Consider the following 67,852-nt stretch of genomic DNA (forward strand, 5'->3'; position numbering starts at 1 on the left):
GATTTTGTCCCTAAAACACATAGAAAACTCTATGAGAAACCACATAGAACCAAGAAAATAGAGAAGAAGGACGAAAATCAAAACTCTAGCCATTAAAACTCACCTCTAAAAGCTCCAAACTCGCTTTCAACCTTCAAACTTACTCCCAAACGGCTTTGAATGCAATTTAATTGGTGAAATAGGGTTTTGGCATAAGGGAATCAAAGAGATTTTGAACAGATATATGAGTAATGAAGTTTTCCAAACCATAAACTCTTTAAATCCTTTTCTGGTCGTGACACTCTCGCTACAGCAAAAATTTCAGAGGAAACTGCACTCTGATTTCTGCAAAATTTTGCAACAGTGAGACCATCTCGCTACAACGAGACTGCACCTAGAAATGCACCCTCCACTGTCGCCCTCTCGCTACAGCGAGAACAATACAGTTTCATGCCCTTCGCCTAGGGTCTTCTTGCTACAGCGAGAACACCCTACAACATCTACACTTAGCCTATTTTCCTCAGTCCAATTCTAACCACAAACCAACATATACATATTTCCACACACATATTAACATCCTAACAAGGTCACATGCACACATCCATATCATCATCATGTAAATCAACACACTAACATATGGCAATCCATATATATATATATATATATATATATATATATATATATTAATAATTAAACAATATTATAAAATTCAGGGCATTACATAACTCAAAGCTCAAAATAGTCTCTAATGGGCCTCAAAACAAAGAAAAGAAAAGAGATGGGGATTTGGGCTGAATACATGCTCTGAAACATGGCCTAACACAAGCCTAAACAAAAATACAAAACACTCCACCCCAAAGCCCAACGAGCTTTCCAGACCTACAGCAAAATTATAAGGCCCAAAATAAACTATTTTAAACATGAACAAAGCAAGTAAAAAGTATATACATGTGTGATCTTATGACTCCTAGGATCACATCACTAGGCTTAGGCTGAAAATAAAAGTGGCAAGAAGTGTACTAGAGTTTGTTAGAAAAGTAAAGATGCTAGTCAGATTCTGGAATTTGAAAGAGTGAGTGAGGTCAGTTAGTTTCTATACCTTTGACAATATAGCAAAAATGTGTTAGGCAAGCTTGGACTTAAAGAAAAAGATAAGATGAAGGGTGTCAGTTAGATTCTGAATTTTGACAGAAAGGTAAAAGGTGTCAGTCAAGTTCTAGATTTTGACAGAAAAATAAAAGGTGCCAATTAGGTTTTGAACATTGACAGAAAAGTAAAATGTGTCAATTAAGTTATGGACTTTGACAAAAATGTGAAATGTGTTAGTTAGGTTCTGGATTTTGACAGAAAGGTAAAAAGTGTCAGTTAGATTCTAGACTTTGATAGAAAATTGAAATGTACTAATCAAATTTTAGACTGTTATGAACATTTGAAAAGTCTCACCTTTTTCCTTTATTTTTATTTTGCAAATATTTAATGTTGTGTCTTAAGGCATAGGTGTACTTAAGGATTATGACAAGACTCTGTTAGCATGATTACTACACTAAAAAACATAGTTATTTCAGTTGGATCACATTTGCACAAGAGGATTCCTACCACATGTAGAATTCCATAGATTATATAAAAGACTAACTTAGAACTTATTCAAAACATGAGACTTATTTTTTAAAAAAATGGTAATAAGGCAAAGTTGAAACAAATACAAAAGTTAAGAGACAAAACAACACATCTTACTTCTATTGAGAGTATAAAAGTCATTTTTGTAAATTATAATTTAACCATGTTCGTTTATAAATTTAAATTAATTTATGCATCTTATAAATATATTTAAATAATAAGATAGAACTTATTTAATACAATTTAAATATTATTTTTTAAAATATATAATAAAAATTAAAAGCTAAATATTAAATATGCACATTTAATCACCATGTTAAAATATTTAAAATTTGACTCTCATTTATAATTAAAATAAAAAATAATTGACTTGACTTTGTTTAATTTTTTAAATTATAAATTTTTAAATCTTTTTATTTAAATTAATTTAATTATTTTTAAAACTGATTCAAATAGATAATTTTTATTATTATTGAATTTGAGCTAAGCTAATTATTTAGGCCTCAAATATATATTTGAATTAAGTTTGAAGGCTTAAGCAAAGAAATAAGAATTTTCTTTTAGATTAACCTAGTATAAAGTGAATAAGTCATTTTGAAAGTTCTATCTCTAAAACTTATAAATTAGTATGGTATACTATTTTTTTTTTATATAAAAAAATCTATTCATACAAATTTAGTTTTAATTAAATCAGTTATTTTTTAAAATTGAATTTGAAACATGATTCAATTTTATTATATTAGTTTATATACACTTGTTACAGAGCTATTTATTTACTTAATATAAGAAAAATATTTTAAATGTTTTTTCAAATATTATTGTTATTAAGTAAAATATGTATTAAATAAAAAATAAAATTCATTAACTAAAGAATAAAACTCATTTTATTTAATGCATTTTATATGAATTTTATGTTAAAAAAACGCAATAAAGAATGTAGATTCGCATTTCTCTGATTATATATTATATAAGTAAATACTAAAACTGAGGAGCATTAACCTGCGTTTGGATTTGGGGAGCTTGTTCTTGGATCTCCTCTCTCAACTTCGCCAATCTTTATCTCGCTTCTCTACTTCTGCTTCTTCTCCTTGTAAGTGTAAGCTTCTTCTCTTATGAACTGTTACCGGTGCTTGCTTTTGCTATGTACTCATTCTCGCGTGTTTGCGTGTGCATGCTTGATCTAGATCTGATTAACTTTTATTCGATTTCATGTTCAATATTTTGTCTGTGCAAATCTTGGTTGAAATGCTTGCCATATTGTTACGTGTTATTCTGGCAGATCTGTAGCGAGTGAACTGTTTTCATTTTCGAATAGCTACTCAAGCAGGTTTCCAACAATAACGCAGATCCGAACCTTCGCATTTGTTGCGTTGTGCTGAATCATTTCGCTTTCAAAACAGTTTTGAAAAAATATATTTCATAATTGTGTTGAATAGATCTGATTTTCTTTTTTCCCTCTTTTTGTCCGAGTTCCATTTAGATTTTAACTCGTACTGATTTATTTGACAGATTTTTAACGTTGTTGGTGAAATCAGTTAAAACTTAACACTGCATCTTTAATTTTCATAAAAACCGGACACATGCGTGCTGTGTTTTTATTTATTATTTTTAGCTTCGTCTGAATTTTGAAAATAATGTTATCGTTGCATCCAGTTTAGATGAGAACGGTTCTATGATATATTGATTCTTAAATATGTTATTTGGTTGACGCGTGCCTTCTCGTGATTTTCTGCATCCAGTTGAAATAAGAGATGGGGTTGTCTTTCACCAAACTTTTTAGCCGGCTATTTGCCAAGAAAGAGATGCGTATTCTCATGGTAGGTCTTGACGCTGCTGGTAAGACAACCATCTTGTACAAGCTCAAGCTGGGAGAAATTGTGACAACCATTCCCACAATTGGTATTCTCCTGAATCTGTCCTTTACATGACAACCATTTTTGTTTATGTTCCAACTTTTTCATTTTCTATAATTTTAGAACTCGCAATGCTTTATGATGTGTTTTCAGTAACTATTCATCCTCCATTGCACATGTTTTGGTTATTGAAAAGGGAATTGCCAATTGATGTTATGTTTGTTGTTATACAGGATTTAATGTGGAGACTGTGGAATATAAAAATATTAGCTTCACTGTATGGGATGTGGGTGGCCAAGATAAGGTTTGTGGCATGTATATTTCTTTTTTTTACTATAAGTTCTGATAAAACTTTTGGAAGAATCTTTTATTAAATTTGCCAATGAATTATGAACTATAGATTTTTTTTCCCGATCCTTTTCTTGTCAGTAAAGCAATCTGAACCTGAAACAACAGTTGTGAATATGTGGTAATAACTACTTTTTTTTTATTTCAAACTTGCCTTCATCGTCAACATAAGCTACATTTATGGCATCCGTCTTGTTTTAGGTTATTCTTTGAACCATATTAGGGAAAGTTATCAGTGTTGTGATTTACGTTTTATGAAAAACTTAAAGAATTCATATGATCAGTGATGAAACTCCAAAACATCAATCAAAAGTTTGAGGGGGCAGGAACTGATCTTCTTCTCTGTACTCCATCTGCATTTGAGTTAGCTTAGGTCCTGGTTGTGGTGAAAAACTTAAGCTTTCACTGTGAAGGAAGTTTTATGATAAAACAAAACACAAAACTTTGGGTTGCCAGCTGCCACCCTCCACCCTGAAGAAGCTCCGCCACTGCCTATGAACAAATGTGAAGTTTTCTTAATTTATTTCATATTTCCCTTGTATAAATTTCACTGCCTGAAATATGTTGTTTTCTATGGCAATGTGGCAATAGATGGTCTTGTGCCAAGCAGAGTTCTCTCATTAGCACACAGCACAAACATAAACAGATAAACTACATAATATATTGAGCCATCATGGTTTTTAAGTTTTCCCTGTATCAGTGTGAGGGATGGCTGGCTATACATGTGGCTTGTGCTCCAGATGCTAAACAAAGAATTCCTACATACATATTTATCTGTGTAGGTTGATGAGTTGCATATGTTTGTGGACAGTCTCGTGCAGAGTAGTCTTGTCATGTGTGCATTTTTTTTAATGGATTTCCATGAAGGCCTTCTTCATTCATTCATTTTTGTTGTCTTGAAAGTATTTACCAATTGTGTTTTCTGATATATGATTTAGATCAACTCCATTTTTACTGTGTTCCTGTTTACTTTGCCGAATATTTGGATGGTTACTATGGCTTTTGTGCCCTTATAGAGAACATGCGAGGACTATTAGGTTAACTTCTTATTTTGTTTTGCCACCAGTTCTATTCTTGCATGCTAAACATTAATGCTCTTTTGTATGGTGCACTTGCAGATTCGTCCTTTATGGAGACACTACTTCCAAAACACACAGGGGCTTATCTTTGTTGTGGATAGCAATGATCGTGACCGTGTTGTTGAAGCTAGAGATGAGCTCCATCGGATGTTGAATGAGGTAAATAGAAGACACTAAAAGCTGGGTGAATCTAAATTATGTTAACAGCATCAGTTTTATTGAAAGGTCTTGCATGCTGAGTTGTTTTGAATAAATGACATTGGATTTGAAATTTTGATAATTCCCTCTCTGTGTCTACTCCAGAAAGCTCTGGCAATAGTTATATGCTTTTTATTGATATTCTTCTGGTAATAGCCTTTCTCAATTGACATTAAGAGTGACGACGTGAAATTGTAGCATTATATTTTGGGGTTGAAATATAATTTATCTACTTGGTTAATGTGTAGGATGAGTTGAGAGATGCAGTGCTCCTTGTCTTTGCCAACAAACAAGATCTTCCAAATGCTATGAATGCCGCAGAAATCACTGACAAGCTTGGTCTTCATTCTCTTCGTCAACGCCACTGGTATCAAATGCATTTCTGTTATATCTGCCTGCTTTCATCTTTATTGTGTGCCTAGATAAATAGATTTAGCTGTTGGGTGTTTCTTTTCATCACAGGTATATCCAGAGCACATGTGCAACCTCTGGGGAAGGACTCTATGAAGGACTAGACTGGCTCTCCAACAATATAGCGAGCAAGGTATGGCTTAAATTCTGCATCTCTTTTATCGATGCTCTGCTTTATAGTTAAATGGTTAATTTCTGTTTACTTTTCTGGATCAGGCTTAGAGACGTTTTTGTCGAACGCTGCTATTTTGCTCTGTACTATGAGGTGGAAGGTGGAATGGGGGTTGCTTCACTTATAGCATTAAAATCTTTTATTTTTCCGTCACTCTATATAGTTTTTTGGGTCTTTATTTTGTTTTTTGATACTATATGATAGTTATCGTATTTGTTCCCGTAGGATTTCTAAATAACTAATGAGTAATGAATTACGAACTATACGTGTCACGACTATGTTTTTCATAGCAATCTGCACCAATCAATAATCTCTAAGCCTTTTTCAATTTAAGCTTCGATTTATCAGGTATTCAGGTGGACGATTTATATTTTCACTCCGTATATACTTTTAAATTTGTAATCAATGGATTCTAGTATATATATATATATATATATATATATAACGTAATGGTACTGCGATTTTTATTTATTTTTTAATTATTAGTAATATACATATGACTATTGAGTCATGAGCCGAACATACTGGTACGCTCGCAATGTCTGTCACCAACTTCAGGCTCACAGATTCGGGGTTAATAGTTTTTTTTATTTTTTATTTTATTTTGGCAACGAGTGTTGCGAAAGGCGAAGAGAAATTTGCAATTATTCAACCAATATGCGGTTTAATGACCAATGCCATCCATGCGGTGCTCATATCTTATTACTTTTTTTGTTTTAATTCTTTTAAATATATTTTGTTTTACTTTCTTCATTTTCATAAACTTTAGTTTTAATATCTATTTCTGATTTGGTTCACTAAAAATTTGTCAAATGTTAATTTTTTATTAGACTACATAAAATGGGATTAAAAGTCATTTCCTTTTAAATACTGAGACAAAATAAAAGTAAATTTTGAGGGACTAAAAGAAAAAATTGATAAAATGTAGGAATTAAAAATATATTTAAGCTACATGAAAATGTGTTGCTAATTCGTAATTTTACTGTTTTAAGATTAGAGATCAGATTAAGTAAGCATTTAAATTAGTGCTTATAAAAAATTAATATAAAAATTAAATAAATCAAAATTTTTATAAGTTAAATAATTTATATTTTTTAAGTTTTAAAATAGTTAAATAAAATTTTAAAAAAATAAAAATAAGTTAATTCATATAAGTTCTTATTGTAAAAAAAATTCAAATTAGGACTAAAGCTAAAACCTTACCGAATTAGAAAATTTAGAAGTGATAGAGAACTTTTAGTTGAGTGATAGATTTTTATCTCTTAGTTAAATATAGATTTTTTTGTAATTTTTATTTTTGATTATTTATTATTTTAAAATTATTATTAATCATTTGATTTTGAATTTGTTGGTTCTTAGTCATATTATGGTTCTCATACACGTCAATAAATTGAGAGAATTTATCTATAGTCTTGATGTGTTCTATTTGTAATTTTGATCTTTTAGTATTTTTTTTCTAACTCTTCTTTCTCTTTTAATTTTTTGTATGGTTGAGAGAAAAGTAAACTTTTCTTATTACCATCTTTTCTTATTACCATAACACCTTAAGAGCTATTAGTATAAGAGAAAGACATACGATACACTATAATGGTGAAATATACTAAGGTAATTTTTATATTTCACCATTTCTAAATAAGATATCAAAATTTGGAGCAAAACCAGAAAGTATCTTAACTACTACGATACGATCGGGCTCACCCTGAGATGAGGAAATAGGGGTGATCCTTCTCTTCTTCTTTGACTGATAAGTACTTTAAGTCCATATGTTTTGTTCTCTTTGAGTACTTATCATTCTTAAAGAAGAAAATAGTTGCCGAATTATCACAATATATTCTTAGCGACTTTTTTATACTATCAACTATACTATGTACTAAGACAAAGTTCCACAACCACAATGGAGTGGACTCAAAGCATGCCACAAAATCTACCTCCACAGTAGACATAGTAATAATGGACTCTTTTATGCTCTTCCATGAATTGCATCCTCAACTAATAAAAAGATGTAATCAAAAGTCAATTTTCTCGAGTCTACACATTCAATATAGTCTGAATTTAAGTACCAAATCACTTCAAGGTGATAAGATATTCCATAAGTAAGCATGTGTTCCTTGGTGTATTGTAAATACTTAAGGATTTTCTTTGCAACCTTTTAGTGGTCGATTCTGGAAATACTTTGATCTTGTCCTAACTTTCTAATAGCAAAATTGATATCCAATCAAGTGCATGTAGAGCATATACTAAACTCTCAACCACTAATGCATAGGGAATAGATTCCATTGATTTTTGTTTCAACTCATTTTGAGATATTGCATTTTATTAAAAAAACTCTCATTGTTTAATTGGAACCACCACTAATGAGCATTTTTTTCATTTTAAATCTTTCTAAGGCTTTGTTGATATAACCTTTCTGAGACAATCCTAACAATTCTTGTGATCTACTTCTAATCACATAGGATGCCTCACCCATATCTTTCATCTTGAAGTTGTTAAAGACAAGCTCCTTTACATTGTACAACAAGTCAACATCATTAGTAGCAAGAAAAATGTCATCAATATACAAAACCAACATAATAAACTTGTTCCACTAACCTTCATATAGATACACTTGTCAACTATATTCTCTGCAAAATCATATGACGTAATAGTATCGTTGAACTTAAAATATCATTGTCTAGAAATTTGTTTTATAGCCTATATATTGACTTATTTAACTTACACACCAAATTCTCTTTTTCTACTGTTAAGAAACTATTTTGTTGGTTCATTTAAACTTCTTATTCTAAGTTATCATTCAGAAAGGCGATCTTTACATCTATTTAGTGAAACTCTAGGTTATAATGAGTCACTAAAGTCATAATAATTCTTTAAGAATCATTTTTTAAAATTGACAAAAATGTCTCTTTATAGTCAATGACATTATTTATGAGTGTACCCTTTATCAACAAGTCTAACCTTGTACTTTTCAAGTTGTCTTTTGAGTTTCGTTTGGTCTTAAATACTCATTTACAATCGACTTATCCCGAACCTTTATGCAACCCAACTAGTTCCCACACCTTGTTGTCATTCATTAATTTTAACTTTTATTTCATGGCATTCAACTACTCAGAATCATTACATTTCATATCTTGCTTAAATGAGACTAGATCCTCCTTATTACTTAAGTCACATTTATGTTCAATCAAGTAAACTATATAATTATCTGAAATAGTAAGTCTTTTCTGCTTTACAAATCTTCTCAATGTCATCTCTTGTGGTTCATCTATCACTTCCTCATTTGTGATTAGAGGTGGGCAAAAAATCCAAATATAGAGATCCAATCTATAAGCTAAACTAAACTGGATTAAAAAATCCAGATTTTAAAAAAAATGAGATACCAAGTCCACTTTATTTTTGGTCTAGACATAATTGAGATTTTATTTTATAAAAATGGATTTAGTTCTATCAAAACTGATTTTAGTCTCTCCTCTATGTAATTTTTTCAATAGATCCTAATCTCATTCTCGACGTAGAATTTTACTTTAGGCTTCAGTTACAACTGGACATTGGGAATAATTGAGGATCCTACGTTGATTTTTTGGTGCCTTAATTTACATAATTAATCCACGTCATGTTAGGCTTAAAACAACAAAAACCACGTGTTTGGGGTTAATAACCTTATTCATATCATTTTTAAATTAAGGTTAACTTATATATTAAATAACTTTTTATAAAACCTACATCGTTAAAGTCAAATTTTAATTGTGCTATTCAAAGTCTTTTAAATATAATAAACTACATGTAATATAATAAAACTATTTTAAATAATAATTTAAAAATTACTCTAATTTAATTTTATAATCATAAATAATATGTATTTAAAAAAAATACAAATTCAATCATTTTAAATATAATTTATTAAATATACACGTAAACTTGTTTGTATTTTTAAAGTAACTTCTAAAAACTATAAAATAAAATTTTATAAAATTATTAACGTATAACACTTATTTATGTAATTTTAAACTGAATTTAAAACTCATTTAATATGAACTAAATTTAAAATTAATTTTAACAAAAACTAAATTTAAAATTAATTTTAAATTAACTTTAAATTTTAAAACTACTTTTAAATTGATTAAAAAATAAAATAAAATAGTTTAAAATTTAATCCATATAATTAGGTTGTGTGGTGTACAGATAATAAAATATATAATATATTCAAATATATATGAATTTAATAAAATATAAAAATAAGAAAAATTATATTATCAATAGATTAAAATATATGTAAATATAATTTTAATATTTTTAATATAATAATTTAATAATAATACAAAAATATTTATAGTATATTTTTATCCAATTTAAAACCGGTTTTAAACCAAATTTAACCCAATTTTGAAAACACTAAAATGGATTGGTTCAAAATCCAATCCATATAAATAGATTTTAAATGGATCTAGATTGGTTTTTTAGAAATCCAATCCATGCATACCCCTATTTGTGATTTATGCATTATCAGTTGGTTCGTTATCATATTTGCTTTTTGTGGGTTTAGAACATTAATTTGTTATTTTGGCATGTTGTGTGATTATGATACAACAAGAGAGACAACAAGAGAAAAAAACACAAGGTATATGAGTTTTCATATGTGTCTCTTTAATTTTCACTTTTCATGATTTTTCACCCCACTAAACTGACCATTCTCAATGAATTAGACATTTCAAACTCAACTATTCTCATACTGTGGTTAGGACAATATAATCTGTACCCTTTTAATTTTTTAAGACAGCCAATGAAATAATCAGCTTCATTTCATGTGTATTATACACTTCAATTTATGCTAGACAACCCTAAACACAAAGATGCCTGAAATTAGGTTTCTTTTTTGTTCATAGTTCATAAGAAGTCTTTGGAATTACCTTAATTATAACTTTATTAAGTAGATACGCAAGTAGTCTTTAATGGGTGGATCCACATTGACATAGGTACAAAATTGTAACTTAACATACTTCTAACCATTTAAATAAAAGTAAGATTCTACTGTTTAGTCACACCATTTTGTTGTGGTGTATTAAACATTATGTACTGTCCACATATGACTCAACTTTCCAAAAATTTTGCAAAAGGACGTAGACATAGTTCACTTTCATCAAATTTACCATAATATTCACCACCTCTATTTGACCTCATAGTTTTTACTTTTTTATCTAATTGTCTTTTAACCTTATCAATAAACACTTGTAAGATGTTCATTGATTGAGATTTTTCATGCAATACATATATATATATATATATATATATATATATATATATATATAACAATACCGTGAGAAGTCATCGATAAAGGTAATAAAATATTTTAACCATCCCCAAAGAGGATGTCAAAGGGACTGCAAATATTAATTTGTATTAACTCAAAGAGTTGACTGCTTCTTGTAGCTGGATTCTTTGATATGTGTTTAGTTTTTTTTTCCCTCAATACAATCTCCACATACATCACAGTTAGCAAACTTTAATTAAGGTAAAATTTTACTTCTCATTAACCTTAACATCTTTTCTTTGAATATGTGATTCAACCTTTGATGCCATAAAAAAACATAACATTCATTGTGTACATTCATATAACTATTAATACTATTCTCAACATGAAACAAACATTCAATAAATTTAACATTAAGATTGAAATGATATAAACAATCTATTAAAGTACCAGAACCAAAATAGTATATGTGTTTATATAAGGAAAATACACTATTACCAATCTTAAAGTTAAAACCAACATCATCTAACTTTGCAACAGAAACTAAATTTTTAGCACATTCAAAAACATAAAGACATTTTTCTAGATCTATACAACAACATGTATGTAAGATCAATTTATACATCCTTATTCATTCTATGTGTGTCTTTGTTCTGTTTTCCATATAGAAAAACTTTTCAATTTCGCTTATGGGTTGGATCGAAAGGAATCTCTACATTATATGTGACACATGAGTAGTTTTACCATAATCTAACCATCAGGTATTGTTGGATATCTCAATAAGATTTGATTCAAAACATACTGAAACATAGTATTTACATTTCTTTTTGAACCAAACCTTTCTTTTTGGACAATCTTTCTTGAAGTAACCAACCTTCTTGCTGAAAAAACATGAGGCCTTATCTTTCTTGTCTTTTTTACATGGCTTAGTCTTGCTACTACTAGCCTCTTCAAGAAAAATGAGATGGACAAAGTGATCTTTCACTTTCTTCAATCTTCCTTCCTCCAAAACCAACATGATCTTGATTTTCTGTAAGTTTCATATTTATTTAAGAGTGTTATAATTCACCTGGAATTGGCCAAATTCGAAAGGAAGTGAGTTTGTGATGAATTGTACCAGAAAAACTTCACTCACTTCTATGTACATTAGTAGTCAACTCACTCAACAAAGTGATTAAGGCAAACTTATTAGTAATGTCTGACTGTGCAAACTCTTATCTTTTCCATAAATTCCCTTACATTATCAAGACGAAAAGATTTACAGTAATTTTTGGAACAAACCTTAGAATTTAGAATAAAACAAGTTTCAAGAGTCCTTTTCCTCTGCTTGCTTCTTATGGGAAAAAAAATTCTATCAAAAAAATGTAATATACTATTTCAAATCTCTTGTTGATCAGGCGATACCCATATTTGAACTAGGAAAAAAGGATTTGCAGTCCTCCGCCTTACCACTCGGCCATGCTGCCAAAACTAATGTGTGTGTGTGTGTGTGAGTATATGAGAATTCTCACTTTGCCCCCTAAAGGAGGAGTCTTTGACATTGATGACTTTACATTTTTAGACATAGTCATCCTCAAAAAGTTCAAGTTTAACCTATTAGTCCTTTCCCAAGCCTCATAAATAGTATTTTCATCATTCATACTAGTTTCAATAATGGCTGTAGGCTTTTCTTTCACTATGATAGCTAGGTCCAAATTCATAACACCTAGTTAGAATCAAACTTGCTTAGTACAATCCTTATAGTTCGATGCATTGAACTTTGACTATGCCATTGCCTAGACCAAATATGTTTATAGAGACTGCATTATATAATACACACTCAAACATTAACACTTTGAATAAACTTAATGAATTCAAATAACAACCAATTTCAATTATGCCCCTAAGTTCACCTTTGGACAATACCTAAATTCATAAATTTAATTTGTAATAATGTTACAACAAACATGCTTTAATAGATAATCAACCACACTCAAGCTAACATGCATGTTATTTTGGATATACAAACACATTATTAAGTACTTACATGTCTCTTTTATATCATTAATCATATATAATGATCCATCTTTGGGTGACCTCCTAACATTATAACTAATGATCTAAATTATTTATCCTAAATTTTATATCACTTAACAACATCATACAAATTTGAACAATTTATAATACACAATTAGATGTTTAAATAATCTTTTAAAGTTGGGCCACTTTGGTAAGTAATAAGCTACTCATACAATTAAGCATTAAATTGTGAACCATTCATTATGATCATACAATTTAGAATTAATAAAAATGTAGATTTAATCACTTTGGTGATTAAAACTTCTCTAATATAATTCTAAAATACTTTTTAAATTTTATGAAACATATTTTGCAATTCACTGTGAAACACAATCATGCTACATCTTATGCATAGTCGTGCTACCCCTCATATATGGTCGTGCTTCTCATTATGTAAAATTGTGTTTAGGCACAATTGTCCCAACTTTAAGTACAATCATGCAACTTTCGCAAATTGTTATTATCATTGTTTTATATATTTGCAAACAAAAGTTCATAGCGTCTAAAACTATAGAGTTTATGTTAATTGAACCCTAAACTATCATATAATTATGAGATAACCCGCATCAATTATACAATAATTATAATTAACCCTAATTTTCACAATTTTCTTCTAAGATTCATGTAATTTGCGAAAAACTTTCATAGAGAATTAATCTTTTATAAAGAATTATGAAATTCATAATCTAGGATTCTGATACGAACTATGAAATTTTTTATAATTTCTATTTCTAATTATTTACTATTATAAAATTATTATTACTTGTTTGATCATGAATTTCATAGGTCTCACTCACATTATGATTTTCACGCACCCAACAATAACATTGAGAAGACTTACCTAAATCGATATAGTCTTGATATATTTTTTTTTTTGTAATTTTAATCTCTTAAGATTTTCTCTCTGATAGTTGAAAGAAAAATAAACTTTTCTAATTATCATAATACTATAAAATGAATCAGTATTTTAAACCTTATTTTGGCAACCAAGAGAAAGATGATGATTACCTTTTAATTATATTTCATTGGATCTATCTTTTATAATTAACAACTATCACATAAAATCCTTCATGAGTTCCATGAGCCACTTATTACATTGCTAAAATATCTAACATAAAGAATTAACAAACTTATTTAAAATTTTCAAAGGCATTTTTCCAGTGCTTACAAATTCAGGAATTAATACTAAGATTTAATCTAAAAGGCACAGTCAGGTTAGAATCGAGCCTTTAAGAAAATTTTGCAAATGCTGTTTATTGATACAGGTAACAAATTGCGACCCAAAAACAAACACACGCACGCTTACAGGAGTACATTACCTTTCATTTTGTGTATAACCTGTTACATGTGATCCTTTCTATGTGACAACGGATTATATATATGCCAGAAAGCATTGGCAAGCAAATTTTGTTCCGAAGTGTGTAAAAATAAACAGAAAATGCTCGTGGCATTTGAAATTTATCTACTGCCTCAATACTCGGTTTGAGCTCAAGAGAAAGTTTTCTTCACCAGCAACGGTGGAATGTAATCGTCCTGCTGCCCAGCCATTATTAATTGCTCGAACCGCGGCCCGCGCTGGATCCCCTGTTACACGGCTTCCCTCAACATGCTTTACAAATTCAGGAAGACCAGCTGCTTTCCTCTCTTTCCTTTTCCTTTTATCTTCATCTCGTTCTTTCCGCAGCCAACTCTCAACAGTTCTCTGCATATTCAAAACCAATTAGACACTTTTTGTTTTTAAATTTTTAAATTTTCAAATTGCGCTGCTTGGACATATGCTCTATTCTGTTCACTTCCACAACCATTAGTTGGTATTTAAGGCCATCGGCTGACTAAGGCTCTGTTGCTATGATACAGTGAGTGTGACAGGTGCAAATGATTAATCAAAAGCTTTTTTAAGTCAGGATTAAGAACATCAACCACTAGTTTTGCTAATTTCTTTGACTAAGGCTCATATATTACTAAGATTCAGCGAATGACACAGGAGTAATTGATCAAAAACTTTTAACGACAAGATTGTGAACAACACTAACCATTAGGGACAATTGACTAATTTCTTTGACTTTGTCCATAGGCATTGCTAGTTGAAGCTTTCCATGGGCTACATAAACCTGATAAAAGAACTTTAAGAATGATGACGGATTACACTAAAACATTGATATAAGAAGTTTAAAACAGAACATGGACATACAATATTCGTGGGCCAATCCTCAAGACCATCAAATATATGTGTTGCATAGATAATAGTGGCACCTCTCTCTTCACATTCCTTTCTTAGAAACCTCAGAAGGTCAGCTCTTGCTAGAACATCAAGGTCAACCGTTATCTCATCGAGAAGAAGAACCTATATAAACAAGCAGCAAGCTCGAAAATATGTGCTATGAAGCCACAAATATAAGATTATTCTAATTCAACAAGTGAATCTTAAAAAGAATGAGGCTAAAATGACTTTTTGATACATCAATCAAAGGATTATCATACTTTAAATGGTTTGAGGAGACCCATACAAATTTGCACTCTTCTTCTTTGACCATCAGATATTTTATGCAATCTCCAGGAAAGATTGATATCTAATACCTGCCCAGTTGAACAGCAAAACAGGAAATAAGATAGGATTTTCCAGGGACATTTACACACACACACACACATTGCCAATTTGCTACAGAAACCTTCCTAGAAATTAGCCATGCATAACCAGAGAACATGAATATCAGGAGAATGTAATTTCTTAGTTTTAGTCAAATCAAGCACTGGCGAGCTCAGTCTTTATGCCAGCTACCAATATAAAATTCATCGTTCCATATTAAATGCATGTAGGTTCTCCTTTTTCCACCCCTAATTAGTTTCATCATATTTTATTGAAATAAATTGCATAAGCTTTTAAGAGAAACCTCATGCGACCGCCACTACCACTAGTGGATTAAATGTTTTTACTCAAAACTGATATAATCCCGCCTATGACTACCCTAATTAGCGTTGTTAAGATGGAATTGAAATTTAACTTGTGATTATAATTTTACGATTTAATTCTTTGCACAAGTCAAGCATAAGAACTATGATTCTGAACCAATTCTAATTTTAACAAATTGAAATTAAAAATACAATTCTGAACTACAATTTTAATTTCATGCGCCAGATAGACCGTAACAGAAAATTATTCATCGTGTAGCTTTGGTTTGTTTTATGTCTTGGTAAACTGCAAGGTGTTCCAGGACCAGTAATCTCATCTAACATGAAGAAAAAAAAAAAATCACGAAATATGGTTGAATCATAAAACTAAGGAACCGCATTCAGCTTAAGTTAAATCCATAAAGGTTAAAGAAAACATTCAATCAACCTTGATCAGCTCTGCTCTTCTTTCAGGATCAATCCCACCTACACCAAATATCATTTTTTCAGCAGAAACGTCCATTTGTATTGGAACCTCAAAACCTGCAAAAGCAACATCTCGCCTCCACTGTGTCCCGATCCCCAACAAAAAAAAAAATCACGGAATCAATTACTAACAGTTAAACAATGGCAACATAAAATTTCTGGTGTGTGGTTGCAGACACAGTGAGAGCAGTCGTGAAGTTGTAATTCAGGAATTCAGCATATAATTAGTTGAATGGCAAAATGGTCGGCAGTGAATTCAGGAATAATAACAATAATAACAATAATAACAGTAGATAGTTGAAGAGGAAAGGAAAAGCACGAACCTCGCCACCAAGATAACAGAGATCACCAGAAGATGTTAAAGTGGTGTCATGAAAAGCTGATCTTCCGAGAACACGAACCATATGTGGCTCCACCATGTGCTTCCCTCCTAGTATCTTCAGAATTGTCGTCTTCCCTAGTATATGTAAGAATTTCACAAAACAAATCAAATTTATAAATGGAGATGCAATGCGCAAATGCCTCTTATTTTTAGCTTAGGTTTGAAAGAGAGAACCAGCGCCGTTGGAACCGACGAGAAGACAGCGGTCGCCGGAATAGAGAGTGAGAGAGAAATCTTGAATGAGAGAAGTGGAACCCGGCGGAGGATGGCCGTCGATGCCAGGGTATGTGAATCTCAGATCCTTTATCTCAATTGTTGCTGCTTTTGAATCTGAATTAACACCCATTTTCAACTTCGGTTTCTGTTTCTGCTGCACCCACTTTCCTGTATTAATATATCAATTCAATGGATGAATTGAATTGGTGTTCGGTGAGGAGTGGGGAAAGAAACTAAGGGGATGCGTGGCTACGTCTCAGACACTCGCGCTCAGTTTCCCCGACCTACTCAAAACCATTGGGCCTCTCTCTAACAGAGGCCCATAGATTCGTTTCTTATGCTATGCGATTGTATATTATGCCATCGAAAATTATTTTTATTAAAATAATAGAATTATTCAGGACTTTGGTCATCTAAGTCAAATTTGCTTTCTACTATTCTCTGTGTTGTAAGGTTACTGGTTCCATATTAGATAAGTGACTTGACAATTTTGATATAGGTAGAGCACCTTAATTCATTTTATGTGATCAATATCTCTTGCTAAACATTTTATGTTTTACGTGCCCTCTCATGCAAATGAATAGGCCAAATATATAAAAGGCAACTAATTATGAGGAGTAGGAGCCACGTCCAGAGCTTTAATTTGATGATGGAAAGCAAAAATGAAAGAGACAGCGAAAAGAAAATGGTAATTGAATAATATTTATAGTTAAAAAGGTTTATTAAATTAAGAATAAAAGCTAGTCGTTGATGTGAACAAAACACCGCCCCAAAGGTTGTGCCATAATCCCAAATTTTATACGAAGGTGAGCTTTATAAAAAGATTAGGATTAAAATCATTATACTACGTATTTAGTAGAGGTCTAACTGGACCGAATAATGTATGAAGCAAGGGTTCGCATGTAAGGTATTCGTACAATGAATAGGCAAGCGCAGGCTACAGCATCAAGTGGCAATAGAAACAGCGAAGGACAAAGAAAACATACAAACAAAAACATATCCATTTATAAAATTAAGGATATGGTAATCATATCTCTACAATGGCATAACTGGAAAAAGAAAAGAAAAAAAAAAGGACACATAAAAAGGGTCCTCGAGACTTGACAACATTAATAAAAAAATACGTAAAACTTAACGTTGTATGACTCCATTTCCTATCCTATGTACTCGGGTCACACTTGATTTCCAAAGATAAGCGAAGCACACTAAGCAGCGGATGGAGCGGGAACAAACTTGACTCCACCAGCTTCCAAAAGCGCCGCCGTGAACTTATCCACATTGACGGGATTGTTGTAATCCAAGGTCTCGTCTTCATATATGTCCCACCACTTCTTTACTAACATCTTTATATCTTCTCTCTCCATGTTCTCCTCCTTCCCAGTGTACCTCCAAGGCTTTGATCCCTGTCACACCAACGCAACCAAATTAAATATGTAATCAACTTTAAATTTGGGTTTCATTTCAGTGTCAGTTGTATTTAATCAAACACTCACAGCAGCACAGTAATGAACCACTTTGACTTTCTCAAGCTCAACATTCTCAGGGTGACGCCACAGCATGGCCAGCACAAGATTGTATATGTTAGGAATGGGCCTATACTTGTCCTTGAAGTACATGTTCAAAAAATCCTACAAAACAAATCAACACAAATTAATATCCACTCAAGTGTTTTTCCAAGTGACCAAGAGTAAGATTAACTGAGTAACAAACAAGAACCTGCTCAGCAAAGGAAGTGGGCTTGGTGACTTGGACTGTTGCAAGGAGGTCACGGTAGGTAGCGAGGTTAGGCTCATAAACAAACATTCCAGCGTTGAAATAGAGAGGAGGCTTGGGCCCAAAATCAGAGGGCCACTCAACCTTATCAGGGCACTGCTGACAGTAACCGATCTGGTACTGAGGGGTGTGGCCCCAAGTTGGCTCGCAGAAACAGTCCATCACAGCATAGAAATAATTGTTTGGCAAGTCGAACAAGTGGTCAATGTTGTCATAAACTTGGATATCACCGTCTAGATATATCATCTTGCTGTACTCCACAAACTGCAACATGAAATTCTCATCAAACATAAATACAAATCCGCGTATAAAATAAACACTGATTTAATAGTTCATTTTCACAAGTGTATAAAAAAAACGCGTTTCCCTAATACCAGACACTTACTTAACCCACTTGGACAATCTCAATATTATAGTATCGTACCACGACAACACTAGAACGTGTATTGTAAGATAACAAGACATGCAATGCAAAACAATAATAATATATATAATATACGTACCTCCCAAATACGTAGCTTGGAATAGTTGATGACATAATAAGCCATGGCAAACTGGGTCTGGTTCTTAGGGGGGTAGACGGGCTCAATCTCTCTAACAATGCAACCTTGAGAGGTGAGAATCTTGCGGTGTTCTTGGGGAACATCAGGTAGCACTGCAACCACCAGAGGGTACATGCTCTTCACCTTTCTCAGACCTTTGGCCAACCCAACAACACCTTTAACATAGTCACCGTTCCCAGCCAGGAAGGTCACGTAAGCACGGCCATGACCGCCGGTGACCTTAGCTTGAGCGTCGGTGACGTTTGATGCAGCGTTGGTAATATCAGGAGCCATGGTTTCAATGAGTGGCGTTTGGTTATTGGAAAGTAAGAAAGTGGGTTTCCGAAGGAAGAGGAAGAAGGAAATGAAGGGCTTTGTTTACAAAAGACTTGGATTTAGAGGACTTTGAAAAGTTGTAAGGAAGATCTTGGTTTGTTGTGATGCTGGGGAGGGGAATGGCGTGTGCTTATATAGATGTTTGGAGGGTATTATCGTCATTACACTCCCACTAATCCAACGGTTAAGGATATCACTATGGACGCGCACGGTGATAAATGGTCTTTGTTGATTAATTAATTAATCTAACGGTTAAGGACGTGACTCTAGAATCACGCGGTTGTGGATACTCAGTGACACTGATTAATTAATTAAAAAATGAGTTAATTTATATTATCTTTTTGGCATCCTTACAACGTTAGAGACTTCCAGTACTCATTCGGCATGAATTGTGTTTAATTGAAAACGATGGCCAGTATAGATGCCATAACATTTAAAAACCTTTCATATTTTCTAATGTGTACAAGACACATAATAAAAAATTTAATAAATAATAAATATATATTAAAATATAAAATATTTAAATTTAATAATGTTAAATATATTTAATAAAAAATATTGTTGTTTATTATATATTCTTAAATATATAATAAAAACATTAAAAAAATCTTAGCATCCATATTTTCTTAATTGATCAATAAAATATTAAGATAAATATAGCAAGCGATTGGCCACGACACTTTATGTAGTAAAAGGATTTTCATACATATTTATTATTTTGAAAAAATACTTCCTTAAAGTGTCCTTAAACCACAAATTAGTATTTTTCTAAAAAGAATTGTAGTATGGGAACATATCAGAAGCTTCTCTTTTTCTGTAAAGAAAATATATGAAGAACATTGAAGTGGACTGACGAAAAATGGACACATCTGCAGCTATAAGTGTTTGCTTCCTAACAAGAAACCAGAGAGGGGGAGGAACCTTGACCAATTCCCTCAAATTTGACCAGAAGTCTAGAACAAGTGACGCGTGTTTATTTGCTATTAGAATTATTAATTACCAGCGAATTCTCTTATAGCACATACTATGATTTGCAAATTCTTTTTCATTAAAAATTAAGAGAGATTTTGACTGTAGTTGTGCATGTTTGGGTTAATCTTGAGAGTTTATGAACCAAAGCAATTATCAAACACAAATAATTTAGAAACCGACTTGGACTAATTGGGAAAAGTTAAATTCGAAATGATAAATACAGATAACTAAGTAGATTTTATGCTTCTTGTTGAGGGCTCACCTCTTCCCAAGTGCTGATTAATTGGAAGTTGAAAAGCTACGAATGTGAAAAACAGTTTTTTAGTCCATAAACGACAAAAGAAATAATAGAATATTCCTTTTCAGGTTAACTGCCACCGCCCCCACCAGTGGCTACGATCACCACCGACTGGCCCTACGTTATTAAATTCTGGCCAAGGGGAGGCACGTCGACCGTTGCTAGACACGTGGCTTTTCACAACCATTGTTAAGAACTCTGTATTTTGGTGGGATCCATAAAATCCTTTGCGTGGGTAACGCGGGGTGGTGCTGTCTGGTCCAGAGAGAGCCACATGGCGTTTAGTCTAACGACCATGGACCAACGTTTTCTCGTTTCGTTAGTTGATCCAAATCAAAGCACTTTATCTATCTAAAGGCTTATTTACCTGTAAAGTTCAAATTTTAAAACTATTTTTCCAAATAATCACGTTTTAAATAAACATCAAAATTGATAAATTCTACAAAATATCTTAAAAAACACTTTATTCTAATGTATTTGTATTAATTTTTTTTATTCAATAAAAATATTAAACAGGTTAATTTTTTCTTATTGTTAAATATATTTATTTTTTTCTTTAACGTTTTTTATAACATATTAAGAGGATTAATAAAAATATGGAAAGTGAAATATAGCTAGCAATATGAAGGATAATCGAGTACGATAATAAAATGAAATATAGCGTCCAATTCTATATTCTAGGACAATATTTTAGATTTGTTTTTAACTTCACCGACCATTTATCCATTCACATTTCAAAGTGCTGCATTGACTATGTTTTTGACAAAAGAATTTCACTCGCAGCACGGAGGAAGCATCCTCCAGGAGAATATTCTATTGAAATCCAGATTCCTTTATATTTTATTTAAGTTTCTTATATTTTATACGTATATCTACTTTTTATTTATATAGTTTACTAATTGGAAAAATAAAAATACTAGTAGAGCTATTTTTATTTTTAAATATTTAAGTTGTTACTTAAATTTCTTTTATTATTTTATATAAATTTTTATATTTTTTAAAATACTAATTTTTATATTTATAAAATATTTAATTTTTTATTTTTAAAATTTAAAATTTATTCGTAAGAGTAAATATATTTTATGATTATTAATATATATTAATAATTATTATTTAATTGAAAAAATTAACACTATACAATAACTTTTTTAAAATACATTATTTTTAAAATATTATTTAATTTAATCAATCTTTATTATTTTGATGCATTTTATTTATAGTAATAGAGTTATGTCAAAATAATTTTAAAAATATTATTTTTTAAAATAATTTTATTATATATAATTATTTATAAAATAAAATTTATTATTTAATTATTAAATTATATGTATATTTATTTTAAAATAAAATATTAATACATTGTACGAGATATTAAATTAATTTATTATAATTATATGCAATTATATGTCTTTTGCATAAATTTGTTTGCAAAAACCCAGGTCTTTTATAGTTTAAGACTAAAAAAAAGTGTAAAAATCTTGAGTACTTTCCATTCTATAAATTGCATCACCTTTTTTATGTTTTGTTTCCAAACTAGCATCTCACATGTTGTAAGTTCCATTACCTTTAGGCAACTTATTTTATTTTATTTGAAAATAAAATATTAGAACATTGCACAAGTTATTAAACTAGTTTATCATAATTATTTGCAATTATATGTCTTTTGCATAAATTTATTTGCAAAAACTCAAGCCTTTTATAGTTTAAGACTCAAAAGTGTAAAATTTTTTGCACTTTATGTAACATCCTTATTTTTGTTTAACATAATAAGAATATAATTTCTGGAATACAATGAAAAATTAGTTTTATTTATTACCGGATGAATATAAAACTGAAATCATAACATATTCCGTGATTTTGCTCAAATGTATAAGAACTTTGAATAATAAAACAATAAAATTATACAAATTTTAAGAAGAACATCGAAATAAAATGAACATACATTGTTCTCTTAATATATAAAATATTAATATTTACAAAATATTCATCGAAATACATCAAAATATATTAGTACTATTTTCTAACATTTACAAAATACAAAACATAGTAAGTCTTAATGAGCAGCCTATCCATCACATGACCAAAGAGACACTAGTCATCTCTATGCTATTCCTCTATCATCACTATATCATCGGAGTCAAGGTCATCATCTAATCCGAGATACAGATCACTAGGGTCCGCAGTAACCTGGGTACCCGTAATCCGCTCAAACGTCCAATAAGATGATCTCCCAAGATGATCGTGGTTATGGTATGTGAACAGGTAGGTCAAAGTTGCTAGGTTCTCACGGTACCAGGAAAGATATATACATAGAAGATATGATGGATTCTACTTACAAGGAAATCAAAAGGAATACTATAAGTTAATTCCATTTCCATCATAATAATGTCACTAGGTACATCATTTACATATCCAACAATCCTAAAGAAACAAAGTTGTTGATACTCATTAAATACATAATTAAGTCTATTAACTACAGAACTATCTACTAATCTAATCCTCTCGGTAGGTGCTGTCATCCTTGTTCCCTGAAATGTTTACGCAATGACGAGTCTTTATTTTTATTACTAAGCATATATTTACAAATAATTCAACGATACAGATAAAGCAATCATGCAAATATCATATAACAAGATCATTAATCACCTAATTTATTCAACTTAGATCCATTACTACTAACACTTTTAGTTCTCACTTTCATTGCCCTTGAGATCCCTCGAGGTCTTCCTTAGCATAGATAGTTGTTGGATAACCGCAGCTACACAGATACAACGTGTGCCGACCCGACCCCTTTTAGCAAAAGCATGGTCAGGAGTATTAGTCAGGAAATAAGTGTGAGACTTGTGGTGCTCCTACTCTCATTTGTCTTGCACAATTCAAGAGGAGCATCCACCACCTTTATTTCTCCAAGACTTTTCAGTCTTCTCCTTCTTCCACACTTCCAGTGTACCTCTGAACTATCTATACCCATCCTTATCATATTTCTTTCCTCATTTCGTTTCTCTTTTCATATTTCTATCTCATTTCTTTATATTTTATTCTAACTCATTAGTACTTCATACAATCAAATCAGTTATTGTTAAGAGTTAGTTCCCTCAAACTCAGTTCACCATATACATGCTTATATTCAAAATAATTATCACGTTTATCATCAATTACCATAAAACATGCTTCACGCATAACGAGTTATATTCCAAATATATCAAAAAGATATTATCACCAATCACATACTCAAATCAAGCATTTTCATAAATACAAACACAAAAGTTCTTAATAATAAGATAGAGTTCTCCTTACCTTATAGAAAACTAGTTTTGGTGATGAGTGTAACGCACCAAATTTTTATAATATTGATTATTGATGTATATATATGTATAATGTGAATGGATATTAGAATTTGCATTTGAGTGCTTGATGAATATTGAATGTTGAGGTGTATAAATGCATATGGATGCGTATAAATGTATTTGTATATGATTGGATGGATTGATTGGACTAAAAAACAAGTTAAAGGTGTAATACTTGGGTGTTCTTACTGTAGCGAGAGGGCCCTGGGAAGAAGGCATGAAATTGTCGTCTTCTCGTTGCAGCGAGAGGTCCCTCGTTGCAGCGAGAGGTCCCTCGCTATAGCGACAGTTTGAGGTGCATTCCTGGGTGCAGTCTCGCTGTAGCAAGATTCAACAGAAACTAAAGTGCAATTTCTGCTGAGATTTTTGCTGTAGCGATAGAGTGTGTCGCTACAGCAAGGGGAGAATATTTCTCTGTAACAAAAGTGTCGCGACTAGAGGGGTATTTCAAGGGTTAGGGTTTGGGAAAAATCATTTCCCACTTCTCCCTTTGAACTCTCTCTCATTTTCCTCGATTCCTAAGTCATTCTTACCGATTAAATTGCCTCGAAAGCCATTCATGAACTAGATTGAAGGTTGGATTCGTGTTGGGAACGCTTGGATGTGAGTTTTAATGGTTAGGGTTTCGCTTTTTGTCCCTCTTCTCTATTTTCTGGGTTCTCTTTGAGTTCTCATGGAGTTATTCATGTGTTCTAAGGATGAAATTTGTGTGGAGAACATTTTCTGCCATTGTTTATGCGTGGGTCTTCAATTTGAGGTAAGGGAGACTTTACCTTATATCATTTCTGTTAGATTTCATTTAATTGCTATGTGTGACCATGTGATTGAGATAAGAGGTTAGAATATGTGTGTTTTGATAGGAATTCCATGTTAGATATGATGAAATAAAAATTGAATGATGGTTGTGATAGAGTAATTTGATTGTGGTTGGGTTGTCATGCTCTTGATTTATGAATGTTGTGTGCATAGAATTATTGTGCGCATAGAATTGTTGTGCGTTAAATGTAACGCAAATAAGTGTGGGCATTTGTGTTGTGTACTGTGAATGAATATAGACATATGTGCCGTGTAATATGAATGAATATAGGCCTAAGTGTCGTGTACAAATATGAATATTGTGTGCAATGGAAATGTGTGTGAATGAGGCATGTTAAATGCGATTGTAATGATGCTATGAATGGTTCAGCGATATACTGGAGGTGTAGAAGATAGGAACAATAGAAATACCTTAGGAAAGAGAGAGTGGTGGTGACACCAACAGTGAGCGTAGGTGCACAACAGGCTACACACTATTCTCCTGACTAGACCTCTGACCACTACCTTTGCCAAGTGACTCGTGACCATCCACGTGGTATCTGAGGTAGGAGTAACCGGTGACCATCCATGGTGTGAAACAGTGATCACAGTGCCACAATGAGCCTGGCTACGTACAGTGAGTGCACGTGTGCATGTGTGTGTGTGAAATGTTTTGGTGCTGTTAGTGCATCGATTATGAAATGAAATACTTAAAAATGTTGCTTGTGATTACCTAGACTTTAGTAGAATATGTTAGAATACATGTGGATGTGTAAGGTGAGTCTCTAGGTTATGTATGTGTCGAATAATGTAGAGTATTCACCCTTACCTTTATTTTTCAGGTGATCAAGACGATCAATACTGAGCTCAGTAAAGGGATGGATGAGACTGCTATAGGATTAGAAATTTATTTGAACTCTGGTGTAATTGAATTAATCTTGTAGCAATGATTTGATGCAAGTTGTAATTCATCCTTATTTTGAATATTTTAATGAACTATGTATGGGAAAAACTATTTTTGAATGAAATTTTATTTTCTCCCATTTTCTGAAATTTGATATTTGAAATTAAATTAAGGTATTACAATGAGAAAGCAAGAGAAGGTCAGTTCACGGACCAAGGTAGTTATACACCTTATAGAAAAGAGATTATTTGAGAAAAGAGGAAACAAGGAAGATAGAAGTGAAAATGAGAAGTTAGAGCTCTAAGATACGCACTGACGATTCTGTAGAGTCGAAGTTTGAGTTTGGGTTCAGTGAAGTTTTGGAGTTTCTAAGGCTTTTATCTGTGATAAGAAAGAGAAAGTTTAGAGAGAATGATAGAAGAACGTGAGTTGTAGAAAATAAAATAAATTTCCATGCTAAATACTCCTCAATAAGGAACATCTCGTTTGAGCGACGACATCTCGCTGAGCGAGATATGCAGACAATAATTTTTCCAATATTTTTTTAATATGCTCACTTGAGCAAGCTCCATCTCGCCTGGGCGAGATAGAGACCAAAGAGGGCGATATTTCTCTTGTGAGTCCTCGTTTGAACGACACAGCTCGCTTGGGCGAGATCTTCATCTGGCCTGAGCGAGATCACTCTCGCCTGAGTGAGATCACTCTCGCCTGGACGAGGTGACAATTGAGCTAATTCTATCGTATCTCGCTTGAGCGAGATTGCTCTGAGATAAGATATTTCTCACTAACCTCCTCTAGTACTCTTCAAAATACACTTCTAACACATCTTAATGTTATTTAATATCAAACAAAATATAATTTTCTAAATAATGGAAAGAGGGTGTTACACTTTCCGTTTTATGAATTGCACCACCCTTTTTATGTTTTGTTTCCAAACCAGCATCTCACATGTTCTAAGACCCATCACTTTGAGGCAACTTATTTTATGTTTCTAGATGAGCACATTTTATGGTCACTTGAGCACCCTATTAGAGCTTTCAATTAAGTCAATTGTAGCTAAAATGAATTATTGTTATTACATAATATTAAATAACATATAATAATTTTCATCAAAGTAAGTTGCATGTTTTTCTAAATTTTACCTATATTATTGATAATTATTAAACCATCATAAAAAATATATTTATATAATTTTATAAATAATATTTTACTACTTTATTTTATAATATTATTCGAGTATTAAATATAAAAGTTTTCATATTATAAAATTTTTATATTATTATTTTTCTAAAATTATTTAAAATATTACAGGTTTTTTTTTTAGAATCATATTTGGTTTGTGTAAGAATATTTAATAAATATTTTTAAAGTCATAATAAACATACAAAACGACAACAAAAAGTAACATTAACTAAATCTACTAATTTGTCTACTAACTAAATGCTCAAATTGAGCCATTCAAATGAAAGTTTTTGTGTTAAAAAAAATGTAACATCATCATGAAAACCATAACCATAAAATACTTAGTACCTAGTACACGTTTGGTGACAAGATAAGATGATAGGATAAAATAGCTTATCTTATCCTATCTTATTTTCAATATTTGTTTATTAATAAGATATCATAGTTGTTAAGATGCCTTGAATCTATGTGATGACTATTTTGATAAATGTGTCTCTTGAGTTTCAACTATAATTTTCTTTGATAGGTTGTAATGGAGAGTTTTGGGTTGTTATAATGAGTTATAAGTCATCATATACAAGAATTTTAAATTAAAAAAGGCAAGTAGTATGATTTTGTTGAGTTTAATTGATGAGGTTCAATAAAAAGTAGTTAACAAAAAATGGTAGCGAGAACGTGGAAGCTGCTTAGAGAAAGATATCAAAAAATATATTCAATCAATCGGTTGTACCATAAGTAATGTCTATTTACCTTGCAAATATCTAAAAATATGTTAGTGAGAGATCATCTTGACAATTTTACTTGAATTATCTTGAAACTTTAGGGTGTTAGAGTTAAAATTGATGAATACTAGACTGTTGTTCCATTACACTCTTTGCCAAAATCATTTGAACATTTATTTGATACTATGTTGTGTGGCAGAAATAATAATACTATTAATGACGTGAAAGATGGTATACAATCTAAAGAACTAAAAAGGAGGGCTTTGATTATGTTGTAGATTATGCAAGTTTGACAATTAGCAAATATAGGAGCATGGAAATAGAAAATAGTAGCAAGAGTAATTCACGCTCTAAATTGCATAGAAAAATGTGAAATATTATTACCGTATAGAAAAGAGACATTTTAAAAAGAATTATTCATAGTGAAGAGATGAAGACAACAAAGGTAAAGTCAATACAATTGTCACACAAATTAATACAAATATTTTTTTATTATAGTTTAGATGAAAAAGATGGCAAAGATGTTTTGAAGGCTAATACTAGCTGATACCTAGGTGATGAACATCAATGCTTCATATCATATGACTTTTAAGACAACATTGCTCACTTATTTAAAGAGTGAAATGAGAGTATGAAGTTAGGAGATGACAGAGAACTTAGTGTGAAAAGAAATGACTCATTATAGATAAAGATGTATGATGTCATTGTCAGAACGTTTGATGCTTGGTATATTTCTGGTTTGTGAAAGAACTTAATTTTTGTTAGTACCTTGGATAAACACGAGTAAATTTTTTTGGAAAAAGATTTAAGGTGCTCGGTTATGATTAAAGAAAGATTGTACGTTAGGCAATTTTATTGAAGAAGTGGTGTTAGTATCTCATTCCTTAGAGTAACATACTAATAATACATAATTGTAGCATCATAGATTGGGACATATGAGTGAAATGGAAATTATAATATTGAACAAACGAAGATTTTTAGGTGGAGAAATGACTAGAAAATTAAAGTTTTGCGTCTTGTGTTATAGGCAAGCAATACAAACTTAACTTCAAGTATGGCAAGCACACTTTTGTAGATATTTTACAATATGTTCATTTGTATTTATGGAATCTTTCTCTAGTAGTGTCCCATGGAAGATGCACGTATCTTGTGACATATATTAATCCATACTTTAGGAATGTTTAGGTGTATTTTCTAAAGACTAAGGATGAGGTGTTTAAATAGTTCAATGAGTAGAAGGCTATGGTTAAAAAGCATATTGATAAACAAGTTAAAACCTCTTGGAACAAGCATGTATAGTGAGGCATTGTATTGTGTGAAATACACCTTAGCATGATAGTGATACTTAACGAATGAATCAAACACTTCTACAACTTGGTCATTGCATGCAATTAAATGTTGGTCTTTCAAAATAGTTTTGGACTGAACCAATTAATATTACTAGCTATCTAGTGAAAATATATCTTTGTCTACTACACTTGATTTAAAGGCTTCTCAAGAGGTATGGTTTGATAAACCTTTTAATTACTTTGACTTATGTATATTTGATTGTCGTACTTATGCTATGTTAACAATGAAAAATAAAAGCTTATGACAATAAAATGTGTAATTCTTGAATATTTCACGTGTTAAAGAGTATAAATTATGGTGTCTTGTAAATAATAGGACACAGAAATTTATTATTAGTAGAGATGCCACTTTTGATGACATGAATATTATAGGTAATAAATGTTCAAATCAAGGAATTCATTAGAACATGGAAAATGAAGTTGATGTCTCAAAAAAGGAAAATTTTGAATCTTGTAAACCAAATAACTGAAACATATAATGAATCAAAAAGTATAGCAAAAAGGAGAATAAGAAGAGAAATTAGAAAACCTATGAGGTATGCATATGTGATTAATGTTTTTGAGACTAACTCTGTTACTTATGCCTTGGCATTGATTCTGATGAACCTAGATCTTATAAGGATACAATTTAGAATAAAGAAGTTGCAGCCACTTGATACAAATCATATGTGAGACTTTGTACCATTACCAAAAGGTGTTCAACCTAGTCAGTTCCAAACAATGTTCAAGAAGAAGAAAGAGATTCTTGGAGTTGAATCTGCAGGAATTTTATATATAAAATTAAAGATAACACAATTATATATAATACACATCATAACAAATCAATTCAATTCCAACTATATATAATTGAATAATTGCGTTAAACGCGTACCTGATGAGAACCCACGAGTCATAAGCAATCCTGATGAGAACCTATGAGTCATAAGCAATCCTTGTTTTGAGTGAGCGTGTACTACTCTCTTATGTAATTGTTATTATCCCACACTGGTAACTGTCTAATGGGGCAACAGTTATATAAGCCTAATCAGATGAGAGTAGGAACCTCTCACTGGGCACATAGAATAGTCCAACCTATCACAGACTATTCACCCTAAAAGCCCAATTACAAAATCTATATAATAATTATTATTATTATTATACACATTTATTTTACGTCATAATTAATAACAATATAACCATAATAATTTAATAATGCTAATCTACAAATTAATATAAATGTTAAAAAATCTAACAGAATCATCAAAGTTCAAGGCAAGACATGTGATAAAGGATTTTTTCATAAAAAGAGAGGATTAACTAACATTAAGTGTTCTTCCTAGTGGTAAAACATAAGACTATTTAAATTCTCTTAGCAATGACTTACTTTAAATTTGGACTTGAAGCAATTTGACATGAAAATTATTTTCTTGCATGAAAATTTATATGTCACAACCCAATGGATTCCTTGAGGTTAGGAAAGAGAACTATGCATGTTTGTTGAAAAAATCCTTGTATGGTTTAAAATAAAGTCCAAAGTGGTATGAGAGGTTTAATACTTTATGATCTCTCATAATTTTGTTTGTAATCAATTTCATAATTATGTTTACATAAAGAAGTTACCAGATGATTTATATATTTATTTGTTGTTATATATAAATAACATGTTAATTTTGCAAGAGCATGTTTAATATTAATAATCTCAAAGTGGTGTCGAACAGTAGGATCGAGATGAAAGACTTTGGTATAGCCAAAAAGATGTTGTCCATGGAAATTTAGAGAACATGAGTTTACGTCTACTTTATGTGTAACACCTTCAATTTTTGTGGCCCTTGTATGGAAAAATAGAAATTTTATTGCAAGGTATCTCGATGTAGCAGCGTCCAAAATTAGGCTTTCAGATGCTGTTTCGTTGTAGTCAGAATCTCTCGCTATAGCAAGAAGCTTTCATTATAGCTAGAATGATAGACAACAAAGGAAAATTTTGTCTGATTTTTATTACTATAGCGAGATAAAGGCTCGCTATAGCTAGAGATAGCTTGCTGTAACGAGAATATCGCGAGTTAATGACTATTTAAGGGTTTCCAACCTAGAAAATTGAATCACAATCCAAAAACCTTGACCTCTCCTTTGTTTTCTCTAATCTCTCACCCTCTCTTCTCAGAAATTCTCTTCTAAACCTCAATCTTCCTTCGAATTTGGGCTTGGAAGCACAACCATTTAGATCCAAGTAAGTTTTTTGGAGCTTAGTTCTCCAACTTCATTCTTGTTTCTCAGTTTTATTCGATCTAAAGTTTTATACTTTGTGATACTTAAGGAAACTTCAACCTTCAAGGCAATATCCTCTCTCAGAACGTTGTGCCTGTCCCTCAAAACTCTAGAAAAACTCGATTTGAGAGACTCATTTATAGGGTGAGAGATTAGAATCTGTAAGTATTATTTATATAGTTTAACATAGAAAACTCAACTACTTGATTCTAAGCAACAAATCTGTAAGGTTTTTTTTTCATAAAATGATGGTGTAGAAAATAGATTTCCTGTGAGAAAACCTCCTTTTGAACCCTAACTTTGGTATTTCATTTTGGGTAATAGAACCCCAATTATTCTCTAGATAAAATTTTAAAATTATTATGTTACTAAGAATAATTTTAAAATAATAGAAACCAATAATTTAATCCAAAGATCATCTAGATAAAATTTTATAGTGAAAAGATGAGTAACTAAGCTTCTGAGAAATTTTTAAGATTTTACTATTATTTAGGTGTGAGTAAGTAATATTGAACTTTATGATAGGCGATCTTATTAATGTTGAGAAAGTGTGTATATTAAATTGTACGCCTGGGTTGAGTCCGAAGGTGTCCAACCTTCGGTACATTGTATTGATTTGTGTGGTGTGAAATTGTTTGAGAACCTTTTGTGTTAGATGGATATGATACTATAAATATAAATATTTGTTGATGACTGATGTATGTTGAAATGGGTGAAATTATGATATTGATGAAAAGTGTTTGACTATTCTTAAATGAGAAAGAGTGTCACGTATAAAAGTGAATTCATATTATTGATAGAAGTATTGACTGATTATGATACAGGTATTGTGTAATGCCCTGAATTTTGTAAGAATAATATTTTGATTTATTAATCTAAGTATATGTGGATTGTTATATGTTTATGTGTTTGAGATATATGATCATGTGGATATATACATTTGACTGTGTTATGATGTGAATACGTCTGTAGGAATATATGTGAATTGATTGAGAATGTTTGACTGGTAGTTGAGTTGGAGTGTTTGAGAGAATAGGCTAATTGTGTGCTGCAGGGGCATTCTCGCTGTAGCGAGAAGGCAATAGAAGAGAGTGCATTTATTGGTGTAGTCTCGCTGTAGCAAGAGGGTCTCGCTGAAGCGAGATTCTATAGAAATCAGAGTGCAATTTCCTCTGATATTTTCGCTGTAGCGAGAGAGGGTGTCGCTGCAGCGAGGGAACGAGAGATATCTCGCTGTAGCGAGAACATCGCGACCAAAAGGGTATTTGAGGGATTTAGTGTTTGAAAAATTCATTTCTCATTCCTCTCTTCGAAATCTCTTCGATTCTCTCAACTTTCAACCCTATTTCACCATTTAAATTGCCTCCAAAGCTAATTGGGAGCGAGATTGAAGGTTGAAATCACGTTTGAAGTGTTCAAAGGTGAGTTTTATGGGCTAAGGTTTTGTCCCTTCATCCTTTTCTTCGTTTTCTTGAGTTCTCAGGAGATTTCTCATGTTTTAGGGATGAAGTACCATGTGGGGAACATTTTCTGCTAATATTTCATGTTAGGTCTTCATTTTGAGGTAAGATAGACTCTACCCTATCTCACTGTACTTAGAAATTGATTATTTTGTTATGTATTGCAAGGTAATTAGGGTAAAGCATGGAAATATGTGTATTTGATGAGAATGGATTGATTATGATTGAATTGCAATGGAAACTTTATGTGGAATGTAATGTGAATGATATTGATCGTAGTATGTGTGATGTAGTAGTTTAATTGTGATGGAGTTATGATGAGGATTTGATGTTTAAGTGTAATGTGATTGAATATGGGCATACGTGTCATGTATGAAATTGAATATCATAATGTGATTGAGAATGTGGTTGAAATACTTAGACATGCCATTGATTGATATTGGATATTATGAAATGGGTGAGAATGTGTGTGAATCACATGCTGAGTGTGGTTGTGTTTGAAATGTTAAAAAACTATGAATGGTTCAGCGATACACTGGAGATGTGGAAGATGAGAGCGGTAGAAATACCTTGGGAAAAATAAGGTGGTGGTGACATCAACAATGAGCGTTGGTGCATCACAGGCCACATACTCTTCTCTTAACTCAACCTCTGACTAACACCTTTGCTTGGGGCTCAATACCGCACATGTTGTATTCGTGGAGCAGGAGCTATCTGGCGACCATCCATGATGTGAACTGAGTAAGTCCCTGAGGTTGAGGGTATCAGAAATCTGTGATTATAGTGCCACAGTAAGCGTGGCTGATGTGCAGTGAGCGTGGCTGATGTGTAGTGAGCACATGTGTGTGTGGATTATTTGATGGTGTAGTGAGCGCACCTGTATGTGAATAAGAATGGAATGTTGAAATTATTACTTTGTGTCTGTTTAATGCATGATTGAGTTATGGTAGTAAATGTGTGAAATGTGCAAGGTAAGTCTATTGAGTTATGGTAGTAAATGTGTGAAATGTGCAAGGTGAGTCTCTGTGTTTGTGTGTAATAGTGTAGAGTACTCACCATTATGTTTATTTTTTAGGTGACCAAGACGATCAGTATCAGACTCAGTGAACAGAAGGGATGAAACTGCTATAGGACTTAGAAAATTGATTTTTTAAAAAAATTTATGTATTTAATTTGGTCCTATAGCACTTTTTGGATGCAAACTTGTAACCCTCCCTTGTTTTTGAAATACCTTATTGAACTATGTATTGAGAACTAATTAAATGTAATTTTATTTACTCTCATTTGTTGCGAAAATTTATTTATTTAGAAAATTTAAATTAAGGTGTTACATATTATAGTACATCGAAGGGTGTATTATAATACATGGATTTATGTAAATCATAACTCACGTATTATGATATGCTAATCAATAAAAAGAATGTAGAAATGAAATGAGAAATACTCAAAAGGAGAAAGAGAAAGAGAATAAGTATAAATAGTCACATAGATACATTGGAGTGCGGAAGACAAGGGCGATTGAGAAATCTGGGAGAAATGAGGGTGGTGGATGTCTTTCCATGATTGTGCAAAAATTTATGTAAAGAGAGAGAAAAGACATTACAGGTCTCACACTTATTTCCTGACCTAAACCCTTGACTCCATGCGACTAACCAGCAACTATCTATACTATGAAGTCCTCAGGGATCTCAGGGGCAATGAATGCGAAAGTGTAGTAAATGAAAAAGTGTAATGGATGTGAAAGTGTGATGAACACGAAGTAATGTAAAAATTATATGATTATAATATATGCATTATAACATATCGATTGATTTTGTTATGATATATGTGTTGTAATACATCGACGGGTGAGATTAGAACACATGTATTGTGACATATTTATTATTATGATATAATACATGTATTATGACATACAGATTAGAATAAAAATGTATGACACAAATATTTGCAAAGATGATTGATTTGTTGTGTGTGTGTATGTGTGCTCTGCTGTGATAATGGTTTATATGCTTAAATGTTATGGTTAATCCTATATATATATATATATATATTATATGGGGCAGAATCTTCTTACACCCAATATGAGTCTTTCATTTAACTTAAATTTAACGAGTTATAATTTATTACTTTAGTGACCGTTAGATTTAAGTTAAATGAAATGGTCAGATTAGATGTAAGAGTTTTTAGACTTACACTGGTATAAAAGATCATTCCCCATATATATATATATATATATATAAGATAATATTTTCAGTATTATATTTATATGCATACCTTTCTTCTATCAAATAAAAGATTTAGTGGGCGCGGGAGATACTCACTCTTACTAATATTTTCAGGTAATAAAAGTGAAGAGATAAAGATGGGTAGTCCATTCTAAGATCATAATCTAGTGGCATTGGAAAGAAGACTGCTCTGTAAGGACTAGAATAATTTGAGAAATTGTAATATTTTATCCTAATTATATTTCATGTTGACCAAGTTTTGTACATATTTTTAAATGTCAGATTTTAGAATTTATAATACTTTGGTGAATTTTGTTGTAATGAATAATTTGGAAATGTTCTTAATGGTATTCTAAACTTATATGCATGCACTCTGAACCAAATAATTTATTAGACGTAAATTTAAATTTTATTTATTACTTTAAAGTCTTGAAATTATTCCTTTAAAATTTTTTGAATACTGTGGAATTTTATACAATTTTCATTAGAGGAATATAAGTTTTATTTTTATTCAATTCTTAAATCTATGAAATAGAAAAAAATTATTGTATTTTCCCCATTTGGTATAAAAATTTATTTATTTACTTTTATACGAAATTAAAGATGTTACATTATGTATCTCAGAAGCAATATGTTGAGAAGTTCTTTTCAAATGAAAAATTATAGGTTGGTGAGTACTCCCTTGGCAATATATTTTAAACTTGATGGTAACACAATTCCTATTACTAATGAAGAGAAGAAGTATATGAGTGACACTCTTTATTCTAGTACTTTTGGAAGCCTGATGTATGTTATGATTTGCACTAAACCAGATTTAGCTCATACTGATAGTGTGGTAAGCAAGTGTATGAGTAGTCTAGGAAAATTCATTGGGAGACAATAAAGTGGATTATGAGATATCTGAAAAGTACTAGTAATATTTGCTTAGTTTATGGTGCTAATGAAATTGGTAATGATCTTGTTGACTATGTCGATTTTGACTATGGTGGAGATCTTGTGAAGAGGAAATCATTGACATCTTATATCTTTATTTGTTATAGATGTATTATTAGCTAGAAAGCAACACTTCAATCTACTATTGCTTTTTCTACTATAGAAATAGAGTACATGTTATTGACATAAGGGATTAAAGAGGGTATATGATTGCAAGGTCATAGTGATATTTTGGGTTTAGATGTGCAAAGACATGTTTTTTTTATTGTGATAGTCAAAGTACATTAAACTTGGTTAAAAATTTAGTCTATCATGCAAGATGAAAGCATACTAATACTAAATTGAATTTTATTAGATATGTGACTGAAGACAAATTATTCTCCATAGAGAAGATAACTGTTGTAGATTAACCAGCATATAAGTTGATTAAGCTTTTTCTTACAAAGAAGTTCAAGTATAATTTAGACTTGATGAATGTTCACATAGCTTGAAAAACTTCAGGATATGTTGGCAGGAGAGTTATTGCTTGGTTGCTGATTTTTTTGGGAAAATTTAAGTCAAGGTAGAGAATTATTAAGATATCTTGAATCTGTGATAACTTTTTATTAAATGTGACAACTCTTATGTCTCTTATTATTATCTTCAATAGGTTGTAATTGAGAGTTATGAGTCATTATATAAATGAATTTTAAAAGCTAATAAGACACTTTCTCTCTTATTATCTTATACTTTGTATTACAATAATAGAAATCTTTCCATCTACCTATGAATCTAAGTCACACTAACTAAACCATGTTATATTTGAGTGCTCTTCTTTCTATTACTCCTTTTTATCTCTGTCATAACAATAGCATTATCCTGCTGGATTAAGATGTGTTTTTACATGCATCTTTTACTAAAAGCATGACATAATAAATATTAGTTATTTTTCAAAAAAGTGAACTTAACTCACATTTTCTTTATATATTGAGATCTAAATCTACTAATTATCAAATTAAAAAAAAAAAAAAAAGACGACTATAATAGGTTAAGTAAAGTTGGCTATAATCTATATGTTAACAACTCTATGTATTTATTCTATTGTATTCACTCTTATACAACTTATGTTCTCTTTATGTATGAAGACACCTCTTATTAAATACATAAGTCATATCATCTTTGTGTGACATATATAAAAAAAAGAAAAAATATTTAAAGTTTTACATAGTATAAACATATTTAAAATTTTTTATTTATTTTATTTAATCTAGAAATCTTCGTTGATAACATTTATAATCAATAATTATTAACACATATACCAATAAAAATTATGGCAAATAATTTCAATTGTATAATATTGCTCGTTAAATTAAATTATACATTGGGGATATATTTATAAAATTTCCCTGTAAACATAAATGACAGTGAAACTCTGTCGAACCAAATAAATTTCTTTAATAAAGCTAACGAAGACGTTTACAAAATCCTGGAACAAAATCTGCAAGTTAAATATTAATATAAGGAATAATAACTATCTCCTGTACTAGTAATTGTCATAGATTCTACTTTATATATGTAACTTATTTGTACGGTCACGCTTTAATGAGTTTCATTCATGCTATGATGATATAAGTTTACGCATAGAGTAAAATAAAAGCATCAGAAATTGTAACGACATCCAATTACATTTCAGATAATCTCTATATATTAGTTTAGCTCAAAAAATGTGACTGAGTATAGCATGTTGAAGTCCAATGATACACCATAACTGGCATCCCTCCAAAAATAATACACATTGCATTAAAACTCCTCTTAGTTGACATATAAAAATTATTCCTAAGCACAATGCAAAAATGGGTGTAGAGTCAAAGATAAACTATGAAGAGTTGAAAATCTATCTATGTTGAAATTGACAGATCTTTCAGCTGCTGGGGATCCACTTCAGATGGTGATCTTGTGAGGGCACACTGTGCAGTGGTTGTTTTTGGAAAGGCAATGACATCCCTGATGGAATTAGCCCCCGCCAACAACATAACCAATCTGTCCAACCCATAAGCTATGCCTCCTACATTTGACATACAACAATTATCAATAAAGTCTACAATTTTTTATCTTATTGAGAAACAATTGGTGTCCCTAGCCTCAACACTTCAAAGTGTGTCTCATCAAATTGTATAAAAAGTAATTTATTTGCAGAGATTTATAAAAATTAGAAGCTATTTTTGTTTGGTTACAATTATAAACAGCACTTTTTATTTTAATATGTAGTTATAACTTCAATTTTTTTTCCTAGAAGTCCTTTAAAATAGCTTCACCAAGAAAAGGTAGAATCAGATTATTTTCAACTTCTATTTTATTCCTAATCTTAAACAGACAACTCAACGAAATGAAAAGTGATTAGTTTTTTTCAAAAAAGTACTTTGAGGAATAATCTTGAACAAACGGATCCTATATTCACACTTCAAAAGCAATTCTACTTTACCATCCAAACAATCAACTCTTCTAAACTCACTTTTAAAATCATTCCCAAATAGACTACCACAATTGCATTTCATGAACAACCCATGCAATTTGGTTCACTGCTGTAATTAACCATTACTTCAAAAAATAATAAAGGAAAATTGGCTTTTCATATATGGTTGGGAGGTTGGGCACAACCAGTGCTCCTCCAGCCAGATACTTTTTAGTTTCTCTACAGAAAAAGAGGGTTAGGGGGTTCAGCTATAAATCATTTTAGATTACAAATCTGCATACCATGTGGAGGAGCTCCCATGTCAAGCGCTTCAAGAAGGTAACCAAACTTTGCTTCGGCCTGCAAGAAATTACATTACATAATTCATGTCATTGAAAGCATTTGAAATGTCTTCAAGGTATCACCACATATATAAAGTGTTCAGCCCCTATTTCCTGAATGGAAGAACTGGTAAGGTCAAATGTGTCACAGATGCAGAAAAACTGCACTTTGCATAAAGATACTTGCCACAACATAAAATAAGCAGATGTATACAAGTGAACTCGTGGCATTAGTGCAAGTCCATACAGAAGCCTTCAAACTAAATCCACACTTTTCAAAACATCAACCAAACTTTTAATTTTCTCGTTCACCTTGTCTTTTCCGATTGTTTTCAACTGGTGCACACTGACCCTAGCCCCAAAAGATTGAGCATAATGTGTTAGGATAGAGGGGTAGTTATTTAAGGGAAACACAATTAGGTAGTTAGGGGAGACTCAATCAGATAAATAGATGGTAGAAAGGGTCAAGAAATTGTATTCAGAGAGAATTAGGAAAATGCTCTATTAGTATTCAATTGCAATGTGCAGGACTTGAATTCCACATTAGAAGGATGGGATATTGGTGTGAGATTTATAAAGCTTTGGGCTGTCCAACCACAATGGCTAACTTTTGTAGTTTGGTTCTCCCATGGTTTTCTTACCATGCTCAAATTGTAAGAAAGGGAAAACACTTGAAGGAAATTCTTCCTCATTTCTGTTCAATTTCATTCAAAACTTTTATTTTACCCAATTCCTTGAAAGGTTCCCATCACTATGCATGCCATGTTAACCCCAAAGACTCCCTCTTGGCATAAGTACTCAATAATTGAAGATCTTAAGAATTAACTGTCCCATCCCATGTGACATATAATCCCTAAAGCCTACACAAAAAATTCTATTCAGTTTTCCTATCCATCAAGATCTGTACCATTTTGGAAAGCCTTTTGTAAAATTCTAATAGGCTTATGTTTTTCCTACCATTTTTACTTATCAGCATGGTAACTAAAATAATTAAGGCCATTCAAATTCATCATCTATTCACATAGTGAAAGGGACACACAAAAACAATAAACCATACATAATTCTAAATTTGTCGGCCCTACATTGAAACATTTCAGAAATATAAAAAGATAAATGAAAAAGATAACTTGACAGAGGAGTCATAGTTATGATTTCAGATTAATGCTTCATAACCTGTTCCATTGAGATTCCAACAATCTCCAAAACCTTTTGTTGTATATCACGTTTATAAATTCTAAGACTTCCTCCACCAATCTGACAGAAAACAGGCATGAATTAACATCAAGTTATTGATAAAACATCAGCAGTAAAATGATAAGTCTTATAGCTTACACAGAGTAAAGTAATCAGAATGAATCTCTATTACCTCCACCCCATTGTAAACCATGTCATAAGCCAACGCTCGAGCAGATGCAAGGTCATTCATGTCTTCAGGATTTGGTGCAGTGAAAGGATGATGAAGAGCCTGCATTAGAGCATAATTAGGTGTAATGTCAAGGATAAAAATAAAGAAAGCCAGAATTTGATTTATCATACCCAAAAAATTTTACTAGGACATATATTATTCACTCAAGATCAAATCATCAAGCTCCAACCCCAGGCCCTAAAAATTTTACTAGAGAAATTGAATAACATTGAGGGCTTGATGAAAGAAAATTTGCCAATTCACACATTGACATAAATACAAAGAAAAAGAGAGAGGGATAGCAAAGATTATTATAATGACAAAGAACAATCATACAATTTTAAACTAGACATGTCAGTATATTGAGAAATACATTGCTGGGAGTTATTAAAAGCAGAACAGACCTCAAGTCTCTGCTCTGAATCATTCCACTCAAACATTGGAAAATCAGTAATCCACAAAATTGAATGCCTGCCCTAAAACTCAAACAAGAATAACCAAATAATATAAGAAAAAGAAATAGTGAAGATAGTGGAGCATTTCTTTTTCCCTAAAATGCCAATCACCAACTTACATGGTCAATCAAACCTAGGTCATGAGCTACATAAACTCTAAGACGGTCTAAAGTTTTATTTACAGACGCATGATGACCCACTGCAAATAGGATGAGATCACTTGGTCCAGCAGAGCATCGCCTTAACAAATTCTCTCTAATTGTAGGATCCATGCTTGATACTAAAGCAGAAATTCCCTCAATATTCCCTAAAACCAAAGGTTTACACAATAGACAATGAAATACAATAAATATGTCTCTCAATATCATAAAATAAATATTGTCAATAGCAAATCCATCCTTTACCATCATCCAAGATCTTGATAAAAGGTAAACCCTTTGCACCGGATTTGAGTGCTTCATTGTAAATATCACCTTTCTTGAGAGCTGAATTTGAGTACTTTTTGGTGCCAGAAGGTATACATAACACTTTGATAACTCCCCCACTCTCCAAGGAATCAGAAAAAACCTTGAAGGAAGACCGTGAGAAAATGTCAGATACCTGCAGCACAAGAAAAGTTGTTTTTCAGTAAGATTCCTTAACAAACAGATATAGTAGCTACTGCAATACAAATTAAGGCACCAAATAACAATGATTTTCAACACAGAAATACAGCAAGATATATCAATTCAAAGAGAATGAGCACATAACAGAGGATCATCAAAAAAATTATCATACACTAGAAACTATACAAGTGCTAGGAGGAGGTGAAAGAAAGATAATTACATCTTTTAACACAAGATCAAATCTGGTATCTGGTCGGTCTGAACCATATCTACTCATTGCTTCAGCATATGTAAGCCTGGGAAAAGGGTTTGGTAATTCCACACCTTTAATTTCAAGAAAAACCTGCAACAAATACTTCCTACTTACACTAACACATTGCATAGCAACAAGAGGAAAGAAAATGGAGAGAAGAGAAAGTAAAGAGAAAATAATAAAATTTGTGATCTTGTTTGGTTGGGATAAAAATAGGATAAAAGAAAAATGGTAATTTTCTTGTTTGTTTGAAGAAAAATGTGAGAAGCAATACAGCCATAACTTGGAAAATGACACCCTTTTTCTCTGCAACTTCAACTACTGCTGGATCAAAAGTTCAAAAAATTGATAATAAAATTTAAAAATTGATCATCATACTGATTATAATTACAAGCAAACTAAAGAAAATCAATTTATCTGTTAATATAATCGATTTTTGAATGTAGAGGTCCACCACTTACATATGGTACAAATTACTATGATGTAAAAATAAATTATGAATGTCCATTTGAGATTTGACCTTATGTGAGTCACATTCTACTTGGGACTGGGAGTTCATTTAGGTCGTCCAGAACATCATCATGAACTCAAAGGTGATGATGACTTTATTTGGTTTTAAGTGTTCAAGTTACCCTGCATGCCTTGAGACAAGGCAGGAGTTAGGTGTTAGGAACATTCCTTTACTCACAATTTCAAGGAATTTTCTTTGGCATAGAGAGAAAAAATAATGGAGGTGGGACCAGCTCAAAATTTTCTTTCCCTTCACTTTTCTATGATAAACCAAACAGGAGAAAATGAGCTTCTCTATCATTTTCTTTACACTCTTTCTTGTTTTCTTCTAAACCAACCACTGCAAATAGTGAGCATATATTCTAAAATAGGAGAAAGATAACAATAAAATAGAAATAAAATAATGAAAACAACGCATTTTTAGACCTGTTAGAGGTGTTTGAATACAAATGGTGTAAACTAACCTTTCTGATCAATTGTTCATTGAGAGTCAACATATCCTCCAAAGGAGTAAATGCCATTTCCATATCTAGTTGGGTGAACTCAGGTTGTCTGTCAGCTCTTAAATCTTCATCACGAAAACATCTGGCAAAAAGTAAACTGCATTTTATATTCAAGAAAAGAAAATTCACTTGCATCATTATTGTTCTAATTTTGTTTGGTATAGCTTACAAAAGCAAGCACTGTATATTCTTACTTTATGAAAGTCACTGGAACCAAATGCATTTTTCTTATAGGGAAAAATATTAGAGATAAAAAGGAAAAAGCACTGCATGGGTGACAATAACTTATCCTCCCTAAAAGAAGCCAAGATATAAATAGAGAATCAAACGTAGAATGAAAATATTACCTTGCTATCTGATAATATTTATCAAAACCAGCAACCATTAGCATCTGTTTAAATAGCTGAGGACTTTGTGGCAAGGCATAGAATGTTCCTGGCTTCATAATTCATGTGATAGTGAGTCAACAAAACATAATATAAATTAATTCCGACAAAAAATATATATATATATTGCTTTCCCTCTTAGCAATGATCTGCTCATCAAAGAAGTCACTCCAATAAAATAAAATTCATTCAAAAACATAATGCAAACAAATAGTTAATGCAGCTACAATTATGGTAGTCAAAATTGTGTGCTAACTTGTAAAATCACATGATTCTACAATCCTGAACAACCGTGCCGTGCTGGCTTGCCAGCAAGATTGGAGGTTTGTAGGATCGTGTAGAATCACCGTGCAAGATTGGTAGGCACACGTCATGTCTGTTTTAACGTGTTTTTGTATTTTGACCCACAACCTGCTTTTTGACCCGATTTTCCTTCTGCCCTTCTATTCTAAGCTCCCTTCTCTCAGTTTTGGGATGGCTCCCTTCCCTCATCTGCCTCTCATTTGCTTCTCTCATCTTCATATTTATACTATTTTATATGCATACATACAATTTTATAGGATCTTACAATCCATGTTACAATCCTATGAGTTATGATTTTGAACCCCCCTTTTTGACCCTACATAGGATCTCGATTTTGACTACTATAGCTACAATTCTTACTTATGGAAAGTTTCTACTGTGTTTGAAATCAGTTTTTACACTACCAAAAGATAACAGACTGAGTAGCAAGGAAATGGGTACAAAAACAGCAATGGGATATGACATTTTAAAAAGTTTAAGGTATAACAAATTATGAAGGGGAAGGAATTCTTTGAAGTGGATGTTTGCCTATTTGGCATTGAGATGGAAAATCATGCATAGTCTCTTAGCAAACACATAGGTGCTTTGCAGTCATATAATCACTGCCACATGTTGCAGCTAACATTGCTTCTGCCATTGTGTGAGGATGATTGATAGAAATTTGGTATCTTTAATAGAAAAAATGGGGAAAGAACTATACAATTCACAGAACAGCAAAACACACATTGCAGAACTTCGAGGGTTTGCACCTCCCAATGCAATAAAGGTCCAAATTTCCTCTCACAAATCACATGATATTGCTCTCTAATTTCCCCTCTTATTTATAGGCAACATGCCATATTCAAACTAACTCACCTAACTCCCTAATGCAACAACTAATGGTAAGTAGCTTATTTTAACTAACTACTAATGAGTCCCTAACTAACATATCATAACTAATTACAAATAGGAGTTACCTAACAACGAAAGATGAGATAGATTGAATGTGTTTTTCATGGCTAGCATGACAGTTAAGAGGGAGACGGATCTGCATGGAGTGGAGGAAAAGATAAGGCAGAAAGCTGTCAGTTGGAATTCGAGCCACACATGAGCCGTACCAGAGTTGCAGTGAGCTCTACCTAGCTTCATACTCAAATTCAAACAAAAAAAGGTACATACCTGGTACCTCAGTTGGAATTCCAAATAAGAACCTGTACCCAATACTTACCAGGTATTGCATACATGCCCGTATATGATGTACGAATGTTTTAGAGCTAACAGATAAATATACCAGGATGATGCTTTTTTGGTGTATGTATACTATAAGGTAAAGGAACGGTGCCACTAATGTGGTGCATGCATAAGATCATAAACTCTATGATAGTGCCATTTAGGTAAAGGAAATAACTTTTGTAGTTGGGATGATAAACCCCATCAACTCTTGAATTCAACATTGTAATTTATATTTTATAACAGAACAATTTGATTTGGTGCAACAAAAGCTAAATTGAAATTTCCCCACTGTACTTTAGACAAGACCAATATGTTTAAGGTCTGTTGTATTGACTTCTTTATTCTATTGTAAATGTTCCAATTACAAATTGTGATTGGAACATGTATTATTAAACCATGAAAAAAAAAATAAGGCTAACCAAAATATTCAGAGAAATCTAAAGCAAGGTTATCCAAATTTGATGACATTAACTCATTATTATTGATAAGGAGAAACCCAACTCATTTAAAATATCAAATTAAATCAATGGTCTGAGATATATTAGATTAATTTCAAGATTATAGTCTTTTAGCTACAATCTTGAGCATCAAAGCAGAAAATAATAATCTCACGGAAGGAGTGGAAAAATCTGAATACCTGGATTCTTGATGGAACTAAATAATCTCGGGCACCTTCAGGTGTGGATCTTGACAGTATTGGAGTTTCAATCTATCTTATGACCAAAAAAAAAGGTAAGATCAACAGAGGATATCAAATACCAACCACTAAAGTGAGTAACAAGGAAGGGCAAGGGACACCATTACCCACTGAAGAAAGAAAATAACTTAAATGATGAACTCACAGGATAGTACCTCCACAAAACCATGTTCATCTTCTAGATATCTTCGCATGAATTTAACCACTTTATGCCGCAGCAATATGTTGAAATTCATTTGCTGTCGCCTCAGATCAAGACATCGATACCTTCAAACAAGAAATTATAAGCAATAGATATCCCATAAGCATACATGAAACAGTTGACAATAGGTTTATGAAAGAAAATATGAGGGCAACCATGAAATTCTTCCTAAACAAAACCTAAAGATAAGTCAAGTCAAATATGCAATTTACTAAATATCCAAATTTGTAACATGCAAATATAGACCACAGAATTAATAGGAAAAATTCAAGAAAACCTAAGATCAGATAAGAGAAAATCCACCAATTATGTAACTTGAGAAAAATTAAAGAATAGAAGCTATTTTTCCACTAGATTGACAATAAGTAAAACAATGAGATTTCAACATCATAACGAAAAACTTCAATGAGAACAAAGCAACATAAATATAAAAAAGCAATTGTAGTTATCATGCAACTTGATGGCCACTACCTCAAACGAATTTCCTCCTTAAGAGAGTCTTTTGCACCATCTGCTGTAGTAACTAAGAATGGTAACTTTGAATTTACAGAATTTAGCACTTGAACTCTATTTGCAGTAACCTGCCATGCATATAAAAAATATGGTAGATATAAATAAATAAATAAAGCATTTCATACAACAAAAAACATATCTTCAGAGTCCAAACACCAATTGCTTGTGTATAAAGCATGTTTCTTCACAGACAAACAAGCAAGGAACATGGAGAAGATTTGGAAAAATAAATAAATAAACAACTAAATACATAGTTTTGATATATACAATAGAACCTTGAAAAAAACAAATCACTGTCAATCAAATAGCAAATGAAACTTTCCTTTATTAATGATATATACCTCTATGAGGCCTGTTTTCATCTTCTTGTTTATCGACTCATTTGGCCGAGACCTGACAACACCTTCAATGGCCACCACATACTCAAGCCTAAGGTCATTGATAGCAGAATGAGCAACTGGAAATTCATCTGGAAGGGTTGTAACCTGAAATAAAAGCTTAATTGGACTCCATTCCAAGTAAAATTACAAACAACTGCGATAATAACGTAATAAATGCAGGAAGAAAACTAAATTAACAATAGTTTGCATAACATAAAATTACAATAGCAGCATTGATAATACAAAATTCTTCTTTGAAATCAACGACATTAAGTAAACTATTTGCAACAGCCAAGTACCTGTACAATGCCAGTATGGTCTCTTAGATTAAGAAATGTGAGGCCACCATGGACCCTGTGAAGAGCAACCCAGCCACAAAGTTGGACCCTTTTACCCACATCATTCAAAGACAGCTCACCACAAAATGCAGTTCTGTTAACCCATTCAAGGGATTCTTCGTGGGGTAAAGGCGGTTTAGCACTGGAAGTGAGTGTTTCAGAAGCAGAAGGAGATGGTTGTATTGAAGGGGATGTTGAAGCAGAAACAGAAAACACAGTTCTGGTTCTGGAAAGTGAAATTGGAATGGTATCAGAAACTCTGCAGAGAAAGACAAACGATGGCCTGGTTCTTAAGGCCATCAAAGGCAAAGCTTTAAGAAACAGAGACATGTTTTTATTGAGAGGGGGAAAAAAACACAGATAATGGAGACCCACCCAGAAAGGAAATATCCTCAAAGACCCCTTCAAAATTCAGAACCTAAACAAAGATTTGGACTACGCAGAGGAAACAGATTTTAAAAATTAAAAATAATGAATTCGTAAAAAATATTAAAATTCTCTGAAAATCCACGCTAAGAGGAACACGCGCAGCTCATTGAGAATAACCAGGGAAAAAAATTAAAGGAGGAAAATAGGATAATTGTTGATTAGGCATTGACCAGAAGAAAATGAGGAATGGAGAAGGAAGAAAGATGAACAGTAAACACAGCTCGAGTTAGCTAGAAGTAGCAAGGTGTCATGAGTCGTGCGTCGCGGGAGATAACAGATGAGTGACCCACTTACCGATACGACAACTGCATGGGCCTCTACTAGCCCAAAAATAATGGGTTTGTTCGGGCTACATTAATTCGAGTAAAGCCCAATTTGGCCCAAAATATTTTTCTTAGCCATTTTTGCATCCCTTGGTAAAACCTCGCAAATCTAGCTTGGTTTGTACAGAAACAAATTTGGGTCGGAAAACATTTGGAGGGTATAAGATCTGGCATGCTATTGCTCTTTCACCCTCCTCTGTGATTACTTTGAAGCTTTGTTCCTTCTCTTTCCACTGCACACATGGATCCCAACCAGGTAAGTCAACTACTTTTCTATCTCTCTGCATAATTCTTAGATCTGCTTTCCCACCGTTAGCTCTACCGTGCTTCTTTCATTTTTCGTGATCCTGGAAAAACCGCTGATTTGAATTTTGTGCTTGGGGGAAAATCTAAACAAGTAGCTTCTTTATACGCGCTTAATTTTCTCCGATGATTCAGTAATGTGTTTAATTTTCAGCTCGATTTTTCATTTTCTGTGATGGACACTGAAAGTAGATTTGGATGGATTGCTCATGCCTCATGTTATTAATTCCTTTCAGATTTAGATAATTAATTAGGTTTTCCTCGGTTTGCAGCCTGTGGGTGAAAACTACGCCAATCCCAAGACATGCTTCTTTCATGTTCTCTTCAAGGTTTGTTTTATCCAATTTTGCTATCTTTTTTATGTAAGCCATCCCATGCACATGTTCACTTCATAAACGAATTGCTTATATATTTATTTCTCTGGCAGGCTGCAGCCTTGGCATTTTACATTCTCTCGGCTCTCTTTATTGATAACTTTGTCATCATTTTTGTGGTGACTGTTCTTCTGGCTGCACTTGATTTCTGGGTAGTCAAGAATGTGAGTGGACGAATCTTAGTTGGGTTGAGATGGTGGAATGAAATCAATGATCTGGGTGAGAGTGTTTGGAAATTTGAATGTCTTGACCATGAGGTAGGTGTCTCTTGTTTAGATCACATGCAGCCGAGTGATCTTTCTTTTGAAAAATATCTAATTCTCTATCATATGCTGGTTCTGCTGAACCTGAACATAGCATAAGCATGGACTTCAAATTCTTTCCGTGTACTTGCGTGCATCTTATATGTGTTTGTTTTATTTTATTTTTCTCCAGTCTTTGGCTCGGATGAACAAGAAAGATTCATGGCTTTTCTGGTGGACCCTTTACCTTACGGTAAGAAATTACTAGGAAACACGAACATTATTTGACACAGACATGGTGACGCAGCACATTATCTTATTTTAAATACTCACTACAGTTACAAAAGAAAATATTATTAGAGAAAATAATGTACTATATTATCTTAAATATTCACTAGATTACTACTAATTAATAAGACATGTATTAGATCATGTTGTTGGCATACCTTATAGATTTACAGTATATATAATATTATTGCCTGATCAAACTTATTGAGATGGTTCATGTGTAGCTTATGAGTTCCTATATAGGTTGTATTGTTCAGAATAAATTGATCTATTTTCAATAAATTTTGAATCTGGATGGAGAATAGCCCTGTTAATTAACATGGCAGGGTTTTGTCATTGCTTATACTTTAGATAAGCCCCCTCTCTCGACCCAAAAATAACCAAGGATAGTCATGTTCTCTGATAATCACCATAAGAAACTCTTTTTTGTTGGTTTGTTGTTCTGCAGGCAATTGCATGGATTGTGCTAGCAATATTCTCACTCATAAGGCTTCAAGCAGATTATCTCCTTGTTGTAGGAGTTTGTTTGACCCTCAGCATTGCAAATATTGTTGGTTTTACCAAATGCAAGAAAGGTGCGCACAAATTTATTGACAATGTTCATAAAATGTTTCTCCTTATAGAGCAAAATTAGTTTAGGTTGTGGAGAATTGTCTGGAAATATTAAGATACTGAAATTTTGAGTGCAAGACTTTTCTTAGTTTATGATATGTATAACATGTCATCTTGAAGTTATGGAAACTTACCTTATAGCACCTTTTTCTCATCTAATTTTGAAAGATTCAAACAGTGATTTTCTGTATTTTGCTCACTTCCTGTAAAGTTGCTGGCGTATGAGGATACTGACTACTAAATAACTTGTGTTTAGAGTCCACTGTTTATGTGTCAAATGACAATACATGAATTTTCTTGTTGAGTCCTGGGTGGCAAAGGGCTCTATGAGACCTCAATATGACTCATCTAATCACTGTATCATAATTCATAAGGTTGGGCCATGATATTTCATTTGAAGTTGCTTAGGATATACACCTATGTTGGGAGGTTATGTGATTATCGATGCTTTGTCAACTGCATTCTTGTATTTGTGGCTGGCAACACATCCTTTGGGCTTAATTGAGTGAACATTTTTTTTATTTGTGAAAACCATAAGGATGCCTTCAAGTCTAATCTATATTCACAGAAATTGGAAGATATTATTGTTATTCTCATTGTTATAGTTGTAGTGGAGTATGTTTAGTATCGAGAAACATAATGGAATGATAATTTAAATGATTAAAAGGAACAACTCCTTGCTATGTACCCTGTTTTTGTGGGATTGGTAACTTGGGGTCTTGTTTGTGTTGTATCAATATTTTCTGCATTGCCTCTAGTCTAATTGTTCCTGCCTCCCATGAAGTACATATTTCATTTCAAATGGTTCGGATGTATGTAAAACATACATGTCTTAGCAGTTTCTCCAAGTTTCATTCAACATGTTGAGACTAGTGGTTCCACGCATGCTCTGTCCTTCTCTGCCCCTTACTCTCTTCCCTATCCAACAGAAAGATTTCTTTATGTGCTGTTCAATGGAAAAATTTGCAATGGCTAAAATTGCTTGCTTGTCTTTCAGATGCTAAGAAGCAGATTCAACAATTTGCCTCCCAGACAATCGCCTCTCGCTTCTCATCTACCTTACAGTCAGCATTCAGTGTTGTCTGATTATTGCTGGAAATGCAAGCTGAGCCGTGCATTATTGGAAGTAATGAGATGCGGTGGAAGTTTGTACAGGATTATTTCGGCCAGCATCAGATTGAAACCTGACCACCTGTTGATCTTGCATAGTTCTGATACAGCGAATGCAAAATTTTGTACTTTTTATATGAAATGGCTCGAGTGAATTTGATAATCGAATTGCATAGGACAACAGTTTCTTATCTTTAGCTGTAAATCATGTTTTTCTTTTGCATCGGAGGTTTGTAAGACTTAAATTCTGTATTGACTACAACAAATCTTTACAGCTTACTATCATGATATTGACTCATGGAAATTGGTGAATAATTATAAATGGATTTGGATTTTCTCATGTTGTCAAATCACATAATATGGTCATGTTAAATAGAAATACATAATATTATCTTAATTTAAGTCGGTTTATCAATCTTCTTTTTGGTGCTTGATCTGTTGCTTAACTATCTCACTTTCCAAAAACTTCTACTTTTTGTGTGTGTGTGTATATATATATATATATATCCACTTTTTAATACATTATTATTGAATAAATTTTCACTTTAATTCTTGAAATATATAGCATAATTTATATTAATCTCTTAAATTTGAAATTTTAGTCTTTAAATTTATCGATTGTCAATTACAATAATTTTTTTTTGTTAAGATATGTTAAAAGTGAGTATCAAAGTGATGATATGTCATGTGTATGTGACACACGTGTCAATTCATCTTGAATACAAAATTATGTTTTTAATTTTCTAAAAAAAAATTATTTTTTGTTCTTGACTTTTAACATTTTTTATCAATAAGATTTACTCCTTGTCTTTTTACCTTTTTTTTATGATGTTTCTTCCTTTATTCGGTCACCCCTTCAATAGGGTTAATGCTACAAAGTTCCTTTGTCTTAGGTTTTGTCATTTGAACTACCAAATTCAAGTCTCTGAAGATTTTGGTGAATTTTGAAATGAATTGGACAAGGAAGAGGGTATAATAGGCACTGATTTAGTTGAAGCTAGATGATGATTTCTCATAATCGAAGGGTGAATGGATTCAAGGAGTGTTGGGTATGGAGTTAGTTAGTAGGAATGTTGGATTTAAAGGTGATTTTGGTAGGTGTGGCAGGAAAACAAAGAGATGGACTAGAGATGATGTTTGAGTTGATGAGAACTTGAGTTTATTGAGCTAATGAGAACTTGAGTTTGTTAGATTGTGTTTGAAAGAGAAAAGATGAGATTTTGGGTTGAACGAAAGAGAGAATTATGAAGAAAAAAGAGAAAAGACATCATGAAAAAAGTGAAACATGAACCTTATGAAGAGAAATTGTAATCTAATTTTCAATATCATAAATAATACGCTATAATAGGATTAAGTGTTATAATTACCTAGAATGGCAAAAATTAATGAGTTCATTGAATGCTTCCTTGATCAAGGAGAGAAATTAAAATAGAGAAAACTCCTTCTATCACATTTTTAAATGTTTTATATACACTGTGTCAATAAGACAACAATTACACATAAGTGTTTAAGAGTTAATAATGGAATGGGCCAAGTCTACTGATTCACGGTCGTACACGAGTCAAAATAATAAAAACTTATTTACTATAACATGAGAGAAACAACCAAAGTTGTCTCTCAAGGATCATTAAAACATTTAATCAAATTAAAATTTAGAATGGGGAATTCAACAAAATTAATAAAATGAAATAAAAAATGAGAGGAGATAATCTATTAATTAAACATCTAATTCAATAATCTAGAGGAAAGTAACAATATATAATCATTGAATCAAAAGAAATTAATAATATTCTAGTTTGATGGGTTAAAACTTGAATTTGAATGAAACCCCAATCTAAATAAGTGATTACGCAAACCTTCATGCATTTGATAAACACAAAATCAAATAAAATTCAGAAACCTTTAGAATTTTATCAAAACGTATTAATTTTCTGCACCATTTAATTAACCCTAATTTTCTAAAATTGACTCAAACACTTCAAATGAATAAAGATAAATCAATCACTTCTTAATTGGAATTAGAACCAATACCTTCAGTTCATGAATTTAAATAGATTAGAGAGAAGACGAGAAAACTCAAATTAAGAACAAATATTGGGAACCAATTCTCAAAAGTGTTGCACTTCCTTGATCCTTGAATTAGATTATGAAAAGTACTATTCCATAGGTTGAAAGAGTAAAACAAGTCAAAAAATTGAGAATAGGGAAGAAGATACAAAAAGAAAAGGAGAAAAGTTCAAATTAAATTTAATTCTGTCAAAATCCTCTCTGTTCTCCCTTTCTCCTTTTAATAGGTTCAAAATTTAAAAATAGAAGATAATAAAAATCCAAATCCTAATGATAAGTAATCTCATAAAAAATTCAAAAACAAGATTACACCAAATGTGAAATTTGAAAAATGTCATAATCTAAGGATAGAAATATCTTAAATGGTAACTACGTAATTTCCTAGAACAAATTCGTAGCTTGCTCCTTTATTTTCGCCCAAAAATTTGAGTTCTTTTGGTTTCATGATCTGAATATGAATTAAAGGTTTGAACATGTTTGCCTCATTTCTCTTCCAGTTTAGACCTAATTATAACTCTAAATATTAGGGTTCATCTGCTGATTTTTTTGTAAGAGTTATAGGCTCATATCTTAACTTTCCTACAAAATAATAATCACGTTAAAAGGAGGTCCATAGCCCAATTTATAATTCAAATACTAAACAATGTGAGAATATGCACTATGTTGAAATAATTGAATTAAGGCCTAATCAAGACTCGAAAAGAAAAAATAGTCCAAATCAATTCTCTTATGCACAAAAGAAGGTTAATATATAAAATATAATGGATAATATATACATAAAAATTCAATTCATCATCTACCCATTACGGCCAACCCAACAACAATAACCATAAGACCATATATATTAACAATAAAGTTGTCACAAATAAGCCCAATAACAACAATTAATAGAATATGGGCTAAACAATATGGTTTAATATTTTGACATTCAATAATTTAGAATTAAATTAAAGTTATAATAAAAATTAATTCATGCTAGTTCATTCACATAAAATATCCAACACCTTATTACCCAAGAATATAAAAAGTCAAGGATAAAAATGAGATATTTTTGAAAGATTATAAAATGACATTATTTTGTATCCAAAATGAACTAGCACATGTCATTTAACATAACAAATCACAACTTTGTTATTCAATTTTAACATATCTTAATGATAAAGACTAATGTAGATGATAATTCTTAATTTTAACAACTAAAATTTCAAATTTCCACAACTAACTTTAGTCAAATTTTATATTTCAAGAGATTAAAAATGAGGTTTTACCACATTACAATTTTACAATTTTGGAGGGGAGAAAAAAGCTTTTCTTTTATTTAAATAATACATTTTTAAAAACTATTTTTTTCAAAATAGAATTATTTTAAAACTAATTCCCTATCTTGTCCTTTTTTTGTCATGTTAGCATTAGTATCACACTTGCATGAATGATAGTATGTTTTTATTATTATTTTAATAGATTATCGTCTCACCGTGTCCGATACAGACCTAGAGGTAGACACATAGGGCTTGAAAAATTGACAAAAAAAAAAGAAAAATTAAATAAAAAACTTAAATAGTATTGTAGGAATTGAAACGATATAAGCTACATGTCATAAGTGCACTAGTATCGATCGAATAGGGGTGATAGACATTAGAAATAGACAACTAAGGAGAAAACTCGTCATATGTCTTGATTTGAATGAGTATTGACTCTGACATAATGACAGGGCTATTGCACATCTGTGGTGATATTGCCTGAGATCTTGACATGTGGCGTTGTGATAAAGAGCGTCGTGTGTAACACTTTCATTTTCATTGTGTTTTATTTTTAAAATAGAAAGAATTTAAATTTCAAAAATTGTTGGAGATCTCACTCAAGCAAGACTAGTTATTTTGGATTACACATTTCAAGGCATTCTCGTTAAGGCGAAAATGGATAAAATCGTCTTAACTATTTTCTCACTCAAGCGAGGAGTCTCTTGCTTAGGCGAGAAGACACAAGAAATACGAGGAGCTCTCTGGACTTACAAATCTTACCTAGACGAGAGTGATCTCTAATATGAATGAAACTTATGTAAGAAGCTTTAAATTTTTTTTCTAATTTCTATCATTTTAAGATTTACATAATTATGATTTTTTTTATTCTTTTACCGTCTTTATTTATTTCAATGCAATTTTATTGAATTTTTTTATAAAATAAGAAAAAATAGTTAATAAATTAAGTGTGTCGTACCATAAAGGACTTTCTTCTTTCTCTCTTTCGTTTTTCTCCATTAACGCCATGTAAGAGAAATCTATGAACTCGTTCTGAGAAATTTCTCTAAAAAAAATTATGTTTTTGCAGTGTTATCGTTAGAGAAATTAAAAGATAAAATTAATTTGTGAAATAATTGATATTTTTTTATTTTTGAAAAACAAAGCAGTTTTGGATGTGAATTTTACCGGTGGTGATAGTAAAGTGGAAGCCTAATTTTGCAAGTAGTTGAGGTTAGTAAAGGGTAGAAATTCCATATGTATTTTTTTTAGAATCTTTTTGAGTTTTTATATAATTTTTTCATAATTTTATTAAAATTACTGAAATTATAATATTTTATTTAATTTATTTGTTAATTACTGGATTTAGGTTTTTTTTAACTGTTATATATATAATCTGCAATGTTAGAAATTAATTAATATATTTGTTAATATGTTTAGGTTCAGGGGAAAAATTGAGAAATTAATAAAAAAAAATTAAAAATTTAATGAGAGTAAAAAAACTAATTAGATAAAAATTATAAAAATATTTTGGTAATTGTTAATAAAAAATTAAGAGTAAATTTAATTTATAAATGAGTAAATTGAAATAACACAAATGTATAATTGTAGTTAAATAATATATTAGGTTTTAGTAGACTTAAAATACATAATTATTAAATTTATAAAATAAAAAGGTAATTACATTAAAAATATTAAATTTCATATTGATTAAAAAGTATAACAAATCAGATTATCAGTAATGATTAATTAGGAAAGTGAATTAAATTTATAAAATATTTAATGAAAACAAAACCATTGAAATGTAGATAAATTAAATTTATTAGATTGTAGTAAACTGAAATAAAACCACGAGTTTAAATAAATTTAAAAAAGGTAGCATTAGTAAATTAAAAAATTAAAATTTTAAATAATACAAATCATAAAATAAATCATTGTTAATATGATATTAAGAGGAAATTTAAATCATAGAAAAAAAATTTAATGTAGGTCAATTTAATTAATCAGGTTGTACTATTCTGAAATTAAATTTTTAATTTAAATTTTTTTAACGAAATAGGTAAATACAGAAATTGAAAAACATCGATTAATTATAATTAAGAGAGTGAAATAAATTTAATAAAGCTAGAATGTAGTTAAATTATATTTTTTAGGTTCTTGTAGAGTAAAATAGAATATGGATTGTAATTTTTTTATTAAAAATATGTAATTACGTTAAAAAAAATACATGTCATTTATTAAAAATTGCAAAAAACTTGAGCATTGTTAAATAATAATTAATAGTCAGATTAATTTTTTTTGTCAATAGTCAGATTAATTTATAAAGTATTACATAAAATAGATTAATATAAACTAGGAGTTACAACATAAATTTATAAACTTAAATACAATAAAATTTAATAAAGAAAGAATGTAGTTAAAATAGATTTTTTAGGTTCTTGTAGACTAGAATAGAATAATTAGTAAATAATTTGTAAAAAATATTTAATTAAGTTAATAAAAAAATACATGTCATATATTAAAAATTATAAAAAGTTTAGCCATTGTTAAATAATAATTAAGTGACCCAGAATTTATAAAATTAATTAAATTATTTAAATTCTTAAATGTATGTAACTTTTATTTATTAGGTTGTAGTTTGTAAAATTTTTGTGAGATCAATATGAAATATATGTTTGTTAATTTGTATGAAATTGTAATTGTGAAATATTAAAGATTAAATTTGTAACAAAAATATTATACTTTATAAAAGTAAAAAACTTGATAATAGGAATATTGTGATAGAAATTAAAACAAAAATGTAATTTCAGATAACTGAAATTTAGAGATAGTTGATATAACTAAAAATAATGGTATATATTAAATTTGTCATTTTTTAATTAGAATTAGGAATTTAATATAATAAATGAAATTATAAACAATGAATTGAAATGATAGTTGATATAATTAAAATTAGAAATAATTGAGTCTGAGAAACTTTGGATTTTAAAATTAATAGTATTATCATTACAATTTATGTAATAAAATAATATTACTAGTTGCTAAAAATACTTTATAGTATTTTTTTTGTTTATAAAAATGTCATATAAAATTAATATAATTATATAATTAAAAAGTACATTTTGAATCTTTGGTTGGGTAATAATCGATAAATAACAAAATTTGAAACATTTATATTGTTTCTTTGTGAAAAAAAATTGTTATAATAAATATAATTTATATAATCGGCATCAAATATTGAATTAGAATTATATAATAATAAGTTTAAATTCTTTTTATTTGAATATAAAAATTGTACTATTAATAGTTTAACAACTTATATAATTATAATTTTTTTATTTATAATAAATAGTATTTACAAAAGTGTCATATTAAATTAATGTACTTATATAATAGAATTTAATAATTATATTTAAATTTTAAGAAGACATACATTGTTATGTAACAATAATTATTTATAAGTTTACAATTTTTATAATGTTTGTTTACTTAATTATTATTAATTTTTTAAATTAAAGTACAGTTTGGTATAAATTTTTATTTGTAATAATATTTTGTTTTGTACGATTAGTTGTTATATGAAAATTAGAATTAAATATGAAAGAATGTATATGGTCATGAAATTTCAAGTTCTATACTTAAATCATTTAAACATTTATTTTGAATATGTGTTTATAATTACTTAATAATACTAATTATTCATTTGAATATTTCAGATGACTTCATCTTTGTTATAAAATATGATGATTAATTTGGAGCTGATGGATTCATCTTTGTTTAAATGATTGTAAAAGTATACATGTATCTGAATATATTTGAGATGATCGAAAGCATCCAATATTAAAGGTTTAAAAATGTCAGTTCATACCAACTGACCTAAATAGTGTTCCAACAAAGATTTTACCTTATTTGGAGCTAGCTGACTTTGCTGGAGTTGCCTAACTTGCTAACTTTCTATTGGATAGCTATTTGGTCATTGCATTGGTTGAAAGATGGAGGCTTGAGACTCACACTATTCATAAGCTGTCAGGAGATAGGAATAGAAACATGTCAGGTCAGACTAGACTTTACTCTAAACAAGCCCAGTCTATAATATAATTATTAAGCCAAAGTCTGATCCGTTACTTGTTAAAGGCTTTATTTTCAGCCTAGCTTGTCCTGACCTCAAGCTCGTTAATAAAACATGCTATAAAAAAAATCTTAATATTAATAAAAATATAAATATTTTATTGTCAAATTAGTTTATATATATTTTTTAATTTTCATGTGTTATTAATAATTATTTAAAAATTATAATAATTTTTATATAATTTTTACAATATTATTTGAGCTTTAATTATAAATATTTCATATTAAAGAAATTATATTTTTATTTTTCTTGATTTATTTTAAAAAAAATTAAAGTATTAAAGATTTTAATTTTTTTTGGGAACATATTCTATTTGATTAAAGATATCTTATCTTCAACAAATAAAGTCATAACAAACACAAAATTGATCACAAAAAACAACATCCACACAATATGTTGAATTAGCTAAAAGAAAATTATTATGTTTTTTTTTAAAATATATATATATATATATAATGATAATAATAATGACTATTAAATTAAAAAAATAATTATAAAATATTTAATTTTATTTGCTTCATTAATTTGTTATTTTAAATTAACAAATGCATGTAAATTAACTGCATTATAATATTAATGTAATATAGAAAAATATTACTGATACAATAAACTAAAACATATACTCATATATTATAAACAAATTGATAAATTAACCAATAATTTAATTTTGTATTTATTTAAATATTTGCATATTATTGAATTTCAAATGTATGTTAATAACTATATTTTTTTAATAAAAAATCTATCAACATCTATGTCAAATTCGTTAAAAATAATTATTTAAAATTCTATGTATTTATATTTAGGTATATGTTGTGGTATCCTAAAATTTTTTTATAGGTACCGTACTTAAAAAATTTATACAGAAGAAATGAAACACGTGACAACTGGCAAGTTACAAAAATATATATTATTATATATAATTTATTTAAAATTATATTATTTATTTATTTGCTACATGGTTCTATTATTTAAATCAGGCTCTGATACCAGAGAACCCGAAGTGGATCAAGGAAGAAAAAGTATTTAATTGAAAAGAAAGTAGGCAATGGCAGGACTACTGTTGTAATAGAAAAATGAAAGATACAGAATATAAATGCAGAAAATTATAACATCAGAAACTAGAACGGCGGTATAATCAGCACATATCTAGTAGAGGGAGAAGAGAAGAAAGCTGGACGACAGTAGTCAGAATAGAACCAGCTGGGATGGAGAAGAGAGAAAATAGTATTGAAACAATATTTTATTAAAACTGAAATAAAAGCTTACAAGGGATTGTTTCACTCAGAGCTTCTCTCTAAAACTTTCTTGAATGTCTAAATGAAAGGGTACCTCACAACATGGTCGATGACTCCTTATATAGAAAATTAAAATACTATTTTTATAGTTCCAGTTATTAACATGAACTATTAGATACAGTACTAGTTACAATTCTTGAATATTTATTCTGAAGCAATCATCCTCATTTTGATAAAAGTCTTCAGCAATTTTGGATTGAGAATCTTTTTTTGTAGAAGATTCAACTTCATCTTGATTTTGAAGGAGAAGAAGAACATCTTTAAGATTGTCTTTCAACTTCTCTTTTGAATCACATCCTGATAGTAAGGCTGCAATTCTTGATTTTTGATTTAGAAATTGGAATGTTGTTGGATCAGCAAGTTTTAACAATTTGGGATTAGCTTCAAAAAACTCATTGACTTCTGAAGGTCCAGCATGGTCTGCCTTAAATTAATTCCACCATTTCACGAAGGAATACCTATGAAGAATGGGGAGAAATCCTTCTTTTTCTGTTTTGCTGTATCTGTATTGCCATGAGAATACTCACGCTAGAGCAAAGACAGAGAAATATTTAAGATTCGCATGGATTCTTGATTCTTGTGAATATCTGCTCTTGAATTGAGTGTATCCCTTCTTTTACTGGAGAAGGAAAAATCTCTTCTATTGGTCCAAAGAAGTCCCACCATTGCAAGAACCAATTTAAAAAATCATAATTTGTATTCTTTTTGAAGTAGATTAACCAAGAGTGTCAGTTAAGCTTATTTTGGAACCAAAAAATTTTGGTCCAAGCATCAATATAATCGCAATAATTATATCCTATTAGGTCAAAGGGTTGGAAGAATTTTTTGTAAGAGTTTAAATTTTTCCCAAAATTTTTTGGACTTAATACTTTGAGAATTTGGATGGTTGAATGTGTAATGATTGAAGGATCTTTTTGATCTTTGTAATGTTTAATGGAAACAGAATCTGAATTTACTAAGATAAATTCGTAAAATTGTCTAGTTTTATTCCATATGGTCTAAAATGAAAACCAGGAGAAAAAGCTTTAGAAATAGCTTTGTAAGGATTTTTGTCCCAAAATTCAGGCTCAATTTGTAATACTGAGGAAAATTTTCCCTTAGCAATATAATGTGATAGATTTTGGGATTTTTTAGAGGTTTAAATCTGTTTATCCTTTTGAAGAGAAACAACTTTACTGATTTTTGTAGGGAGGTTAATTGTTTGGGTTAAGAATTAGACAATGGTATTTAGACTTGTTAAGTCTAACTCCATTTTGTCTTCAGAGGCAATATCTGCCCAGGATTTTTTAGGTAGACTACTCAGACTTCCTTGTTGGATAGCTAAGAGTGTACTAATAGGTAAAACATAATCTGCCTTTGTTTGTTTGGATATTTTTGATTGGGAAGAATCAACCTTATTGTTTGATTCATTTATAGGAATTCCAGATTGTTGGGTAGATGACTCAATAATTTGGATAGCTTTCTAGGTTGATGACCTAGTCGGAGTAGATGACCACGAAGAATCTGATTGAGAGTCTGCAAAAACAGACTTTGCTTTTGCTTTATTAAGAGTCAGGGCTAACCTAACTCTTCCTCTTGAAGTTCCTCCATCCCATGAAGGGGCTGTGGCCTTTTTAGGCATGTTATTTGTCCTGTAAAAATTCACGGGTAAGGTAATTAGGAAGGGAATTTGATGTACCTTTGAGATATTCAATTTCAAAATAAAAAATACTTAATATTGCTTACCATCTTGCAAAAATCTATTTAGAAGCAATGTTTTTAACATTCTTTTGTAAAAAAATTTTAGTAGACTTACAGTCTACTCTAATAAGAAATTTTTGATTTAGTAAATTTGATTGGAATTTTGAAACGCATAAAACAATTGACAAAACTTCTTTTTTAACAGTTGAGTAATTCTGTTGTACAGAATTCCAATTCTTCAAAGTATATGCAATGATATGCTCATGAGAGTTGACTCTTTATTTGAGAATGTCACCATAACCTATGTTAGAGGCATTAGTTTCGACAATTTTGAAGGCTTGAGGAATAGGAAGATAGAGACACTTTATCTCTTTTACCTTGGTTTTGATTTCCCTAACGACATTAGTATGAACATCGGTCCAGGAAGGATGATTCTTTTTAAGCCAATCATGTAAAGGCTTAATGATATTGTTAAGGTGAGGAATAAACTCACCTACATAATTAAGACATCCTAAAAACCTTGTAACTGTATTTTATCAAGGATTCTGTCAGGAAATTTATTAGCAAAATAATGGATCTACTAATAGAGATAATAGTCCCTTGGTGAATATTATGACCAAAGAATCTAATGTTAGTTTGGAAAAGATTGATTTTTGATTTGGAGACAGCAAGACCATTTTGTTTGACAACATTAATGAAAATATTTATATGTTTGAAATGCTGATAAATAGAATGAAAAAAAAATTAATACATCATCTATGTAGACAATGACAAATTTGGAATAAGAATTAAAGACATCATTCATGATCTTCTGGAATTCATAAGGAGTATTTTTAAGACCACAGGGCATTACGTTCTATTCGTATTGTCCAAAGGGAACAGTTAAGGCGGTCTTGTACCTATCTTCTTCACAGATTTGAATTTGCCAAAATTCAGATTTCATATCAAACTTTGAGAAGATCTTAGCATAATTGAGTCTATTAAGAAGATCTTTTTTGTTAGGAATAGGGTACCCAATCCACTGGAGAGCCTGGTTGAGAGGTTTGTAATTGATTACTAACTTGGGAGTGCCTCTTTCTAATTCTACTTGTTTATTAACATAGAACGTAGAACAAAATCGTGGACTCTTACTTTTTCTGATGAGATTTTTGTCTAAGAGATCTTTAATCTCTTTTTGACAATATTGAAAGAGTTCCTCATTCATTTGAATAAGTCTTGCCTTAGTAGGAATCTAACTCTCTTTAAAATCTGCCTCATAAGGAAGACTAACAATGTGCTTCTTTCTATTTCAGAAAGTATTAGGAAGGTCAGAACATATAGAGGATTGAATGGATTTTAAAAGAGATTGAATCTTTTTCTAAAGTGATGAGTTTTTCAGTTGGTTATCAATATTAGCAAAAGAAACTTCTTCTTTTAAAAAGTTAATCTGATTAATTTTATTTTGAATAAAATTAATATTTCTAGTAAAAGGTTTGCTAGAAAATTTAAATGTTATTTGCTTACCTAAATAATAAGTTAAAATTCTTTCTTTTGAAATTTGAAGCGGGAAAAGAGCTTTAATAAAAAGTGTTCCTAAAATAACTTCATTTTTCAAATTTTTAACAAGGAGAAAGTTTGTTTCTACCTTAAAACCTTGATTTTCAATAATAACTTTAGATAATTTATAATTAATTTTAAGTTTTGAATCACTCGCAATGCTGAGTTTTTCAGAAGTTTTTTCAAAATATTTAGTAGGAATTAATCCTTCTAAGATACAATTTGAATCAACACCTGTATCAAAGAGAGCCAAAATATCAAAAACAAAATCATAAATAATGATCCTGATATTAATATAAAATTTTTGAATTTTGACGTTGTTGATCAAATTCATAAAAATTTCTTCAAGATTATCATAATCAATTTTTTCAGAATCTTTTTTCTTATAGAGTTGTTCTTCTGCAACTTTAGATTTATCATTATCTTCAAGTTGCGAGAGAATAACTTAATGAATTTGTTGCTATTCTTTGATCTCACAAATCTCCCTTTTGAGATTGTTAATTTCAATATGAAAATCCTGTAAAGTGGTTGGTTTTATATTAGAATTATTTTCTAATCTTTTGAAGATATTAGTTATATCAAACTTATTTGATGTGAAAAGTTCTTTTGGTTTTTGTTTTGTTTCTAAAATATCTTTGAATTTACTAAGAAAGTTTTTTCTTTCTTGAGTATCAGAAATAGAATTGATAGCTTCAAAAAGAAGATCTTGTTCTTTTGTTAAAATATTGATTTTAGGAATTTCATCACTATCAGAAGAAGACATTTGGTCATCTTACTGAATTTGATTGATATCCTCACTTGATTCTTTCACAGAATCATCTTCAGAAGATTCAATGAGAAGGTTATTAATTTGATCCTCTATGGAAGGATCAAGATTGAGATTACTAATTTTCTTTTTGAGCCTACAGTATTTACTGATATGGCTGGATTTATCACAGTTGTAACATGTTACACATGTCTTGAGTTTTCTAGGAACATTTTTTAGGACGACATCTTTCCTTGTTTTCTTATAAGGTTTTCTATTATACTTCCTTTTGTAAGGTTTCTTATTGTCTTCTACAACTTCCTTCTTAGGAGTTTGTTTTTTCTTTTTAGTTGAACAAGGAGGTAGACCGAATTGCTCATAAAAAGACCCTAAATCTTTTTTATTCATGGTTCTTTCCTTAGCTAGTTGTCTTTGAATTTTATCTTCTTGCAGACTTTTAGAGCTATTTTTGTAATGATAGCATGGAGTTGACCATAACTAAGACTGTCATAAGGAATTTCTCCATTAATAGATTGATTTCTTAGTTTGCTTCTAACAAGATCACTGAAGGATTTGGAAAGACCTGCTAGGAATTTTTCTTTCCAGAAAGATTGTTGACTGTCTTCTCTAGTATAAACTCTAGACATAAAGGTATCTTTATACAATTTATAATCGTCTAGGATTCTACACTTAAGGTTGGATAATAATTCAGCAAACCTATCTTGTAGCGACCCAATTCACTACATTATTGATAATTACTTTATAACACGATAGTTCAGAAAACACCAAAATCTGGTAATATTTCCCCCCCCCCTTTTTTTATGCAGTTTACAAGTATAGTTCCCTTTCTCTCTGAGAGAGTTAACATGCATAAGGATTTCTCATCTCATTATATCATAATTCAAATCTCAATTGCATGATAGAAATTAGCACAACTCATCATTAGGAAGACATCATATAGATTAAAATTCAGATTGCGGAAACGATAGGTTCATAAGCAAACAGTACGGTCATCAAGATTCAAATACAACATAACTGAAATGGAAACAAACCAAACTCCCTAAGAGAAGTTCCACTAAAACACAAGTAAATAAATGACAATCAATCCAGAGGCGAGTAATTCTTAATGGGATCAGACTCCTCAGATGATGTCGGGGAAGTGGAACTAGAAGCAACAGTCGTGCCATGATCTCCACTACTCTCCTCGATCCATCCAGCAGTGCGAGGTGGTGAACGGGTGACAGCAGGTGGAACCAAGGTAGATGGATGTGCATGATGCATATAAGAGGGCATAGTAGTGTGTACCTAATGAAGGATCCCACCACATTGATATCCCTCTCCATTGGCACAAATGAGGGAGTAGCAGACATAAAAGGGAATGGCACAAGTGCAGGGGTTGATCTAGCAGTAGGTGTACGGGGGTCCACAGACATAGGTGTGGGGGAAGCAAACAAGGCCGGGTAAGGCAATTGAGTACCACCAGGAGGGACGAAAAAGACAATCTCAATGGGTGTGTCAGCCACATACTGGGTGATCCAAGAGCCTCCACTATCAACTCCATGAATCACTCGGGCGAATCCGCGGAAGACACTCTGCTGGGTCGCGGAGTCGAACACCCATATATCATCCTCGGAAGGAAGGATCCACACCTTTACCTTATTCCTGTCCATCTATATAAATAAAAGAAAAACGATACGAAACAACATAAACAAAGGGGTGAGTTCTCCAAACACAATCATCATATATAGCCATACCCCAAGGAAGGCGGCATACAGTCACAACTCAATCTAACAATCCATATTCAGCATCATCAAAAGTTCAATCATATGATAGGGAGATAAATGTAATCATAATCATAGCAAATTTCACAAGTATTCAATCATCCCTAATAGTAATGCACATGATGCATGAATGCAGATTTCAATCTCACCCATATAGTCACTCATGTGTTAATAGCATGCAAATGATGCATGGGGATCCCATTCCTCTATGACTGGTGACTTGCCTAACTTTTAGCATAGAGATAGATAGATAGATTCAAGTCGTATGGAGATCGAAGGACTCCATTCTCTACTCTGCACAGTGATATCATAGATAGAAAAAATAGAATAATAGCACATCATTGATGTGTAGTGCCATCCGGCACGTTCAAGAATGGACCTCTACGACCCTAGTATTATAGAGTTCACGTCAGGTTTGGCTAAGGTCTTCCAAGCGGGTCACGACCTGGCTACAAGGAGCTCAGCTGCCATGTGCCACTTAGGTCAGATGTTCCCCCTTTCGCCACCCCCAGAAGGTATGCTTTGGACTGAACTTCCAATACCTACAGTTGTGCCTCTGTAATGTCATCAAGTCGTTTCACAAGATAATATATGATGCATGAAGTTGCATTTTCAGTTTTCTTGTGATAGTTTTCTCAATTCATTTCATTTAGCCACTTGGGGCTATTGCACAGTAATAATATAAGTCACTATGGACTTAACATCATAGCATATAGCATCAAGCTAAAAGTCATCATAGACTTAGCAACATGGATAGATAATCTCCATGAGTCACATGTCTCAGCATGGATAGATAGATACCATGAGTTTCACAATCAATCTCACTGAGTTCATAATAATTTCAAGATAATATAGTTCAGGAACTCAGGGAATAACATATATTTCTCATCATAATTCATAATCTCATGGTTTTATAATTTCACACTTATGGATAATTTTAGTGTAGCACATAATATATTGGACCACAACTTAGGCAATTCATTCAAGCCTTCATAATTCATTTCCTTTTCTCAATTTACTCTTTCTTTCACATTTCAAGTCCCATCTCTCTTTCAATTTAGTACAATCTCACTCCTCAATCCTTGAAATATCACCATTCAACTTCATCCTAACCATTACATTTATTTCCATCAACCTCTAACACCTCCTAAACCATAAATCATTCCACTCAAACTCTTATTCTTTTGATTTCTTTCTCTCAGTTTTTTTTTTCTCCATAAAAGAACACATCATCAAACTTAATTCTTCTCTAAACCATCAATTAAACAAGTTAATTCACAATGATTCAAGGGTATTACCTCTTGGTTTCTCACTCTTTATTAGGTTATCTCAATCAAACTTAAGTACTTTTGTTACACCAATTAATTCAGTCTATTTCATACACAATCTAAGTTCTTTCCTCTCATTTATCACATTTTTCTTGCATTGTCACTTGATGATTTTTCATTCTCAATACTCAATCACTCAAAAGGCAACTAAATCATAATACTTTCAATAATTCCAATCATATTCGTGGTCCATTTCCATCAAACAGCCCTCAAAGGCTCTAGATTATCAACATTGCAAATATTATATAATCATTTTCGTTGCACCTTGTTATAATTCATCATTTCTTTCACAAGGTATGCAATGATGCATGTGATGCTCTCAAATAGCAATTTCATAGCTAAATTCACAATGAATAGTAAGGAAATCTAAATTTCCAGCCAAGCATCACTTTAAACATACCTCAAGGCTCTCAAACACAATTACTAAGGATGAATAGTATATATCTCACATCATTCACATTTTTTTCCAGTAAGTTACTCAAGTAAATTTCATGAATTTCCACATCCAAAATCAAGTAATTTCAAGTCTTGCACTAATATTCATCCAAGGTCAATCATGCAAAATTTATAAGCAACCATCAACCTTTCAACAAGCAATTTCAGCATAGTTCAATCAAATCAAGTCATGGCAAGACACTTTCAATTTCACTTTTGCTTCCTTACACAAATTAAGGAATACAAGATAATTTTTTTTTCCTAAATTTGCAATACTTTTCAATACCAAAACCGAGACCATCCAAGCTAAATTTCACCTTTCTCTTTATAAAATTTTCTCTCATCACTCTTGCCAATCTTTTCCAAATGTTCCAAGATTCCAAAACACATTAATTTCAACCTTTTTCCTCATAATACTCAAAACTGTCCAGCCTTCAAAATCTCATCATTTGTCAAGTCCTTAACAAGCAAAATGCATGGAACAACCTAGGGCTGCATGCACATGGTTTGGATACCACAAATCCCAAAATCGGCACAAAAGTCCAAAGCTAGGATTTTGGGCAGCAATGCATGAAATTCGATTTGCCGAAAAAATGCGACATGACTAGGTTGACTAGGTTGACATGTGGACGAGACTTTTGATGTGGCACTAAATTCAAGAAAATGCAATTGATTAAAATAATCATGGTGTCGGCATTTTGGAAGACATGAAAAGAAAGTTCCAAAATGATTATGTTTGCAATTCGGAAAACAAAATCTTTTTGCATGAAATTCTAGTGGCCGATACTAGATTTTGGAAGATTTGGGTAATCACGATGTTTGTAAATATGGACACAAAGTTCAGTTGCATGAAAATCTACTGGCCGATGCTAGATTTGGAAATCTCCATGTAATGATTACTAGATCTCACGAGATTCCGTGCAACAATTTTGACAGCTAAGAAATCATTACTAAATCTTTGTAATGATTACAAAATCTCGCGTTTTTTGAGACAGATACTTATGATTTGAAAATTATTTAAATAAGACAAAAATTGACTTTTCGGATAAGACTCTCAGGGGTATTTTAGGCAGTAATGCTGAATATAATCAGAGAATTTCTTGGACGATAATGAAACCAAATATATTGCATGCGGTTACCCTAAAATGTCGGATTCAGAAATAAATCAATTATTCTAGAAAATAAAATTCAGCATCTATCCAATTATTCCGATGCTAGCAAGCCAAAATTAGTAAGCAATTAAAATTCAAGAACTAATAATCAATAACGAAAATTGGGGCGTTACATATCTCTCCATAAAGATGGATCTCCTAAGAAATGTTGAGATATCGTGTATAAGAGTGTATACACCGCATCAGGGAGCTGCTCATCATTGTTAATAATGGCTT

General features: G+C 31.2%; 5 protein-coding genes across 7 annotated transcripts; 2 read left to right on the forward strand and 3 right to left on the reverse strand.

Moving 5' to 3' along the window:
* Positions 1-2,556: 2,556 nt before the first annotated feature.
* Positions 2,557-5,909, forward strand: LOC113871005 (ADP-ribosylation factor). Of its 2 annotated transcripts, none has more exons than XM_027507658.1 (7): positions 2,557-2,686; positions 3,336-3,495; positions 3,683-3,753; positions 4,916-5,035; positions 5,323-5,441; positions 5,537-5,618; positions 5,702-5,909. In XM_027507658.1, the coding sequence occupies exons 2-7, from the start codon at positions 3,348-3,350 to the stop codon at positions 5,705-5,707; spliced, it is 546 nt and encodes a 181-aa protein (XP_027363459.1). In that variant the 5' UTR covers positions 2,557-2,686; positions 3,336-3,347; the 3' UTR covers positions 5,708-5,909. The 2 variants fall into 2 exon arrangements, with proteins under 2 accessions (XP_027363459.1, XP_027363458.1); XM_027507657.1 differs by having other exon boundaries at positions 2,557-2,692; positions 5,702-5,904.
* An 8,265-nt stretch (positions 5,910-14,174) lies between these two features.
* LOC113871215 (ABC transporter I family member 20) lies at positions 14,175-17,238 on the reverse strand. Of its 2 annotated transcripts, XM_027508151.1 has the most exons (7): positions 16,889-17,238; positions 16,656-16,789; positions 16,295-16,414; positions 15,439-15,534; positions 15,149-15,301; positions 14,991-15,068; positions 14,175-14,659 (listed from the first exon to the last, which is right to left on the reverse strand). In XM_027508151.1, the coding sequence occupies exons 1-7, from the start codon at positions 17,058-17,060 to the stop codon at positions 14,420-14,422; spliced, it is 993 nt and encodes a 330-aa protein (XP_027363952.1). In that variant the 5' UTR covers positions 17,061-17,238; the 3' UTR covers positions 14,175-14,419. The 2 variants fall into 2 exon arrangements, with proteins under 2 accessions (XP_027363952.1, XP_027363953.1); XM_027508152.1 differs by lacking the exon at positions 15,439-15,534 and having other exon boundaries at positions 16,889-17,214.
* Positions 17,239-17,917: 679 nt separating this feature from the next.
* On the reverse strand, positions 17,918-19,684 carry LOC113871216 (galactinol synthase 2-like). Its single transcript, XM_027508153.1, has 4 exons — positions 19,207-19,684; positions 18,647-18,967; positions 18,424-18,558; positions 17,918-18,333 (listed from the first exon to the last, which is right to left on the reverse strand). The coding sequence occupies exons 1-4, from the start codon at positions 19,537-19,539 to the stop codon at positions 18,136-18,138; spliced, it is 987 nt and encodes a 328-aa protein (XP_027363954.1). The 5' UTR covers positions 19,540-19,684; the 3' UTR covers positions 17,918-18,135.
* A 17,999-nt stretch (positions 19,685-37,683) lies between these two features.
* LOC113871233 (aspartate--tRNA ligase, chloroplastic/mitochondrial-like) lies at positions 37,684-47,237 on the reverse strand. The gene is made up of 15 exons (XM_027508188.1): positions 46,508-47,237; positions 46,170-46,313; positions 45,787-45,896; positions 45,269-45,380; positions 45,054-45,125; positions 42,863-42,954; positions 42,477-42,597; positions 41,470-41,592; positions 41,049-41,244; positions 40,764-40,951; positions 40,594-40,665; positions 40,151-40,249; positions 39,958-40,038; positions 38,746-38,803; positions 37,684-38,056 (listed from the first exon to the last, which is right to left on the reverse strand). The coding sequence occupies exons 1-15, from the start codon at positions 46,874-46,876 to the stop codon at positions 37,890-37,892; spliced, it is 2,004 nt and encodes a 667-aa protein (XP_027363989.1). The 5' UTR covers positions 46,877-47,237; the 3' UTR covers positions 37,684-37,889.
* Positions 47,238-47,419: 182 nt separating this feature from the next.
* On the forward strand, positions 47,420-50,579 carry LOC113871240 (Golgi apparatus membrane protein-like protein ECHIDNA). Its single transcript, XM_027508198.1, has 6 exons — positions 47,420-47,554; positions 47,874-47,930; positions 48,029-48,232; positions 48,411-48,470; positions 48,954-49,080; positions 50,115-50,579. Exons 1-6 carry the CDS (start codon positions 47,540-47,542, stop codon positions 50,201-50,203), a joined length of 552 nt encoding a protein of 183 aa, XP_027363999.1. The 5' UTR covers positions 47,420-47,539; the 3' UTR covers positions 50,204-50,579.
* The last annotated feature ends 17,273 nt before the right edge of the window (positions 50,580-67,852 follow it).

The sequence above is a fragment of the Abrus precatorius genome, unplaced genomic scaffold, assembly GCF_003935025.1.
Source record: "Abrus precatorius isolate BTA unplaced genomic scaffold, Abrus_2018 Scaffold7, whole genome shotgun sequence".
In the NCBI taxonomy this organism is placed as follows: Eukaryota; Viridiplantae; Streptophyta; class Magnoliopsida; order Fabales; family Fabaceae; genus Abrus; species Abrus precatorius.

Coding starts and splice junctions, on each gene's coding strand:
- LOC113871005 (XM_027507658.1), top strand. CDS start 3,348: ATGGGGTTGTCTTTCACCAAACTTTTTAGCCGGCTATTTGCCAAGAAA. Junction 3,754..4,915: donor ATGTGGGTGGCCAAGATAAG/GTTTGTGGCATG, acceptor GTGCACTTGCAG/ATTCGTCCTTTATGGAGACA. Junction 5,442..5,536: donor TCTCTTCGTCAACGCCACTG/GTATCAAATGCA, acceptor TTTTCATCACAG/GTATATCCAGAGCACATGTG.
- LOC113871215 (XM_027508151.1), bottom strand. CDS start 17,060: ATGGGTGTTAATTCAGATTCAAAAGCAGCAACAATTGAGATAAAGGAT. Junction 16,790..16,888: donor CGTCGGTTCCAACGGCGCTG/GTTCTCTCTTTC, acceptor TACATATACTAG/GGAAGACGACAATTCTGAAG. Junction 14,660..14,990: donor TTAGTCAATTGTCCCTAATG/GTTAGTGTTGTT, acceptor TTGAATATGCAG/AGAACTGTTGAGAGTTGGCT.
- LOC113871216 (XM_027508153.1), bottom strand. CDS start 19,539: ATGGCTCCTGATATTACCAACGCTGCATCAAACGTCACCGACGCTCAA. Junction 18,968..19,206: donor CCAAGCTACGTATTTGGGAG/GTACGTATATTA, acceptor TTCATGTTGCAG/TTTGTGGAGTACAGCAAGAT. Junction 18,559..18,646: donor CCACTTCCTTTGCTGAGCAG/GTTCTTGTTTGT, acceptor TTTGTTTTGTAG/GATTTTTTGAACATGTACTT.
- LOC113871233 (XM_027508188.1), bottom strand. CDS start 46,876: ATGTCTCTGTTTCTTAAAGCTTTGCCTTTGATGGCCTTAAGAACCAGG. Junction 40,039..40,150: donor TGGTTTACAATGGGGTGGAG/GTAATAGAGATT, acceptor GTTTTCTGTCAG/ATTGGTGGAGGAAGTCTTAG. Junction 38,057..38,745: donor CATGGGAGCTCCTCCACATG/GTATGCAGATTT, acceptor TGTCAAATGTAG/GAGGCATAGCTTATGGGTTG.
- LOC113871240 (XM_027508198.1), top strand. Junction 48,233..48,410: donor TTGAATGTCTTGACCATGAG/GTAGGTGTCTCT, acceptor ATTTTTCTCCAG/TCTTTGGCTCGGATGAACAA. Junction 49,081..50,114: donor TTTTACCAAATGCAAGAAAG/GTGCGCACAAAT, acceptor CTTGTCTTTCAG/ATGCTAAGAAGCAGATTCAA.